General features: G+C 43.5%; 1 protein-coding gene, 1 long non-coding RNA gene and 1 pseudogene across 4 annotated transcripts; 1 reads left to right on the top strand and 2 right to left on the bottom strand.

Annotated features, from left to right (window-relative positions):
- Positions 1 to 9,561: 9,561 nt before the first annotated feature.
- Positions 9,562 to 10,878, bottom strand: LOC112660792 (glyceraldehyde-3-phosphate dehydrogenase-like; annotated as a pseudogene).
- A 1,999-nt stretch (positions 10,879 to 12,877) lies between these two features.
- On the top strand, positions 12,878 to 64,276 carry COG2 (component of oligomeric golgi complex 2). Of its 3 annotated transcripts, none has more exons than XM_049108939.1 (18): positions 12,878 to 13,096; positions 30,636 to 30,797; positions 32,325 to 32,390; positions 34,929 to 35,009; positions 36,911 to 37,014; positions 39,767 to 39,875; positions 40,458 to 40,637; positions 42,341 to 42,465; positions 46,930 to 47,056; positions 48,981 to 49,120; positions 53,591 to 53,652; positions 55,607 to 55,758; positions 57,309 to 57,506; positions 58,386 to 58,458; positions 58,748 to 58,890; positions 60,447 to 60,586; positions 61,862 to 62,045; positions 63,297 to 63,526. In XM_049108939.1, exons 1-18 carry the CDS (start codon positions 13,025 to 13,027, stop codon positions 63,351 to 63,353), a joined length of 2,175 nt encoding a protein of 724 aa, XP_048964896.1. In that variant the 5' UTR covers positions 12,878 to 13,024; the 3' UTR covers positions 63,354 to 63,526. The 3 variants fall into 3 exon arrangements, with proteins under 3 accessions (XP_048964896.1, XP_025304255.1, XP_025304254.1); XM_025448470.3 differs by lacking the exon at positions 63,297 to 63,526 and adding an exon at positions 63,583 to 64,276 and having other exon boundaries at positions 12,879 to 13,096; positions 58,751 to 58,890; XM_025448469.3 differs by lacking the exon at positions 63,297 to 63,526 and adding an exon at positions 63,583 to 64,276 and having other exon boundaries at positions 12,879 to 13,096.
- LOC118354581 (uncharacterized) lies at positions 64,277 to 65,496 on the bottom strand. Its single transcript, XR_004815374.2, has 2 exons — positions 64,977 to 65,496; positions 64,277 to 64,591 (listed from the first exon to the last, which is right to left on the bottom strand). It is a non-coding gene; the product is annotated as an uncharacterized LOC118354581 (long non-coding RNA).
- Positions 65,497 to 71,005: the final 5,509 nt, after the last annotated feature.

Here is a 71,005-nt window from a genome sequence, read left to right as displayed (position 1 = left end):
TCTGGTGGGGAACCACACATATGAACATTCAGTGATTGGTCCCCCTGACACAAATAGGACCAATTGCAGCCTCCCTGGGATTGATGTGTAAATGGCAGGAAGGAGACATTCTCTTTTTAGTGAAGTTGCTGGCCTTGCTAGATGGGATTCAGGAGCTGGCAGTGGCCATCTTCCCTGACATTTGAAGAGACTGTCCATAAAGAAAGTAGCCACGTGGAGACAAGTAATCATGAGACATGGACAAAGAGAAAAGTATTCTGCTTTCCAGTCCCTACCTCTTGACTCTGCTAGCTCTGCAGCTCTTTTGATTTTATGAACTACCACAGTATTCTTCCCTACATGAACCGGAAAATTCCCTTTTTTTGTTTTGCTTTATTTGTTTCCTTTTTCCCTTTTGTTCAATCCAGTTTTCTTTGGGTTGCTGTCACATTTAATCAAAGGGTCTTCAGAAATCCTACACCAAGGAAATTCGGACATCTTTAGGAGATACTAATTTTCAATAGGAGAAGGATATAATGAGATGTGCATTTTAGAGTGATGATTTTGAAATAAATTTTTTTACTTTTTTGAGGTATCATTTATTTATTCTTAAGGACATAGAGAGAGGCAGAGACACAGGCAGAGGGAGAAGCAGGCTCTCCATGGGGAACCCGATGTGGGACTCGATCCCTAGGACCCCAGGATCACTACCTGAGCCAAAGACAGACACTCAACCACTGAGCCACCCAGTTGCTCCTTGAAATAAATTTAGAAGATGAATTGATGTGGGGAGGGGAAGGAGAGAGGCATAGGGCTGGGGATGGGAAGACAAATTGGAAGGCCATTACAGTAATTCTGGCAGTGTATAGTTAGTGCCTGAAGCAGAAAAGGGGGCAGTGGAAAGATTAAACATACACAAGGTGAAAGATTAATGAGACTTTGTGAAATCCGAATTTGTGAAATCCAAAATCATTAATTAGGCTTTTAACACACTTATTTTGGGATCTAATATTTAAAAACTTTAAAATTATCTCTAGTGGTGATGATACCGTAATCTTCTCAGTGATTAAGAACTCTGAAATCTTTTTTTAAAAAAAGATTTTTATTTATTCATTTGAGAGAGAGAGAGCACGGGGGTTGGGGGTGGGGGGAGGCAGAGAGAAAGAGAGAAGCACACTCCCCACTGAGCCGGGAGCCCCTGGAACTCAATGCCAGGACCAGGAGATCACAACCTGAGCCAAAGGCAGATGCTTAACCATCTGAGCTACCCAGGTGCTTCAAGAACTCTGAAATCTTCATCTGGCCTGGTCTGAAGACTGTCAACTGAGGCTTGAGCACAATGAAAAGCCATTGAAGGGTCTTGTTGTGGTGGGTTGTGGGTGGTGGTGGTATTCCTTTTGTATTTCTAAAAGATCATTTTGGCTGCTGTGTAGAGAGTGAGCAGAATGAAGGCAAAAATAGAAACAAACCATTCTGCAATATTTATGGAACACCTACTATGTGTCAGGTACTGTTCTAAATTTTAGAATAGTTAACAACAGACAAAATAAATTTACTGCCCCCATGGAACTTCCATTTTAGTGGTTGAGTGAAAAAATAAGCACATAAATATACATATATGTCACATGTAAACATGGGTAGAAAGAAAAGTAAAGCTACATAAGGGGATGTGGAGGGTGGGGGTTTAAGGGAGTAGGTTGGTACTTTATAGAAGATTGTGTCAGGAAAGTCTCCCTCATTTGAGCAAATGGAGGAAATTAAGGAATAAGCAATCGTGCTATTTGGAGAAGAGTATTCCAAACAAAGCAAACAGCAAGCTCAAGGTGGGAGCACATCTGGTGTGTTTCAAGAATTACACTGTGACCAATAGTGCTGGATAAAAAATGAGCAAGAGGGCAAGTGGTAGGTGATAGGTAAGGAAGGTGGTAGGCTCAGATCACGTAAGGCCTCAAAGACCATTGTAAAGATTTGTCTTTTTTTTTTTTTTAAAGATTGATTTATTTATTCATGAGAGACACAGAGAGAGGGGCAGAGACATAGGCAGAGGGAGAAGCAGGTTCTTTGCAGGAGCCCAATGCGGGACTCGATCCCGGGACCACAGGATCATGCCCTGAGCCAAAGGCAGACACTCAACCGCTGAGCCACCCAGGTATCCTGTAAAGATTTGCCTTTAACTTTGTGCTAGACAAGAAGCCGTTGGATGGTTTTGAAGAGGCTTGACTTGACTTAGATTAGAAAAGAATCACTCAAGCTACTGTGTGAAGAATAGACTTATGGTGGGGGGCAAGATTGGAGGCAGGAGACCTGTTAGGAGGCCACTCGCATTAATATAGATTGAGATTTCATGACATTTTGGGCCACATAAATTCTTGTTGTGGGGGCTGTCTACAGGATATTTACCAGGACTCCTGGCCTCTGACCACTAGGTGCCAGTAGCACCCTTTCCCCTAGTTGTGACAACCAAAAGTGTCTCCAGACACTGTCAAAGTCCCCTGGGGGGCAGGTGCACAAAACTCTCCTGCGTGAGGACCACCGATGTAGGTGAGAGGTGGTGTTAGCCAGGACCAGAGTGGTAAATGTGGGGGTGGGGAGAAGTGGTGAGATTCTGGGTGTATTTGAAGGTGAAACACACAGGATTTGTAGATACATTAAGTGTGGAGTATGTGGAAAAGATGAGTTGGGATGATTTTATGATTTTTTGGCCTGAGGCACTGGAACGATGAAGTTGCCATTTGCTAAAATGGGAAAGACTATGAGAGAATCAAGTTTGATGGGAAACAGGTGTTTGGTTTTGGAGACGTTACATTTGAGATGGTGGTTGAATCCACATTGAAATGTCAGGCAGGCAACTGAATACATGAGTTCAGAGTTGAGGGATGAGGTCCAGGCTGGAGACATAAATATGAACATCATTAGGATTTAGGTGATATTTCAGGCCCTGAGAAAGAGTGGACTTAGCTATGCAGTGAGTGTGGTTAGAGGTGTGTTCAACAGCATCTAAGGCAGCTTCGTGATACCTGTCCCCTTGTGTTTATCCTTTGAGTGTGGACGAGAGTTTGGATGGGACCTGGGACTTGCTTGTAGAATTTGGCAAGGTAAGGGGATGTCATTATTATGATCACAAGTTATTAAATAAGACTGTTTTTACTGATTGGACTGAGAGGCTTTCCTGCTGGCCCTGAAGAAGCAAAGAGCCATGTTTTGAACCACCTGTGGAGGCAGTCATACAACAGAGGACTGCAGGTAGCCTTTGGGAGCTGAGGATAGTCTCTAGTTAACAGCTAGAAGACTCTCCTCCTGACCTCCCATCAAACTATACAGGTGTAAGGAAATGAGTTCTGCCAACAACCTGAGTGGGTTTGGAAGCAGATTCTTCCCTGGTGGAGCCTGCAGGTGAGAATACAGATGACACCTTCTCTTGTCCTTTGAGTGAGACCCCAAGTGGAGGATCCCATTAAGCTGTGCCTGGCCTCCTGACAGACAGAAATGGTAAGATAATAAACTAAGTTGTTTAAAGCTACTAAAATTGCTATTATTTGTTATAAAGTAACTGTTAAAAACAAGACAACAGGCACAAAATGGAGTTGCTTATGCTAAGCCCCATGTCACTGAACCGAGACTTACTTATGATTTCAGCTCTCCCAGAAATGGAATCTGAAACCAGTCAATCAGTCATCACCTGATCAGCACTCCTTAGGTCTTCTACCTGATGGACCCCCACCACCCCCTGAAGGAAAGTCACCTTGCAATAACCAACCTGCTTTTTTTATTATTATTATTATTAATGTGACTTGTTTGCTCCTTCCTCCTTCTGCCTATAAAAGTCTTTTATTTTGTACAACTCCTCAGAGGTCCTTTCAGTCTGTTAGATCAGGTGCTGCCCATTTCATCAATCACTGAATAAAGCCAAGAGGTTTTTAAAAATTTGCTCAGTTGAATTTTGTTTTTAACACAACAGAAAATTCAGCCTGAAGTTCTGAGTCCGGGAGCACACTGATGTTTAAAGGTCAGGAAGTTCAAGAGAACCCAGCAGAGAAAGGAGCAATCAGTGACAAATGTGGAAAAGGAAGAGAGAGCCAAAATCTCGATGAGTAAAATAGAACACTTTAAGAGAAGTGAAGGGACTTCTGTGTCATTTGGAACTGATGGATTGAGTCGTTTGAGATCTGAGAATTAGTCATTAGATTTGGCAATGTGGTAGTGATTAGTGATCTTCAGCGATTTTGTAAAATATCTACATAGGTGTAGTCGTGAGACCAAAGTCTATTTGCAGTATCTGAAATGCAAAAAAATTTCAAGGTCTGAGTTCAAATGGGAGCAGTGGATATGAAGAGCAGTGATCAAGTCTGACTTCTGTTTTAGAGGTAAAATCAATTGGCTTTGCTGATGGATTAAATATGAGATAAGGAAAGAGAGAACCCATCCCAGGGACTGAGGATTTAGGTGGTAGGTGGGGATGCCATTTATTAAGACGGGGAGACTGGGACAGGAGCAGGTTGAGGAGGGAGCAGGTTAGAAATCATGGTGAAAATAAGACTGCTGTTACATATTCCTGGAGAAATGCTGCAGGCAGTCGGGCACAGGAGTCTCAGCTCCAATGTCAGGTGAGGATTAAAGATGCTAACTTCAGAGCCTTCAGCTTATACAAAGTACTTAAATCAATGATGCCAGATGGAATCATCTAGAGCAGTGGTTCTCAGACTGGGGCTGGGAGGCAAGGAGCTTTGCTCCCAGGGCAGATTGAACAATACCCAGACACGTTTTTGGTGGTCACAACTGGGTCAGGGGTGGCTACTGGCCACCCTGGTGGCATCTGGTGGCTAGAGACCAGAGATGCTTATAAACATCCTGCAGTGCACAGGACAGGCCCCATAGCTGAGAATAATCCAGACAAAGTGTCAATAGTGCCAAGTTGTGAAACCCTGATGGATAGAGAACAAAAAACCCACAATCAAGCTCCTTAAGGTGCAGAGATGAGTCAGAGAAGCAAGCTGAGGGTATAGGTCCAGAATGGTAGGAAGAGAAACCACGTGACTAAGAGTGCAGTAGAGAAGAAATGCCAAGTGTATGTCCATGTTTTCTAATACCATATGATGCACAAACCCCCTACAAGAATTCATGCACCTTGCACATTTGTAAGTTGACATCTGAAATTTTTAATCATAAATGTTTCATTGCAGTTTATGTATATTTTATTAACTAGACATTGAAAATATTAAACATTAAAAAAATGAAACAGGAAAGGATTGACTTCATTGGAATACAATTTTCCTGCTACAATTTGATTTTTTAAAGGAAGAACAACCTAGTTTTCTATTATTTTACTTACCAAACTACACTGGAATGAAACGACATCATTAAAATGCTTACTTGTTTTTTTCCTTATTATGTTTCTAAAAAAATATAATTTAACTTAAATATAGAGGAATCAGTGTCACTAACCCAAACTGGTTGTTTTCCTGATTTTAGAGCTTCAACATCAACCCAAATACCCTCTTTCCAATGCTAACCTTCAACCTTAATAAGGAGAAGAAGCCCTAGTGGTGGAGCCCCAAGATTACCCACTGAAGGATGTTACTTGAAACAAAACCAATAATTTCAAGTTTGGTATCTGCCCAAGTCATATGCTAATAAGATTTGGGAGGAAGTGAGAAGAGTATCATGAAATCAGACCCATTCTTGGGCATATCATTTATACTACAGAGTATAGATGGTGTTTGGATCTGAAAATGGATTTCCTTAAAATGATCTGCACATGTGGATTCTTTGAAGATTTTTCAGGTATCCTTGGGGACATGGTACCCTAATAGTGTACCCACAGGTATAGACAAATATTTTATAAGTAATGCTAGGAATGAGATGGGGAAAGAAATATAGAGGTGGCTATAGGAAGATGTAAAGTCAAAGGAAGTCTGTTTTATCTTGAGACAAAGGTCATTTATATGCTGATTGGAAGGATCCATTGGAAAGGAGACCTTGATGTTAACCCTGGGAGTGGAATCCTGGCAAAGGCTGGAGGGAATAAATCCCAAACATGGGAGGGAGGCCCCACTGGGTGAATTATAGCCAGTGGGCACATGCTCCCCTGGAATAGTCTCTCTCTGCTCTTCTCAATAAACCTGCTCTGTCTTCAGCTCACATTTTTCTTTTCTCTGTTTCTTGTACATTTCTCCAATTACCATATAAAGTCCAGGATGCCAGGGACTTTTCCGTGTTGTTCACCACAAGTTTACAAACACTCAGGGCAATGTGTAGCACATAGTAGGTACTTACTAAATATTTGTTGAGTGAATGTTTAAAAACAAATAAAAATGGATACAAATGCAGGTATAAATGTGATTTAAAGGTGGTAAGAAAAGGGAATTCCTGCATAAAGTGGCTTTTATTCCCCACTCCCCACCCCCTCTCCGAAGTGTGACACTAGGGCATGAGCTGAGAGTGAAAGGACATTGTTCAGAAAAGGAGAGGCTGGGGGTTGCTGAGGCAAGTCTTGAAGGTGTGAAATTAGTCATCATTAGAGGCAAAGCAAACCCACTGGAGAGACAAGGGAGTTTGAAGTCAGTGTTGAGTATCCATGGAGGTTTGTGGGCAAGGGTTTTAAAGTACAACAGGTAGGCTCAGTCATATGATTGATTCCTGGGTTTCTGGTATATGCAGCTGGCATTGGTAGAGCCATTTTTAAAGAAGCAAAATGAAGGAGGATAAGCAAGCCTTCCAGAAAAGATAATAAATCAAGTTTTGAGCATTCTGAGTTTTGAGGCTCAGGTGAAATGAGGGTATAGGTGTCTAGGACATCAGAGTGAAATAGCACAAGTAAGTGGTCGGTTACATGAGTCTGGTGGGGAGGAAAGAAACAGATGGTGGTGATACAATGGGAGAAGTGTTCTATCGTAAATGGGAACTGAAGCCAAGGGCACAGTTGATATCACTACAGGAGAGGGTAGCATGGAAGAGAAAGGTTGGTTAACTGAACCCTGAGAAACACTGACGGGAAGTGTAACGTACACTTGTCAGGTATGACAATGTCTACACAGATTATTGGGGCTCCTCAGGGCCAGATCCTGGAGTTTGAGCTTCATTCATTCTCCCCACTGGCATAGTGCTGGCCACGCAAAAGGTAATTCTAAAATTCACTGATTTGATTTCTCTGCCCTTTTCATTTACCAGAATCCTTTCATAGGATGCAAACCACCCTGAGATGTAACCACCACTTCAAGCGAGAATCTCAAATGCAGACATGTATACAATCAATAATACTTAAATGAATTTGCTTTGACAGAAGCAAATAGATATGCAAATAGAATGCAAATGGATTCTGAAATGGCTTCTACCAAAGGAAAGAGGGGGTCAACTGTCCTTTCAGTGGACAAAATTCATTTGCATGTCCATAAGCAAGATTATTTGCATCCATATCAATCATGTACGATCTATAGAATTTCAAAGTAGCTCAAAGACTAGAAAGGCACAGAATATCCCATAGGATCGGTTAGCCCAGAAGGGTATGTGAGACACCTGTCTTCCCTTTGTTTTGTTTTGTTTTGTTTTTTATTTATTTTTTATTTATTTTTTTATTGGTGTTCAATTTACCAACATACAAAATAAACCCCAGTGCCCGTCACCCAATCACTCCCACCCCCCGCCCTCCTCCCCTTCTACCACCCCTAGTTCGTTTCCCAGAGTTAGCAGTCTTTACGTTCTGTCTCCCTTTCTGATATTTCCCACACATTTCTTCTCCCTTCCCTTATATTCCCTTTCACTATTATTTATATTCCCCACATGAATGAGAACATATAATGTTTGTCCTTCTCCGACTGACTTACTTCACTCAGCCTGTTTTCCCTTTGAAGACACTATGATCTTTTAGGTTCATTTCAAAGTCTTTCATGATTTGCCCTGTAATACTTAAGAAAAGGTTATCCCATTCCTATTAGTTTGAAAAAAACCTGGTAAAATGTCAGTCTGTTGTAAAATACACATGGAAGAATGTTCTGGCACTATCATACCTGATTTGGGGTACTAATTGATTAGAGAGATGAAGCAGAATTTGGGAGGCCCTCGGATTAATCTGTTTTCTAGTTGGAATGAAAAATTTTTTAAAGATTTTATTTATTTATTTATTCATGAGAGACACAGGCAGAGAGAGAAGCAGGCTCCCTGTGGGGAGCCGGATGCTGGACTCCATCCTGGGACTCCAGGACCACGCCCTGGGCAGAAGGCAGATGCTCCACCACTGAGCGAGCCAGGCATCCCAAAGGTTTTATTTATTTATTTATTTATTTATTTATTTATTTATTTATTCATGAGACACACACAGAGAGGCAGAGACATAGGCAGACGGAGAAGCAGGCTCCCTGTGGGGGAGCCTGATGCGGGACTCGATCCCAGGACCCTGGGATCATGCCCTGAGCCAAAGGCAGATGCTCAACCACTGAGCCACCCAGGTGCCCCAGAATGGGAAACATTTAAGAATCAAACCAAATGACCTCAAATCCACTCTGGAATGAAACAAGGTATAGCTAAAATACAGAAGATGTTGAAATGGCCCTGTTGGCTCATTGTGAGCTTTCCCAGTCACATGGAGGCCTCCCCACTGGTGCTTGTCTCCATGCTCCGCCCACCCTGCACCTGCTTTCCTGGCAATGAAGACCACCAGACTATATGCTCAGCCTTTAGTTCAAAATGGAAACCCTCTGTTCCCACAGTAGTGAACAAGGACGACTCTGGTTGCTGGTGGAAGAGTTGGCTGCTTTAGTCCAACAGTTCAGGAGAGGCTCAGAAGAACATAAGGATGATATTGGAGAAAATGCCCGTACAAATTTCCCGAGCACAATATTTCTCTTTGCAATTTTTGAGTCTTCTGTAGCAAACCTGCCAAAAATGTGAAAACTATAAATAGAGAAGAGTGGGAAGGAGAAATGAGGACCTGTCACAGTGCCAGTGAAAAGAGGGAACTGAGAATTTTCCAGAGAAAGTCAAAGGGGGTTAATATTTACTTAGACAGGAAGTAGTGGGCATAAGCTTTAGGGTGAAATGAAGGCAAGAAAGACAAATTAGGGAATATAGAAAGAGACTTGAAGATAAAACATGTCAACTTAAAGTTTCATCCCTCTTAAGGAAAGTACAGATAGATCAGAGAAGAGAGGAGAAATTAGGGTATACTGACCACCAGTTGTCTGGCATTGATAAGAAGCTTCATATCTACCTTCAAATGGAATCTTCCAGCTCCTGTTTCCTGGATTCCAGATCCTATTTCCTATGAAATAGGTGTTATCACCAAAGACGATAGTCAAACATTTAACACTAGACAAATATTTAACAGCGAGACAAGTAACCAATCTAAAGGTGGCCAGAGGACCCCTGCTCAGCCATGTGTTACCTTTCTAATGTCTGGATCCTGAAGCCCTGCTAGGGATCTTGGAAGGGGTCAGGGCAGCAGGCGGGACACATAGCAGGCTCTGGCCAGAGTATAGCCCCTAACTTTGTGTGGCTGAAATGGTGTGTACCAACTGAATATCAGAGTGGAAATTGGGGACAGTGTCTTCTAGGCAGGTTTCACTTTACTGTCTTTCCTTTGTCCTCTCCAGGGTGTTCTTTTTTTTGGGGGGGGGGGTACAGTATACTTTATTGATGGTACATGACAAGGTAGGGCTCCCCAAGCCCCTCCCCTTCCTCGGGGTCTGGGATGTAAATTGGAGGTCAGGAAATTCTCAGTGTGTTGGGGGATTAAGTTGGGGCAGGGACTCCCCAGCAGCTGAGGGCCTCTCTCCCTCTTGTTCTTGCTGGGGCTGGTGGTCCAGGAGGCTCTTACTCCTTGGAGGCCATGTGGACCATGAGATCCACCACCCGGTTGCTGTAGCCAAATTCATTGTCATACCAGGAAATGAGCTTGACGAAGTGGTCATTGAGGACAATGCCAGCCCTGGCATCGAAGGTGGAAGAGTGGGTGTCACTATTGAAGTCACAGGAGACAACCTGGTCCTCAGTGTTGCCCAGGATGCCCTTGAGGGCGCCCTCCGATGCCTGCTTCACTACCTTCTTGATGTCGTCATATTTGGCAGCTTTCTCCAGACGGCAGGTCAGATCCACAACTGACACGTTGGGGGTGGGGACATGGAAGGCCATGCCAGTGAGCTTCCCGTTCAGCACAGGGATGACCTTGCCCACAGCCTTGGCGGCTCCAGTGGAAGCAGGGATGATGTTCTGGGCAGCCCTTCAGCCGTCACGCCACAGCTTCCCAGAGGGGCCGTCCATGGTCTTCTGGGTGGCAGTGATGGCATAGCTCATGAGGCCCTCCACGAAGCCGAAGTGGTCAAGGATGACTTTGGCTAGAGGAGCCAAGCAGTTGGTGGTGCAGGAGGCATTGCTGACAATCTTGAGGGAGTTGTCATACTTCTCGTGGTTCACGCCCATCACAAACATGAGGGCATCAGCAGAAGGAGCAGAGATGATGACCCTCTTGGCCCCGCCCTTCAAGTGAGCCCCAGCCTTCTCCATGGTGGTGAAGACCCCAGTGGACTCCACAACATACTCAGCACCAGCATCACCCCATTTGATGTTGGTGGGATCTCGCTCCTGGAAGATGGAGATGGGCTTCCTGTTGATGACAAGTTTCCCGTTCTCAGCCTTGACCATGACTGTGGAATTTGCCGTGGGTAGAGTCATACTGGAACATGTACACCATGTAGTTGAGATCAATGAAGGGGTCATTGATGGCGACAATATCCACTTTGCCAGAGTTAAAAGCAGCCCTGGTGACCAGGCACCCAATACGGCCAAATCCGTTGACTCCGACCTTCGCCATCGTGTCTCGGGGACGCGGCTGGCCCTGCACCAGAAGATGTGGCTGTCTGTCGGACGGGGAGGAGCAGAGTGCCTCTCCAGGATGTTCTATTAGCATATGGGATCTTTCCTGTTGCTCCTGGCTTTGGTTAAGGGCACCATTGCCGGAGCCTGGGGCTCGAGGCAGCAGCCCACGGTAGGGGGTCTTGGTTGTTCCCTACGGACTCTTAGAAGAGCAGGCAGCAGGAATCTTCATTCTTCATTGGCCCCTAATCCCTCAACATCCCCAAGATTAGCACACCAGGCTGCACAAGTTTAGGCTCATGTCTTTACGAAAGGCCTAGCAATAATTTCAGAAGGGAATTACGATGAAGGTAAGAAACAGTTCAACTCCAGACTTCGAGGGCAGGCAGGGCTTCCCAGACAGCTTTGCTTGGTCTGCCCAGCATCCTCGCCTCCTCTCCTGGTGCTTTGGATGAGTGTGGGCTTTGCAGTTTGCGCTGCCTGGGTTTGCACTTGTCACTTATTAACTGCGTGGCCTTGGGCTAAAAGTCATGCCTCTCAGAGCCAGTCTGAGGGTTTATTGATTTTGTTAGGTGGCTTTGTGGGTTTGAAAGGAAACCTCTTTTCTTCATCTTTCCTCCTTCTCTTCCTTATACTCCTTCTTCTTCCCCTCCTCCTCTTCCTCTTCTCCTTCTTCTTTGATGTGTAAACCAAGGTATTTGGGGAGCAGAGAATGATGTGGTGTTTGGGATTTTTTACTTTGAAATGTATTCCAGATGTTCCCCCCCTAAACCATATAGGGTGGCGCTGCAGGGGGCATGGTAGGAGGAGGGCACATGAAACAGAGGATTGGTGAAGCAGAGTGATGAGTACACACATGGAAGAGCAGGGATCCTTACATACTCTCGTGTATGTTTGAAAAAATTCCATAATAAGAGCAAACAAAGACCAAATAATGAGGCTTTCAATCCTATACCCAAACCGACATGACAGGGACATAGAGTGCACTTTTCCTAATTGCTCCCCTGGCAATTTATTCTGATTTTCCAGCTAAGATTCCAGCTCTCCTCTCATCTATCATATTCTCTGGGTATCGGCTGGTAATATTTTCTTCAACAAGCCTTGCCAGGCCCACTGCTAGGGAATATATTGTTTCGGATTCTATATGGACATTTTTTCAAAAAGTGACCACTTTCCGGTTTGGAGTGACTCGAATACAAGACTCTAATTATAAGGTATTGTCTTCCTCTGCTCCATCCCTCTGTAAGGACTACTAAGGGCTAATGTCACCTCCCGGGGAACACAGCACCGGGAGCAGCAGCCCGGGGCTGCAGGAAGTGAAGCGTGCAGGGGCCTTCGTGGGTTGAGATGTCAGAGTCAAAGGAGAAAAAAGAGAATCGAATCATCATTCGACCACGGCGTTCACACGAAAGGCGAGGGCAGCGGGACCGAGAGCAATGGAAGAAGAAAGAAAATCTCAAAAATAAATTTGGGGCGGATGGGGGAGGAGGGAGGGCCGGCGGGGGGGGCTCGCCCCAGGGAGGGCCACACACACGCACGTGCGCGCGTCCCCGCCTTCGAATAGGAACAGCCCCCGAGGCCGCCCGGCGGGCCGCCGCCGTCCCGCAGCCCCTGGAGCTGAGCCGGGGAGCAGAGGCTGCGCCCGCCGGGGTGCCGGGGCTCAGGGCGGGCCAGCTCCCAGGGGCCCGGGGACCCGAGGGGCGACGCGGCGCCGTGCCGACCCCGGACACCGGCCTCCGAGCCGCAGGGCCAGCGTCCCGCCACGGCTCTGCTTCCCCGGGACAGTGTCGGGGAGGAGACAGGGGAGCAGCCCCGCGGGACGATTTTCCAGTGGAATCGGTGGGGCCGGGGGTGGGGGCGCGCCTGAGCATCCCCTGAGCGTCCCCTGCCGTCCCCTGCCGTCCCCTCCCCGGCTCCGATCGGGCCCCGCCGGCTCCTGGGCGGCCCGGCCGGACGGCGCGCGAGGCCGTAGTGCCGCCCTCCGCCTCGCGGTGGCAGCACCACGCGCCCGCTCAGCGGCGGCGGCCGGCGCGCCCCTCTTGGCGGCGGCGGCGGCGGCGGCGGAGGCGGGCCCGCGGCGTCCCCGCTCATTGGCCGCGGCGCGGGCGCCGCCATGTTGGCGGAAGCGGCGCCTGCCGGGCCGTGGAAGCTGGCGGTGGCCGCGGCCGCCGCGGCAGCGAGCGCAGTACCCGGCGTCTTCTCCTCGCTCGACGGTCTGCGCTGAGCGGCGGCGGCCGGCGGGATGGACAGAAGTAGGATGAACCTGCCCAAGGGGCCGGACACGCTCTGCTTCGACAAGGACGAGTTCATGAAGGTGCGCGCCGGGGCGCGGCTCCCCGGGCCGGGCCGTGCGTGGCCTGCCCTCGCTGCCCCCCCCCCCCCCCGGGCCTCCCTCGGGCTTCTCCCGAGCGCTCCCCGGGCGCCCCCGCCCGGACCGGCCCTCGGCGGGGACCTCGCTGCGCTTCGCAGTGAGCCTCTTGGCCTCAGGTTTGTGGGCGCAGCCCGGAGCAGGCGCTTGTGTGAGATCGTGCACATGCAGCGAAAAGGCCTGAAAGTTCAGGGCGAGTGGTTTTGAGCTGAACGTAAAAGTCCCCGCTGGGGCCCGACTGCGGTAGGGCGCAGGGCGCGGCCGGCCCGCCGGCCCCTGGCCTGACCGCCTGACAGTGCCTGGCGCAGAAGCCCAGCCAGCGTACCTACCCGGGCGTCGGGTCGGGTGAGAAGGGCACGTAGTCCAAAGTTCTTGCCTGACTTTTCGTCTCGAGGCCCTGAAATGAGAGGCTTAAACGGCCGCGGCCCTTACTGATTGATTCTGTTGCAGTGCTCCGAAGCAAACCAAGCTCCTTTTCTGACGTTGCCCTGCTTCCCTTCGTTAAGGGGACCTCGAAGCTGGTCTGCCGATAATCGTAGCACATAGATTTACAGAATGGAAATACGAACTGAGGACATTTTACTGACAATAAAGGTTCATCGGGCACAGTCTTGAAAATGTCCAAGATTTGAATCAGAGCTAGGAGGAACTCTGGTTTACTTATTATGTGTATTCTTCTGGGTCTTGTACTTAAACTATCAAAAAAAAAATCTATGTTTAACGATTGGGATTTTTTTTTTAAGATTTTATTTATTTATTCATTCATGAGACACACACACAGAGAGAGAGGCAGAGACACAGGCAGAGGGAGAAGCAGGCTCCATGCGGGGAGCCCGACATGGGACTCGATCCAGGATCCCGCCCTGGGTGGAAGGGAGGCTCCAAACCGCTGAGCTACCCAGGGATCCCAACCATTGGGATTTTTAACATCACTTAGTAGCTAGTCTCGTATGAGAAAGTTAAAAGCTCGGCTCTATAGGCACCTAAAAGTTTTGAAAGGAGTTTAAATTTCTTATTTTTTGACGGCTTCAAGTCATAATACGTTTTTTTTTTTATTTTTTTGAGCTAACCAACTAGTCCCTTTTTGGTATTTGCATTCAGATCACATCTCCCAGACCCCGGCTTTAAGAAGTGTTTATATCTGGATCCTCTGCAGTGTGGCCGTGTCATTTTTAACATGTAGGACTGTCTGGACCGAGGAGTGCTGGACCCTTGTTCTTACACAGGGGTGTTTCCAGTAAGCCACTGTAATGACAGGTGTAACTTGAATGGGATGTTTGCAAGAGGGCAGAGCGTGACTTCACTGATCCAGAAACCCTTTGTTAACTAAAGGTACGTGACAGGGAGAGGTCACTGGAAGAAGAAGAGGCACACACACAGACCTGAATCTCAGAGCACAGAAATCTCTGGCTTGTCCGTCTTTCAATTTCTTCAGCTTCCTTTGAGCCTGACACCGGCATTCCCTCAGCCTGACTAGCCCCGCCATCTCTCTCACTCTGAGCTGACGGAATGCCTTTGGCCAAAGCAGCTTCAGAAAATAGAAATCTCAAAATAGAAGTTCTAAAGCAGGACTTAGAGGTAGGGAGAGAGCAGACCCGGAACCTGGCTCAAATGCCAGCAACTGTTTGTTCTTTCATGGCTCTTAAGCTTTTGAATGTGCCAGATAATTTGTGGTGCTAATGAACGTGACCTCTTCATGTGATGAAGGAAAGTACATAGAACAGCTGTGCTGTGTAAAATGTTGTTGATTGTCTAGGTGAGGCCCAGAGATAAAGGTCATTTGCAATTTGTGTTTCCTTCAGAGAGACATTTTATAACTTGCAGTTCCATGGCAGAAGCGATGAGTGGAGAGCTTGCGGTTGGGGTTATACGTCTACATATATGTCTCATTTAACGCGTGTTGTAACTGGAGAGGTTTTGTACCTGAAGGAAAGTTAGAGAATATGTTTTCACTGGGAGAGTTGAGATTACTTAAATCCAGTCGTTGCTGAGAAATGTGTCGTTAGTCTGCCCAATGTGATGTGGACCTGGTAGGGCAATGGTAGTTGCTCATTCAGTAAGCAGGTGTTCATTGATCACCTACTGGGTGCCAGCCAGCGATCCAGACATGATGGCACAGAGATAGATGAGATACAGTTTTGGTTCTTGAGCTGGTGCTAGGAAGAAAGAACGTTTGTGCCCAGAATCTCCCCTTAGTCCACAGTGGCTGGAGCCTGGAAGAGTGCCCAGGAATGAGAGACCGGGGAGGTAGAAAAGTAGATGGGCTGGGGCTGCCAATTGTACCTTGGAGACTGCAGTGACGGATTTGTGTTGATGTTGATTCATTGTGGATGTACAGTCAGGTTTAAAGCAGGAAGTTGCATGATCGTATCTGTTGCACTGGAGCTGACTGTTGGCAGGAGACTACTTAAAAAGTTATTTCGGTGGTTTTTATGAGATCTAATGAGAAATACAGAGGAGAGGAAAGGTATGTGAAAGACGTAGGTGATCACAATGCAGGGGTGGCAGGTGGGGAGAGTCACCTGGTGCAGAGGTGGTGGCAACATCATACTTTGTCAGCTTAAAAATACAAAGATCCTTAGGATTGACAGCCAACTATAGGTGAATAGCACATAAGGTATTGGTAGTGACTTGGTAGGGGAGAGAAAGTGGCATAACAGAGATAAATTAGACCCATTTACATGGGTGTGCTATTGACATCATAGCCTTTCCCTTAAATCTCAACATGTGACTCATCTCCAGTTTTACAGAAAAAATAGCAGACATCAAATGGGAGCTCCTGGGCAGCCCCGGTGGCGCAGCGGTTTGGTGCCATCTGCAGCCCGGGGTGTGATCCTGGGGACCCGGGATCGAGTCCCACGTCGGGCTCCCTGCATGGAGCCTGCTTCTCCTTCTGCCTGTGTCTCTGCCTCTCTCTCTCTCTCTCTGTGTGTCTCTATGAATAAATAAATAAAATCTTTAAAAGAAAAAAAGGGAGCTCCTTCATCTTGCCAATCACAGTCCCATTCTTGTATTTGTACCCTTCTCCTTCTGCTCCTTGCCTGTTATGTGAAGGGGCTCTCCTCCCTCCTCAGGCTAAGTTTTCACCCTTGCTTGGCAGCCATGCCGTCTTGCCTTCCCTGGACCCTGTTAGGATCCTCTCTCCTGCGCTTCTTCTATCAGCTTGCACACATGCTCCTATTTTAGGCTCTTCCACTGGACCCTCCCACCTCTAGGTATTGCCCTGTCACTCTTGCTCATCACAGCCAGGGCTCAGGGTTGTCTTTACTTTCTCACCTTTCACTTTTTTTTTTCACCTTTCACTTTTAAGGCTTCATTGTTCCTCTGAAGTTCTTACCAAGTTAGCCAGGTGTAAATCAATTCAGCAGACCTTTTTTTTGTCTCCTTACTGGACCTGGCACCAAACCAAATGTCCTGCACTGCTTTCTTTATTTTTTTTATTTTTTAAGATTTTATTTATTTATTCATGAGAGACACGGAGAGAGAGGCAGAGACACAGGCAGTGAGAGAAGCAGGCTCCATGCAGGGAGCCTGATGTTGGGCTCGATCCCAGGTCTTCAGGATCACACCTCGGTTGAAGGCAGGTGCTAAAACGCTGAGCCACCCAGGGATCCCCCTGCACTGCTTTCTGATTTTTGTCATACCTCTCTGGTCTGTCTTTTGTGCATAATCATACTTCTCCTAGTAGCCATTAAATGGCTGGTTATGGGCTCAGTCACACGTCCTCTCCTTTCCCTGGATGACTCTTCATGCAGCTTCACCTATAGGCAGCTGAGGCAGATTCCTGTCTCTGGCCCAAATGCCTCCTGAGTACCAATCTTATATACTGAACTTGCTGATTTGGGTATGTTTGTGGTCCCTCAAACTCATCATGTTGAAAACTGAATTTGTGAGCTCCTCCTCCCCTGGAAACCAGCTTTCTTATCCTATTGCCTATCTCAGTAAATGCTCCACCAACCATCTAGTTGGGAGTTGGAAAACTCAGGAGTCAACTCCTTTCTCACCTTTCCAAAATCTAGTCTGTTACCAAGTCCTGTGGATTTCACTTCCTACATACCTCTCATATCCATCTACTTCTCTCCATCTCTTTTTGTACCTTCACAGTGCTCTCTCACCATCGTGTCATAGAGGCTTCTGACCCAGTCTCCTTGCACCTGTCCTTGTCTTTTTCTGGTCCGTGGTCTGCACTGTAGGAAGTGTGTCTAGGGTGTCTCTGTTCTCAAGGAATATGCATTCTAACTGACAACATGGAAAAGGGAAAAATGACCAGCTGCTCAGATCTCTGTGCTGGTTGAGTAGCTGTGACCCAGAGATGGGGGTCCACTTTCAGCTCTGCTGTCTGCTTGTGTGTGGCTTGGGGCAAATCACTCGCCTCTGGGCTTCAGTTTCCTCATTAGTATAATGAGGCAGTGCTTATCTACATGATCTTTGCAGTCTCTTCCAGCTCTTGACATTTTATGCTCCTGTGAAAAAAAGACAGTGGTCGGTTTTTCTGGTTTGCAGGTAAGGAGACTGGGGTGTCATGACTTCCCCTAAAGTCACACAGCCAGTTGGGGCAAATCACAGGCCTGATGTCCTGACCGCCATGCATCAGTCCTGGGAAATCATGCTGTAACATGTTCCTTTCTAGAGGCTACAGGTGGGAACTTTGGGAAGTGGGATAATAAGAATATTAAGAATAGCCCAAAAGCTGGTACAAAGTCTGTATGCCAAAGCGCCTGCATTTTATCAGTAGGGTCACTTCTTTCTTTCTTTACTTATTTATTTTTAAAGATTTTGTTTATTTATTTGAGATAGAGAGCAAGAGAGAGAGATTGAGCACGAGGGGGGGGGAAGGGGCAGAGGCAGAGGGAGAGCAGACTCCTCCATTGAGCAGGAAGCCCAATGTGGGCTCGATTCCAGGACCCTGAGATCATGACCTGAACTGAAAGCAGACGCTTAACCACTGAGCCAGCCAGGTGCCCAGGCTGCCTTTTACTTTAGGAGAAATTCCAATAGGGCTGGTGATTTGGACTCTTGGCCGGTAGCTTAGGTATAATAAACAGGATCAGAGAGAAAAGCTGACCTGTTTGAGGTGGACTTTGTTGATGGCATCAAGAGATAGCAGCTGACAGAGAAGGAAGAGGGAAGAATTACAAATCACAGACAGCAGCGTGCAAGCAGGTCAGCCACTGTTTCCCAGTGGCCCCTCCCGCCCCCCGCCCCCCCGCTTGTAGGAGCACCCTTTGTGTCACTGGAGCTGAGTGCTTACCTTGTAGGTTCTGAGCTTGATGACAAGATTCCATTCTCTTCATCAGTTTGAGATGGACATCATCATCATAAAATTTGAATAAGTCAAATATGGAATATAGGCTATATCTCATTTTATAGAGAAATTTTCTTATGTGAAATACTTTCCTGGGTGGTAGAGATGTAATATCAAACAAAGTTTATTCAATTGGCACTTGGTAAGAAGAGGTTCTGGCAAAAAGACGTGTTTTTTATTGTCCTTTTGATTTTTTGATTTTTTTTTTAAATGTAAGGAATCATCTGATTTATAAAAAGATGCAACAAGATTTAAAGTGATACAGAATAGTAGTTTCAAAGCAGCATCAAAAAGTGAGTGTATTTAACCATACTCCACTCATAACAGAGCAAATCGATAAAGGATAGATAATTCATGTGACAGAGTATTGCTATATGAACTGGCAACAGAAAAAGTTTTTAAAGTAAGGTTGAGGAGCTTTATCTTTTAAGAATTAGAACTGAGGGGCTCTGTAATCATCGGCATCTGCTCAGTATTGTACCTATGGTTAGAAGTGTACATGCTGGGAACTCCAGGGATCTTCTGGATCCTGTGTTTAAGGTCAGCTGATGCCTAATGGCTCTCTGTACTAAGCAGTCATCTGCATAGGACCCCTTGTGTGTGCATGGTAATCAGTCAAATCTTGGATCCTTGGCAATCCTTAGGGCCTCTCAATACTTTTACCCCAGTTTCTCAGTTTCAGCCATTACACAGTTATACAACTCCTGTGTATAACTTGGCATACAGACAGCCCATCATTGACTGTTACCAGGTCAAGTCTGGCTTTAATGGGAAAGTTGATAAAGTCAGTGTAACCAGGATATGGCAAGGTGGCCCAGAGTGTGTTTATATTGGAAGAAGGAGGAAGGGTGTTGGGGGACTTTCTTTCCTTCAGTACACTGGGATCTTTTCTTTCTTTGTAGATTTTAATCTGTCCTATTTAAGCCTCTGATCTTGGAGCTAAACATTTGCTTCATGGTTACAGTCTTTCTACTTTTTTTTGCTTCCCCAAGTTCATGCCACACTCTTGTTTCTCTTTTCTTTTCTAATTCACTTGTTGTAATGTTATAAAACTTATCCGTTGAATAAAATGTTGCACTTCTGGCCTACCGAGTTACTGATTATTAGTAATTTTTCTTTGTTCAAAATTTAAGAGAAAAGCATTATGTAAATACATCTTTTGGTTATTTAACTAGTCTTATAGCATTTAGCATCAAATTTCTTTAAATATTTAAACAAATTAATCACAAACTGGGATTTGGGCTTTTTCTTTTCCTTTTTTTTTTTTTTTTTTTTAAGATTTCATTTTTAAGTAATCTCTACACCCAGTGTGGGACTTGAACTCATAACCCCGAGATCAAGAGCTGCACACTCCACCCATTGAACCAGCCAGGTGCCCCTTAGGTTTTTTTTTTTAAAGTTCCTCAGGTGATTCTAATATGCAACCAGTCCTTAGAACTTTAACCAGATAATTGTACTAAACAGTTCAAGAAAATAAGTTGGAAAAGTAAACTAAAACCCTGTATGGATTATGATTGGTGTTAAATTGAGGGGAAAGGAGAGAAAAAGAGAAGAAATCAACTGGAACAGAGGTACTCAAATATTTGTTGGATGAATAAATTTACAGAATACAGGTTTTCTTTGCCTTTTTGTAAATATGTCAAACAGGTGTGTGTGTGTATATATATATATAAAACAAAGAAGTTAGATATAAAATTGATTAAAATGTTAGAAGTTCCTTAGAATTTAAGTGTTACTATTTCGTGATACTTTAAAGATAATCTGTAGATGGGTGGAAAGAACTCGTTAGTGTATATTTTTAGTTTCTGAAGCTTGAGTAATTTAAACACTGAATAAAGATTTAAATCTTTTTTTTTTTTTTTAAGATTCTATTTATTTATGAGAGAGAGAGAGAGAATGAGGCAGAGACACAGGCAGAGGGAGAAATGGGCTCCATGCAGGGAGCCCGACGTGGGACTCGACCCCGGGTCCCCAGGATCACATCCTGGGCTGAAGGCAGCACTAAACTGCTGAGCCACACGGGCTGCCCTGAATAAAGATTTAGAAGGAGTTTGAGAGACACAATTTGAGTTTTGAGAGACTATGTCACCTGCCTGTCCCCTACCTGGGTGAGAGATTTGAGGGCAGGGACGGGAGGGAAGAGCTCCAGGGACATTTTTATGCATCTGCTGTTCCTTAAGCAGGGGCACTCTTCCCATGGCTAGCTCCTTTGTGTCATTTGGATCTCAACTCAGATGTCATTGTTCTATAAGTGTCTTTCTTGGTCATCCACATTAAAGTACAAACCCTTTGTCACTCATCTTTACAGTGTCCTGTTTTCTTTTTAGCTTTGCTCACTCTTCATTAATATGTTTGTTTTCATGTTTATTTTTTCATTTCTGCATTAGCATATATGCTCCTTAAGAGCAGAGGCCTTGTATTTCTTTATCATGGCTGTGTCCCCAGGTCTTAGAGCAGAGCCTAAGTTACATGGTACATATTTAATATTTGTGGGATATTACAGGGGCATTTCTTCATCTCTGTTGTCCATTGGTTTTCAAGAATGGTTGGAAATACATACACACAAGCCCACACTGACTTCTTATGTCTTTCAACCTCTATTTAGTGTGTAGGCTTAACTATTTTGGTTTTTTGTTTCAATGAAATGGAATGTGTTTTAGGGTAGAGATCAAAAATTTCATGTGCTCTCTTAGTACCTCTCAAATACAGAATGATGGTGTCGGGGGATTCTGATTCTGTGTGGAGATGGCAGGTGGTGATTTTATAATTCCTTGTATTTGGGTGGGGGGAGTGTTTTACTTCTTGGCAGCTTAGAGAATTTTGGTCTTTCCAAAGTTCTGTGTAATTTTTATAGTGGTAAGAATACTAGTATTTGAGTCTTTGGCAGGTTTTAAATGATTAATTCCCAAATTATTTTGTGTTATTCTTTGCCATCCCTGAATGTAGCTGGTTATTAAAGTAGGTAAACTTTAACTGAAGTCCATTAGTTACATTAGGGTTCTCTCTTCTGTCTATAGTTCTGTGGATTTTGACAAATGTATAATGTTATTTATCTATCACAGTATCTTACAGCAGTTTCACTGCCTTGAAAATCCCTGTACGTCACCTGTTCATTTCTTCTCTGTCTGCACCTTCCACCCTCACTCCTGCAACCCCAGATCTTTTTACAGTGTAAGTTTTACCTTTTTGGAGGCATCTGACTCTTGAGCTCAGGGTCATGACTTCCAGGCCCCCATTGGGTATAGAGATGACATTAAAAATAAGTAAAAATAAAAATGCTGGTAGATTTTTGCCTTTTCCAGAATCCCATATAGTTGGAATCATATAGTATTTAGCTTTCCAGACTGGTCTTTCACTTAGCAATATTCTTTTAAGTTTCTTCCAGGTCTTGTGGCTTAGTAATTCATTTTTAAAAATTCCTGAATAATATATTATTGTGTAGATGTGGCACAATGTATCTAGTCACCTACAGAAGAAAACTTGGATTGCTTCCAAGTCTTGGTACTTAGGAATAAAGCTGCTATAAACATCTGTGTGGGGGATTCCCTGGGTGGCTCAGCGGTTTGGCGCCTGCCTTTGGCCCAGGGCACGATCCTGGAGCCCCGGTTCAGGTCCTGCGTTGGGCTCCCTGCATGGAGCCTGCTTCTCCCTCCTCCTGTGTCTCTGCCTCTCTCTCTCTCTCTCTCTCTCTCTCTCTCTCTCTCTCTCATGAATAAATAAATAAATCTTTAAAAAAAATCTGCAAGATTTTTATATGGACATAAATTTTCAACTCTTTTTGGTAAATAACAGGGAGTACAGTTACAGGATCTTATGATGAGAGTGTATTTAGCTCTGTGAGAAACTGCCAAACTGTCTTACAAAATGTCTACAGTTTTGCATTCTGACCAACAATGAATGAAGAGTTCCTGTTGCTCCACATCCTTGCTAGCATTTGAGGTAGTCGGTGTTTTGGATTTTTGACATTCTAATAATATGTAATAGTACCTTGTTTACATTTGCATTTCCCTAATGACATACAATGTTAAGCATCTTTTTAGATCTTTTCTCATTTTTATTTTTATTTTTATTTATTTTTAAAAGATTTTATTTATTCATGAGAGACATACAGAGAGAGGCAGAGACACAGGCAGAGGGCAAAGCAGGCTCAATGCAGGGAGCCCGATGTGGGACTCGATTCTGGGACTCGGGGATCACGCCCGAGCCAAAGGCAGATGCTCAACTGCTGAGCCACCCAGGCGTCCCCAAAAGCTGCACCTTTTCTCATTTTTAAATAAGGTTGTTTGACGTCTTATTGTTATTAAGACATCTTTATATCTTTTGGTTTTATTTTTTTTTTAAGATTTTATTTATTTATTCATGAGAGACAGAGAGAGAGAGGCAGAGACACAGACAGAGGGAGAAGTAGGCTCCATGCAGGGAGCTTGACGTGGGACTCGATTCCAGGTCTCCAGGATCAGGCCTTGGGCTGAAGGCGGTACTAAACCGGTGAGCCAACTGGGCTGGGCTGCCCATATCTTTTGGTTTTAAATCCTTTACCATGGATGTGTTTTGCACATAGCTCCTCAATTCTGTGACTTGTTTTTTCATTCTCTTAACAATGTCTTTTGCAGAAAAGAAGTTAATTTTAAGAAAGTCTATCTCATCAGTTTTTTTCTTTTATAGATCATGCTTTTAGTTTTGTATCTGGAAAGTCATTGCCAAATCCAAGAGCCCCTACATTTTCTCCTGTGTTATCTTTTAGAAATTTTGCATTTTACATTTAGGTCTTTGAGCCATTTTAACTTAATTTTTTGTGGAAGATGTAAGAAACTTATGTCTTTATTCCTTTTTTTTTTTTTGCATGTCGATGTCCCATTATTCAGTACCATTTGTTGAAGACTCTCCTTTATCCATTGAATTGCCTTTGTGTATTTGTGTGGATCTATTTCTGGGCTCTCTCTCTGTTCCATTGACTTATTTGTCTCTTTTGCCAGCACTATTCTGTCTTAATCACTATAGCTTTAATAGTAAGTCTATTACTCATGAATGGGTAAATAAAATCTTTAAAAAAAAACAAAAAACTTTAGAATCAATTTGGCATTCATTCATTCATTCATTCGAGACACAGAGAGAGAGCGAGAAAGGCAGAGACACAGGCAGAGGGAGAGGCAGGCTCCATGCAGGGAGCCCAACATGGACTTGATCCTGGGTCTCCAGGATCAGGCCCTGGGCCAAAGGTGGCACTAAACCGCTGAGTCACCCGGGCTGCCCTCAATTTGTTGATATCCACAAGATAACTTCCTGACATTTTGATTGGGATTGTATTGAATCTGTAGATAAATTTGGGAAGAACCAACCTCTTAACAGTATTGAGTCTCCCTATCCAAGATTATGGACTGTCTCTCCATTTTGGATCTTACATTCCTTGCTATATTTCATCAGAATTTTGTATTTTACCTCATATAGGTCTTTTGTGTATTTTGTTAGATTTGTACCTAAGTATTTAATTTTCTTTTTGGTCTGTTAATGTAAATGGGGTTGTACTTATAATTTCAAGTTCCACTTATATGTTGCTGGTATATACAAAAGCAGTTAGCTTTAAAATTTTTTTAATTCAATTTAGTTAGTATATAGTGTATTAGTTTCAGGGGTAGAATTTAGTGATTCATCAGTTGGATATAACAGCCAGTGCTCATTCCAACAAGTGCCCTCCTCAATACCCATCACCCAGTTACCCATCCCCACCCACCATTTGTTGTTTTGTTGCCCAGAATTATTCCTTTTTTTTTTTTTTAAGATTTTATTTATTTCTCCACGAAAGGCAGAGACATAGGCAGAGGGAGAAGCAGGCTCCCTGCTGGGAGCCCAATGCAGGACTTGATCCCGGACTCTGGGATCAAGCCCTGAGTGGAAGACAGATGCTCAACTGCTAAGCCACTCAGGCGTCCCCAGAATTATTCTGTCTTGATGAATGTTCCATAAGAGCATGAGAGGAATGTATATTCCACTATTACTGAATGAAGTTTGTCTATCAATGTCCATTGTATGTAAATTGATGGTGATATTGAGTGAACTATATCTTGACTGATTATATGGATCATATTGTCCTATTCTTAGACATGTCCATTACTGATGGAGAAGTTTTGAAGTCACCAGCTATAATAATGGATTTATTTATTTCCCCCTACAGTTCTGTTAGGTTTTGCCTCACCTTTGTTGATTAGGCATATATACAGTAAGGATTATTGTATTTTCTTGGTGAATTGATTTCTTTATCATTAGGTAATGCTCCTCTTTATGCCTGATAATTTTCCTTGCTCTGAAATCTGCTTTGTTTGGAAGTCATATACCTACCTTAGTGTTCTTTTGATTAGTGTTACACTCAGTTTTTTATTTTTATTTTTTTATTTTTTATTTTTTTTAAAGATTTATTTATTTATTCATTCATGACAGACATAGAGAGAGAGAGAGAGAGAGAGAGAGGCAGAGACACAGGCAGAGGGAGAAGCAGGCTCCATGCCGGGAGCCCAATGTGGGACTCGATCCTGGGACTCCAGAATCGCGCCCTGGGCCAAAGGCAGGCGCTAAACTGCTGAGCCACCCAGGGATCCCCACATTCAGTTTTTTAACGTATCGGAACATTTACTTGTTGATATTCGTTTCATTTTTCATTGAGACATAATTCTCTAAGCATAACATCATTTTAAAGTGTATTCTTCAGTGGTTTTTAGTATATTTACTGTGTGGCGCATGTGTCACCATTGTCCAATTCTAGAACACTTCCATCACCTGAAAAAGAGACCTGTTAGTTCCAGTTTTCCTCCCTCTTATTCTCTGGCAATCACTACTCTACTTTCTGTTTTTATGAATTTGCCTACTCTGGAACATCTCATATAAATGAAATTATACAATATGTGACCTTTTGTGTCTGGCTTTCTTTAACCTTAGATTAGAATGTTTTCAGAGTTCACTCCTGTTGTGGCACGTAACAGTACTTTATTCCTTTTTATGACTGTATTAGAGGCTCTCCACATTTTAAGTCTTCATTCATCAATTGATGGACATTGGGTTCTGTATACTTTTTGACTGTTATGAGCAAATGCTGCTGTGAACATTCATGTACGGGTTGTGGTGTCAACATCTGTCATCAGTTCTATCAAGTATACACCTTGTTGTAGAATTGCTGGGTAATTATATGTGTAACTTTTTGAGGAATTGCCAGGCTGTTTTCCACATTAGCTGCACCATTTTACATTCTCACCAGCCATCTAGGAGGGTTCCAGCTTCTCTGACTGCTTGTCAACACTTACCTCCTTCTTTCTTTTTTTTTTTTCTTTTTTTTTTCTTATTTTCTTGTAGCCATCCTAGTGTATGTGAAGTGGTATCTCAGTGTGGTTTTGATTCCCATTTCCCCAATGACTAATGATATTGAACATCTTTACATGTACTATTGACTATCTGTGTATCTTCTTTGGAGAAATGTCTATTCAAAAGTCTTTTGCTAGTTTTTTTTTTTTTTATATATTTATTTATTCATGAGTGACAGAGAGAGAGAGAGAGAGAGAGGCGCACAGACACAGGCCGAGGGAGGAGCAGGCTCCATGCAGGGAGCCTGATGTGGGACTTGATCCCAGGTCTCCAGGATCATGCCCTGGGCCGAAGGTGGCGCTAAACCGCTGAGCCACCCAGGCTGCCCATTTTGCTAGTTTTTAAATTTAGGTTATCTTTTTATTGTTGAGTTGTAAGAGTTCTTTGCATATTCCGGTTATTAGACCTTGTCATATAGACGATTCTGTGGGTTGTCTTTTCACTTTCTCAGTAGTGTCTTTTGATAACAAAAGTTTTTATTTTGATCAAATTCAGTTTATTATTTCTTAATGCTTTCTGTATCATATCTAAGAAAGCATTACCTAGAGTCACACAGATTTTCACCTGTTTTCTCCAAGAGTATATTGTTTTTGCTCTTATATTTAAATCTTTATTCCGGGCAACCCGGGTGGCTCAGCAGTTTAGCGCCGCCTTCAGCCCAGGGCCTGATCCTGGAGACCCGGAATTGAGTTCCACGTCGGGCTCCCTGCGTGGAGCCTGTTTCTCCCTCTGTCTGTGTCTCTGTTGCGTTCTCTCTCTCTGTGTGTGTCTCTCATCAATAAATAAAAATAAATAAATAAATAAATAAATAAATAAATAAATAAATAAATAAATAAATCTTTATTCCATCTTGAGTTATATTTTTTGTGCATGTGTGAGGTTGGTGTTCCAAATTCATTCTTTTGCATGTAGATACTCACTTGTCCCAATAGTAGGCACTTGAAAAGGCTGGGTTTTCTCTCCATTAAATGGTTTTGGCATCCTTGTGAAAAATCAATTGACTATAAATGTATGGGTTGTAAATTCTTTCTTTTTAAATGCTTGCTAACTATACTATATTATGAAGTAGGACCATTCCTGGTGAGTGAAGTGTGTCTGTATTCTGCCTCTGTGAGTTTGGGCTTGCTTGTTGTCACAGCAAAAGATGCCTAATCCAGTATTCACAGATGCGATGCTGCAAGTTAGTCTTGTGTTATGCAACATTTGTTTACCTGAAAACAAATACGTAAGTGGTGTTGAGAACTAACCTTCTCTAATAGCATTTGTTCAGTAGGCCTGAGTTACACCATTTAGAATGCCATCATAAAGTTCAGATCTGAACTTCATCCATGTGAAGTGCAGAGCTTCAAAGAATATGTAACCGAGGCAGGCTAAGTGATCACCTAAAAGCATATGGCTGGTTAGTAGCATGGCCAGCATTAGGAGCTGAGTCTTCCTCCCATAGTTTTCAATGGTGTAAGCTGTTGTCTGAGGTGGTCTCAAGAGACAAAAGTCTAGGCTAATTCTGGCCGCAGTTTAAAAAGCAGGTGGTTTTCAGTAGATGGCTGTGAAATAATGGTATGAAGTCCTCTACTCTGACACTGCCAAGGTAGGTGTTTGATTAACTAAGAAAATCAGTTGAAACAAATACTCTTAAGGAATGGTGCATATAGTTCTTGTTTTATTTGAAAATATATGTGTGTACATTTATTCTCCATTGATGTAGTACCAGACTCTTCTCTGAAAGCTGGTCTGCTGATTAGATTTCTGTCTGGTTTTTTTTCTTTCTTTCTTTTTTTTTTTTTTTTTTTTTTGCATTTAGTTCAGTTTCAGTTTCTTTAACTGAATTGAATGAGAATCCTGTGATCACCCTCTTACTACCTGATTCATGGTCATCTCACCCATACTTAATTTAGCAAACATTTTTTTATTGATTTCTTTGTACCAAGTCTTTTCAAAGTTTCTGTCATAGTTTTCTTTTTTAAAAAATATTTTATTTATTTATTTATGAGAGACACAGGCAGAGGCAGAGGGAGAAGCAGGCTATATATGGGACTCAATCCCAGGACCCAGGATCATGCCCTGAGCTGAAGGCAGACGCTCAGCCACTCTGCCACCCAGGCATCCCATGCCGTAGTTTTCATAAGAACAGTGATCTTTTTGCACTCATATTTTGTTGGTTTACATAATGTTTTATAAAATTATATAGTTACGAAGTAAGTGTAAGTACCCTTAACTAGTTTGGGAATCATTACATCTGATTCTTTTTTTTTTTTTTAATTTTTTATTTTTTTATGATAGTCACAGAGAGAGAGAGAGAGACAGAGACACAGGCAGAGAGAGAAGCAGGCTCCATGCACCGGGAGCCCGATGTGGGATTCGATCCCGGGTCTCCAGGATCGCACCCTGGGCCAAAGGCAGGCGCCAAACCACTGCGCCACCCAGGGATCCCTACATCTGATTCTTGATGACTAAACAGCTCAATGAGTAGCAGAGTCATAGGTGAAGTAGATAGTGATTTGCTGCCTCTAAGCAGGTTAGCCTACCAGAGGCATCAGTGTGTTATAAAGGGGAAACAGGGGATCCCTGGGTAGCGCAGCGGTTTAGCGCCTGCCTTTGGCCCAGGGCGCGATCCTGGAGTCCCGGGATCGAATCCCATGTTGGGCTCCCGGTGCATGGAGCCTACTTCTCCCTCTGCCTATGTCTCTGCCTCTCTCTCTCTCTCTGTGTGACTATCATAAATAAATAAAAATTAAAAAAAAAATTAAAAAAAATAAAGGGGAAACAGAACATAGCTAATCTTGTGAGACTAGTACTTTGAAATTGATTAGGAAAGATTCTGAACATCTGTTCAATGGAACACTCCACGTCCATATAAAATACTAATGGAAATATGTATGTTGTATGAAAAGACATTGAAGTTATATTTTTAGACGGGAAATAGTTTAGAAAAGCATGAGTATTAAGCTGTGTGTGTGTGTGTGTGTGTGTATGTACATATGTATGTGTGTGTACACAGAGAGAAGGTCTGGGTTTCATTTCAATAAGGTGGTGTAGGAGGATCTTGAACTCATCTCCTCTCTTGGATACACTGAATCTGCAGCTGCATATGGAACAGTTTCCTCTGGAAGAAATTCAAAACTGAGTGATTCCTACACATTAAGTGAGTAAGAAAAAAAAAAAAACTATGTTGAAGTGAGATTCATTCTTGCCATAAACCCTACCCCTGCATAGTGACCCATGATTGGGAGGGTACTCACAACCCCAAGCTTCTCCCTGAGGAGCAAAGGGTTTGAACCCCACATCTGGCACCCCAGCTTTTAAGACCTGCACTTTGAAAGCCAATAGGTCTTGCATCCTTGAGACTCACAAGGCTATAGCAAACTGAGAAACAGTTCTTAAAGCATTTCACGTGAGTGGACTTCCCCACCCCAAGACTCAGCACAGAAGCAGCTGACTGAAGAGTGAGTGTTGAGACTTTCTGTAAGAGAGGCTCATCTGCTTATCTTAAAGCCCCGAGGGGTAGGCATTGAATTTAACACATATCTAGGGGCCTACTGAGTTTTTTTCCAAAGTTGGAGCTAGCAGGTTCCATCTTTGCACTGTCCCCCTGCCTCGCTCCTGTTCGCTGATTTCTCCTGGAAAGAAGCTTGTATGCTTGTATGATGCATCAAGTTTTGCAGTTGCTACTAAGGGATACCTCTAATCACCTGGCTCCAGTGGCTAGCAAGAGTTATACTCACAGTAGTGAGTATTACAGTATTTACAACAGCCAAGACTTGGAAATAACTTGTGTCCACTGATGGATGAATGGATAAAGAAAATGTGAAAAAAAAATGTGGTGTGTGTGTATACAGTGGAATATTACTCAGCCAAAGGAAGAAGGAAGTCTTGCCATTTGCAACAACATGGGTAGACCTTAATTAAGGATATTATGCTAAGTGAAATAAGTCAGAGAAAGACAAATCTGTATGATCTCTCTTAAATGTGGAATCTAAAAACAAAATAAAATGAAGTCAGTTTATAGATTGGTGGTTGCCATAGGCGGTGAGAGTGTGGAGGCAATGGATGAAGGGGTTGAATGGTATAAACTTCCAGTTAATAAGTTCTGGGGATGTAATGTACATCATGGTAACTATAGTAAATAATACTGTATATTGTATATTTGAAAGTTAACTCTTTAAAGTTAGCTCTTAAGAGTTCTTATTACAAGGAAAAAAATATGTATGTGTGGTGATGGATGTTAATTAGTCTCACAGTGATCGTGTCACAATAGATAGAAATATGGAATCATTATGTTGTACAACTAAAACTAACATGTGTCCATTATATCTCAATTAACAAAAAAAGTGTATATTTTAAAGAGAAAGACCAAAACAAAGTCTGGAAGGATCTGAATCACAATGTTAAATCGTGAAGAAAAACAAACATTAATAGTGCTTAACTGTAGAGCATCAGAGAGTGGGTGATTTTTTACTCTCTCTCATATAATTATTTCTTTGTTGGTTAAAAGTTTCACATTGATCATTTGTTACTTTTAAATTAAGTAAAAGCTGTTTCTATTTTGAGAAGAGCCTCTATGAAATGTATAACTAAAAAAAATTAAATGCCTTGTAGAATTTGGGCAACAGGAGAGAATGCTCTTGGTGAGGCCCCTTTCCTGAACCTTTATGCAGTGAGCAGACCCCCTGGTGCCTCTGTGTACTCAGAGGTACTTCCCCCCCCTGCCGCAATATAGCCTCTTAAATAAATAGAATGATGTTTCTCTCTTACTCTTTCTCTGATTTTATTTTTATATGTAAAATGTGATATCATTGCAATCATTTTTTTCTTTCTGGTTTGATTTTTCAGGAAGATTTCGATGTCGATCATTTTGTGTCTGACTGTAGGAAGCGTGTCCAGCTGGAGGAACTGAGAGGAGATCTGGAACTCTACTATAAACTTCTTAAAACAGCCATGGTCGAGCTCATCAATAAGGATTATGCAGATTTTGTCAACCTTTCAACAAACTTGGTAAACCTGAAATTCACAGGTCCTATATACACAGAGACGCAGTTTCTCTCTCACTGATATTTATTCTTAAAAGATTGGAGTATTTTTTTAGAAACCTTTCAGTTGATTTTATACCCCCATCCTGCCCCCAAGAGAAATTTGAGATTAATAATCTCCTTAATAAAAGAACTAAACTTTTTTTTTTTTTTGGGGGGGGGGTTAGTTGTTATTCATTTAAGGCTACTCTAGCTTGATTACTTTTTGAATTTGTTAGTAGTGAAAAATAAAGGATTATAATATCGGAATGGTTGTTTTGTTAGTTGCTAAGTGATTACCCTGAAGTCTTACTTGGTTTAGACTAATTTGCAAGAGCAAACATCAACTGTTTAATGTTTGATTTAAGGAAATGTTTTACTTCCAGGTATATGTGTTAGCTAGAGCTAGGTTGAGGGAACATTAGCCAATATTGATATTTAGAAGGCTTGGTTTTATAAAAACGTAAGAATGACTTATAATGAGCATATGAGTTGTTTGTAAAAGCCATTTAGAAATGTTGAGTTTTAGGGGTGCCTGGGTGGCTCAGTGATTGAGTGCCTTTGGCTCAGATTGTGATCCTGGAGTGCTGGAATTGAGTCCCACTCAGGCTCCTCGTGGAGAGCCTGCTTCTCCCTCTGCCTGTGTCTCTGCCTCTCTTTCAGTGTCTCTCATGAATAAATAAATCTTTAAAAAGAAAAAGAAGAAAAGGAATGTTGAGTTTTATTACCTGGCAGAGAAGTCTCTTTGCTGGTGTTTCATTTTTAATTTTTTAAAAATTATTTATTTATTAGAGAGTGGGAGCATGAGCAAGGGGAGGTGCAGAGGGAGAAGAGACTTTCCACTCAGCAGGGAGCCCAATATGAGGCTTGATCCCAGGACCCTGGGATCATGACCTGAGGCAAAGGCAGACATTTAACCAACTGAGCCACCAAGGTGCCCCTCATTTTGTTTTAAATATGTTTGCCCAGAGAAGTACAGAAAATAGCAGCTCCGTGGGAATTTCAAGAAGCATTAAAATTAATGAGGCGTATTGGCTTTTGGGAAATATACCACTAAGATAAATGTTCCAATGGAATTAGAAACTTAGAAAATTTTATTTCTGTTCTATTTAATTTGGATTTTTCTCAAGGGTTATAATAATGTTTAGGAGAGACGTAGCCCATCAGACTTTCACGTCATCTGGCTGAGTATCATAAATTACAGACACAGAGCTGTTCACTTTCCATGAAATTTTTTTACATTGATTTACAGTGTCCTCCAAAGGCAAATTGTTTGTAAGGAAGCTTTCATTTATTGTGACTATTTTTATAGTCTCATGTATCCAACAGATTTTTTTAATATTCTGTGAGCAACACTAATGGCAAAATAACATTTCTATTGTTTAGCTACTTAGCAAAATATGGTCGTACCAAAAAAAAATAATGTAAGCTAGTACTGCTTTGATCATTAAACAGATAGGTCACTATTACTCCTGATGTGTGATGTGTTTGTGTCAACCTGATTTGCCTTTAGGTTGGGATGGACAAAGCCCTTAATCAGCTTTCTGTGCCCTTGGGACAGTTACGAGAAGAAGTTCTGGTAAGTTCCCAAATAATATAAAACAATCTGCTGTGAAGCATGTTGTTCTTGTTTGCTTTCTCCAAGAATTCCTTTCATCTGTTAAGTTTGTGGTGGTGGTTTTTAATGGTTCGTGATTATAGTATTCACCTTCAGAAAAGTTGTAAATAATTTTCTATTTTTGCATGTGCTGTTACAACCTGAAAAACATGTTCAATTTGCAGAAGACAGATTCTTAGGGTAGACAGCCTTAAAATGTCAAGGGAGAGGAAGTGTATTTCCAAATTCAACTTATTCATGCCACTTAGCTCCTATGTAAGTGGTTTCCAACTTATGAATGACTTGTATTTTAACGATTTGTAATTTTTTTTAGTATCCTTCCCCCCCCTTTTACATGTGGTTAGGATCCTAGACTGGTCTATAAAAGCTCTGTAATGCCCAGTGTAACTGAAGGATAATAGAAATGTATACCTAATAAACATTACATTTTAATGTTTTGCTCAGAAAGTCTCTACTGTGGGAATGGGACTCCCCACCTCTAAGCCATTGGGAATAGGAACTCCACCCGGGTGAGCAGCGGAGGGGGAGTTTTGGTATCACTTCCAACAGGAACTGTGCTGCCCTGTCCTCCCCAGCCCCCATCCCCATCTGTGCTGGGTGCCCCGACTTCCACCCTCCATCTGTTTTGATGCACTGTTGTAAACTTGGTGCACGACACAATCATTCCTGTGTGTGTGTCCTCTAGCTTGGATGGCCTCGTGCACCTAGCCCCTAAGACGGTGCCTGGAACCTAAGGAGAGAATATAAGTAGAAGATAATTTAAGGGAAGACAGAGTGCATGGTTAGAGCCAAGAAAAACGCGAAGTAACAAATACCAGTGTTGAGAAGCCCAGGGGAGGGGTAGGCAGGAGAGAATTCGTGAAAGAGGTAAGTCTGGAGCTGTGCCTTGAGCTAGTCAATACTTTTCATTGTTTATGTCTTGCTTGAATTTTACAAAGTCTTGTTAAGGTACTTTTCCTTGGAATGGAAGAGTGATTTTTGTAGTCCTCTGTTGGATTCCACACCAGCCACTGTATGGTTCTCCTGACTCCTTTTTTGTGTGCCTCTTCCTGCCCCAGCCTTGTAGCTGCGGTATTTCCCAAGCACAGCCTTCCCTTGGCCTCCCACTCTCCTCTCAAACCCCCTCCCTCAAGGCAGATTTGCTCTGCTGACTGCTGCTCTGCTCACCCAAGCTCTTGTCCTGCCTCACCCCCCCAACCCCCACCAGCACCGTATCTGTATCCTCTCCCTTTTCCCCAACCATCTTTATAGCCACTTTTGTCCTACTCAGCCATGGGCCTGACCTACCTTTCTGATCCCAATTCATGGAGCTACTCTGTGAGATTCTAAGATCATTGAGGGATAAGACTGTTTCTTCTTCTTCATCATTGTATCCTCATGGGCTACCAGAGTAGCTGATGTCCAGTAGGTATTTCATAATGTTTTTAGTATATGTGCTGCCGAAGCGAGCACTGTGCTGCCAAAACGAGCATGGTATTTCATAATGTTGATGGAGTGAATTAATTCACTTTTCTGTAGAATTTTTGTGATTTGTCCACTTTATTCTATTTGCTTCTATTAACCTGTGTTTTGGCCCTGATTCCTCATTGTCTTGTACTTGCTTTCATTCATTAGCTTCTGGACATGTTTCTCCACCTATGCATTCTCCCTTTTTCTAGCCTTCTGTTCTTTATGTTTTGATTGCTTATATTTCCAAAACAGCATTTCATCCTGGTGCATCAGTGTTTAACCATTGTCTAGTTCTCCAAAATATGCAGAATCTAAAGACCTTATCTGAGTGAAGTCCTCCTAAATTGACCCTCGCTTCTTATTTCTACTTCTCTGTTTTTTTTTTTCTTTTTAAAAGATTTTATTTATTTATTCATGAGAGACACACACACACACACAGAGAGAGAGAGAGAGAGAGAGAGGGGCAGAGACACAGACAGAGAGAGAAGCAGGCTCCCATGCACGGAGTCCGACATGGGACTTGATCTCGGGTCTCCAGGATCAGGCCCTGGGCTGAAGTTGGCACTAAACCACTGAGCCACCAGGGCTGCCCCAATTTCTACTTCTCTCTGAAATGAAGCCTGCAGGGCACATGGCTGTGTGCCTGTCTGACCCCAAGCATGTACACACTTACATCTTACCTTTGTCTTCTAAACGTCCCCTCTCCACTTTAGCCAACAAAGGGTTTCAGAGTTGGATTCAAGCCTCACCCATTTTCTAGACTCTCCTGTACTTTGCTTCAGATTATCCATTTTTTGCCCTGACCCCCCATGACTTTCACTGTATAAGTACTGTTATTCTTCTGGCCGTGAGACCCTGGCTTTCTGTCATTTTGCCCCCAAATCATGAGTACCCTCAACAGCAATTGTGTCTGGTATGTCGTATTTTTGTTAATATCTACATAATACTGGCGTGCAGGTATTAAGTTCTGTGGAATTGAATTAAATGCATAAACTTGATAATCTTGTGAAATAATTTCTACAATACATTTTCTTTATTATTCTTCTAAAGAGTCTCAGGTCATCTGTCAGTGAAGGAATCCAGGCAGTAGATGAACGAATGTGTAAACAAGAGGACATAAGGAAGAAAAAGGTATCCTCCAGTGGCTTTCTTATGTAGCATGCCAGTTAAAGCCCTCCCCTCTTATTTCTTTTTACTTGTTAGTACTATTCAACTTTTTTCAAAACTCTTGTGCATGTGCATATTACACATTGTCATGTTATCTACTTGAAATAATAAGAATTTTGGAGGCACCCACATGGTCTCAAGATCTCTCACTTTTTCCAGAACAAGAAACAGTAATAACTAATGTCAGTGAAGCACTTAACAGTTTAACTGCCACATAAGTTTTCAGTGAACCGTAAAGAAAATATGTCTTTTTAGAGATTAGGGTAGAAGTGGCCTTGAAACAAATTCAGCATTCAGCATTCTGTTGCAGGTTTGTTTTTTTAGAAAAAGTAGTATGTTGCTCTCTCATCCTGCCATGTTAATTTCTTCTTTTGTTTCCCTTCTTCAAGTATACCTCTGCATGTTCTTCCCTTACTTTTCAGTGGTGGTAGGTTTTAATTTTATTTTCTAATTTTTTTCTTTCTGTTCCAGTGTTAGCTTTTATTTTACTTTTAAAATTTCAGTTAGTTAGCATGCACTGTTCTGTTAGTGTGTAGGACAGTGAGCTGGCACTTCTGTATACCCTCTGGTGCTCATCACTACAAACGTACTCCTTAGTGACCATCACCCAATTAACCCATCCCTGATTTTTTTTTTTTTCCCATCCATGATTTTGTTAATGATCATAATGATGTAAGGGCACAGTGGGAATTGGGATTCCAGACTTCTAACTCTAGCCTGCTGCTCTATCCAGTGTTTTCTATGTGTATTTATTAGCATATTTTTTAAAATATCAAGGGGAAGAAGCCTATTTTAGAGACCTTCTGTTTAATTTTCCTTTAGATTTCCTCGCAGCTTTTGTCCAAATAATTCATATAGTGCATTCCCAGACAAGATTTTTTTTTTAAAGATTTTATTTATTTATTCATGAGAGATACAGAGAGAGGCAGAGACATAGGCAGAGGGAGAAGCAGGCTCTATGCAGGGAGCCCAATATGGGTCTCGATCCCGGGACTCCTGGATCACACCCTGGGCTGAAGGCAGGCACTTAACCGCTGAGCCATCCAGGTGCCCCCCAGACCAAGATTATAAGCTTTATGCGAGCAGGGTATTTTTCTTGTTTTATTTACTCATGTCCCCACTGTCTGGAAGAATGCCTAGCTCCTGGAGGTGTTCAGTAACTATTTGTTGAATAGATCACTTTGTATTTTTTTGTTCTTTTAAGGATGAGAGTTTTTAAAATATCCTTCAACCTCTTTGATAATATTTGTGGTGTAAAATGTCTTTAATGAATTGATACTTGGATATAGGTTTATCATGCATAATAGGATAAATATGATCAGAAACTAAAATTAAAACATGAAAAAAGGGCCATAAGAAAATAAACAGAGCGGTACCTGAGTAGCTCAGTTGGTTAAGCATCTGACTCTTGGCTTTGGCTCAGGTCATGATCTCATGGTTGTGAAATTAAGCCCTGTGTCAGGTTCTATGCCCATTAGGGATCTGCTTGAGATCCCTCCCCCCCCCCCCCCAAGCATGCAAATCTTCTAAAAAAAAAAAAAAGGGAAATAAAGTGCCCATAGAGAGGTTCAGGATGGGAAAAAGAAGAAATAAGAATACAGGATATGAAAAAGCAAAAAGTCTAAGTTTTTGTTTTCTATAAACTTGCAACAGAATATTGAAATATGGTTCTTCTAGAAAGTCAAAATTAAGATTTGCATTCTTGGTAATTCCGTGTTTTGTAGAAATACTCAAAATGTAGGTTGCTCTGTATATTTGAAGGTGACTTTTTGGTTTTATATTTTCCTGCATTTAGCATGGAAAATAAAGATGATTAAGACAAAAGGTCTTAACTTTCTTCGTTTGCTTAATTTTTATTTTTCTAGATGTGTGTGTTGAGGCTTATACAAGTTATTCGATCAGTTGAAAAAATTGAAAAAATCTTAAATTCTCAAAATTCTAAAGAAACATCTACACTAGAAGCAAGCAGGTAAGTATTTCTTTACTAAATAGCACATAAGTTAGTACTTCACATCCAGTCTAAATTTTTTTGGTTTTTGTTTTTTTTTTTTTTTTTTTTTTTAGTTAGAATTCATTTCTGAACAAGAAGAAAATCCAAGTCTGTGGTGTAATGTTTTTGAATATAGCTCCAGGAGAGTGGAGCACATGAACTGGTAAAGTTTATAATATGTCACTATAAACTCTTGGCAGTTACAGGCCACAATTCCAACGTGTCACCTTTCAGGAAGTCAAAGACCATGTGCTTCCAGGGAAAATTTTTTGTATTTGGAATCACCTTCCCTGAGGATTAGGAAAAGCCTTACTGATCTTCAAAGTGTACCATTTGTAGTTCTTAGATTTTTTTTCTGGACCTTCCCAGAGTGTAACCATTGATGTATTTTGCACCAGCATTATATCGTGTCTATCGAGGAAAAAATAGACACATTTAGTTGAAAGTTATAAACAGGAAAGAAAAAGCTTATGAAACAGAAAAAGATGAACTGTGACTGTCTTATTTCCTTCCTGGTGTGAATTTTCAATCAGCCAGGCAGATGAGTGACTCAGAAAATGAGTTGTTAGATCATATCAACACTAGTGGGGTGCATCATGGTATGCTGAGAAGAGCATGGGCTTGTGTTGCATGTACCACCTGGGCAGCCCGAGTCAAGATCCTCTGGTGCTCTGTATCCTCTCTAATGTAAGGCTAACAATTCACTCCACTTGCAGGGTTATCTCAACCCGTGAGATACTCTCAGCCATACCTGGCATACACAGGTGCTCCTAGGTGTCAACATGGGTCTAACATAAGTTTTTCTTAAAATCACATGGATAGCTGTAACATTTTTCCGTGAGTAATATTGGATAATCTGCAAAACCAGCCAATCAAATCCAAATTGAATATACCCATAGTTCAAAGGCTTGGTCATACTATAAAGGCATGTTAGATTTCTTTTTTTCTTTTTTTCTTAAAGATTTTATTTGTTTATTTGAGAGAGAGAGGGAGGGAGAAGCAGACTCCTCACTGAGTGGAGAGTCCAATGGCTCGATCCTGGGACTCGGGGATTGTGACCTGAGCTGAAGGCAGATGCTTAACCAACTGAGCCACCCAGGTGCCCCAACATATGGATTTCTTAATTTTAGCAATTAAGGTTTTAGATTTGGAAAGGACTTGAGAGACCCATAAGCTCCAAATCTCTGATTATGTACATTGTCAACAGAGACTTCCCAAAGGAAGAAATTCTTGAGTCCTAGGTCTCTGCCTCTTTTAATATCAAGATGTGTAAATAAGTGGTCTATACCTGGCACATTTGTTTGTTCAGCCCATTGCTTGTGCTTCTGCCCCTGTTCATCTGCACTTAGCAGAGACTCGGTGAGCGTCCATTCTGGCCAGTCCAGTGGAGCCTGTCTCCAGCTGCTCTGCTTTGCTGTGGCCCTCGGCAGCTCTCACAGCCCCACCAGCCAAGTCCTTCCAGCTTTCTTCCCATCTTTGCCCAGTCCCGCTGTGCTCTTTTGATCGAAAGACCTCAGTGATTTCTATTTCTGTAATACTATCCCCTCGCAATTTTGTCTTTGATAAATAGACATTATGCTCTTTCTTGCTCAGAATCACCTTTGAGGATTTTTTCTTTACTCTAGAACCGTAACTCTGAGCTGTAAGAGTAAGGAAAGCCAGAGCAGTGTTGGTGAATAGTGAATATATCATGCTTGCTTAGCCAAGAAACATTGATATAATGGATAGATATTTATTTATTTATAAGATTAGTCAGTCACACAAGATTAGTCAGTAGAGTTAGGAATTAAGCTTCAGAGTTGGTCGTGCCGGGCATTTACTTTCCTTCACGCTAGTTCAGATTCTACAGGACTAGGCACACTGCTGCTGGTGTTCACACATTTTGTGTTTCCTTATGATGCGGGCTTTCCCTGCACTACCTGACTGCTCCTCAGATGCAGGATGCCTCAGAAAAGCCCAGCAGGTGCTTTGGGTTTGGGGCCTTTATAGTTTTCTTCTTTTCTTCTTCTTTATAGTTTTCTTCTTTTACAATGCAGCTTCTTTTTAAGTGGTGTTGGTGCTTTATAATGTGTTTGGGGTATGGGGAATGGGGAGTGCATTTATTACACTTGGCAGATTCACAGTGAGTGTTTTCTCACTAGAACCCAGAGCATATAGATTGCTCTTTCTGCTATTTGGTAAATGTAAATTTAAAGTAAGCTATTTTGAGTATTTCATTTATTGTTACGAAAGGGCCAGTTTTATTTGATTGAAGAAACAGTATTGGGTACTTTGAAGTAGTAGAGGTCTTACAGAGGGATGGAGAATGAGGCGGGTGGAGAAGAGGAGGATTCAGGTATGACTGATAGGATAGGGCTAGAGAGGGAAGGAGTGTAATCATGAATGGGAGAGCCTGAGGAACGTGGCAGAAACACACAGTTGTACCCACGCTGACCTAGTCCAGCTCCTGCTGCTTGTCTGGCCCTGTGGCCAGGGCCACGCAGTGTCAGTGGCTTCTGGGTAACAACCTCCCCTGCCCTCACCGTTGCCTGGAACCTGCCCCACAGATGGCTTGCTGGGAAAAATTGATGGCACGAAGATGCAGGTGCAATAGCTGTCACCTTGTAATGGGGACCCTGGGAACACACTGTGAAGAAAATTACAGCACAGGGGGCGCTAAAGCCTCACTGGGTGATGTGGTCTTTGGGAAATTAAGCTTCGGGAATTACATTTCTATAATTGTCTCTACTAGTCCACTTTGGACTGGACAGATTTTGGAGAGAATTGCCACAGAATTTAACCAGTTACAGTTTCATGCTGTTCAAAGCAAAGGCATGCCTCTTCTGGACAAAGTAAGACCGGTAAGTGTTGGTTTAGATTTTCAGTTTGCTGTTTGCGAATTTACTGGATGATTTGGTTTAACCTAGCATTGCCCCTGATAATTCTTGTTCTATGGGATTTTGAAACTAGCTTTGAATTTTTTCTTACAGTTTTTGTTGTTTGGGACCCTGCTTCTAGCATGGCGTGCTATGTAAATTTTGTGTAAAGATGCAAGCATAGCCTCCATACTAAACTAGTAAAATTAATTCTGAATTTCATGTAACTGGACATATTACATGATATAGTCAGAGTTCATTTATCCAAAGCCCTTGACTGGGTTTTAATGCACTTTTGTCAGATTTACTCTGTAGCTTACGAGGAAAATAACTTTTTGTCATTCTATAACATTCTGTCTAAACTTTCCTTTCATAAAACAAAGATTTACTTACAAAGAAATAGTGGGGAGGAGAGGAGATTTGTTGTTACTCTCCAGGAAATGCTAATATTTGAATCTTATATATATCCTAGTAGAATAAGAGGTTTGGGATATGTGCGTGTGTGTGTGTGTATTTGAATTTTTAGAAATTGTTCTACCTGGAGCTTTCTTTACTTTTTCCTCACAGCGTATAGCTGGCATCACGGCCATGTTACAGCAGTCTCTGGAAGGCCTGCTGTTAGAAGGTCTTCGGACTTCCAATGTTGATATAATTCGGCACTGCTTACGGACCTATGCCACAATTGACAAGACACGGGATGCAGAGGCATTAGTTGGCCAAGTACTAGTGAAACCGTACATGGATGAGGTTTGTGCACCTCATGTTCTTCAACAAACACTCATAGAACAGCTACTCTGATTTTGATTCTTCTCTGGCTATGAAGGATAGATCGGGGATCTTTCTGTGAAGATTCTCATGGTTACTACGCTACCGGTTGTAAGAAAGGGTTGTCACCATGGATTACTGTCAGGTATACCAGGCGTCAGGTATACTCTGTGGTATCTTCTAGTGATGCTGTAGTTCAGTTATGCCATAGCTCGCTCATAGCTTAATTAAGATGAGCAAGGGATCATCATAATTTAGTAGGGGTGAGGGTGTTGCCTAGGAAGAAAGTATGGACCAGAACATTTTCAGGTCAGTTTTAAGTTCTGTAGATTACACGTAAGTGAACTTGTTGAAGAGCATGTTAGCACTGCCGGGGGAGAAATAGAACAGTTAGGTGGATGACCACACTGCACGTGCCTTGTGGAGGAATTGGAAGACAACCCTGTGAGTGTGGAAAGCCCTTGAGGGAAGATGTCTTCACAGAATAGATTTGGCCTATATCTTGAACACCATGGAGTTTACCAGGCCAGGAAGATGGGATGGAGGGAATATTCAAAGATGAAAGGCTTTTATCGGCAAGTTAGCAGGGTAGAACCTTAAATCCAGACTTGGCTGCTTAGTATCTTTCACCTAAGACGATATAGTTAATGCAGGAGGTAAGTATATCCTGTCTTTGAGCAGCCGGAGTATAGGCTTTGGGGTATGAGGTTGCCGACGCTCAACCATTTCCAACTTAGGAAGTGTCAGTTTCATCTGGTTGGAGCTGATAGAAGTCATAAAGCTGGTCCTCAGTGTTTGAGGACTTTCTTCCAGTCACCTGTCAGCATGAGTGTGCTTTCTGTCCAGTAAGTACAAAGTTTCTACCCACCGTGACTTCAGGATGAAAGCCTTCCAGTTTTAAAACGGATGTGAATCCCATTGATAAAAGTGAAATTGAAGGATTAATTTTAGTAATCCTCTGAGTTTTATTAGGATTACTAAAAATAGATGATCTGTCAATTCTCTGTGTGTATCCTATTATATACTTCATAGCTATCTCTGGGGGGGTGAAAAAAGATCATGTTATTCTTTATCAGTAAGTGAAAATACTTTAGTTACTAATTTATGCCTTTTTTTGCTGAACTGAACCTATGTGCTATATTAAGGAAGGACTTTAAGTTTCAGTGGCATATTAAATGAACTCTGGCCACATTTGTATTTAGAGTTTCTATGCTTGTCATTTACCTCCTGACACTCAACCTTACCACAACAAATGAAATAATAAAGCAAAATAAAATGTATTTTCTTCCATCACTCTCTGTTTCAACGCTTCCCCTAATCTGGAGATGATAGACAACAAGGCCTGGGTGAAGACAGTACAGAGCTGTTGTCCGGGGATGTGGTACTTGGCTTTTAAGCTCAGAAGGGAAGCAGATGAAGTGTGTGTGGTGTTTCAGCTTTAGGCCCATGTCTGTAACCCAGCCTTTGGATTAGAACCCTGGGTCCCTCAGGGTTAGAACCATGTCCCCTAATCCTAGGAACTAGTTTTTAGTGTAACTACTACTTAACTCCTGTTTAGAAAGTATGTCCAGCGGGGAGGACGAATGAGGAAATGTGTTCTTCAGGTTTTCTTTGTTTTTTCTCTTTTGTGTGTAGTTCATACTTCTTTTTTAGGTGCTTAAAAAAAATGCTATTCCTTTTGATAGGTGATCGTAGAGCAGATTGTTGAATCTCATCCAAATGGCCTTCAGATCATGTATAATAAGCTCCTGGAGTTTGTTCCTCACCACTGCCGCCTTCTTCGAGAAGTCACAGGAGGAGCCATCTCAAGGTGATGTAAGCTGCTGTGCTCACACCTTAACTCAGTTTAGTTAAGACCACTTGTTGTGTGCCACTGATCATTGGCTGTCTTCTCTGAACTGAAAACGTGTGTGCTTTCCTATTTGTTACCAGTGCTCTGAGGCACTAGCCTGGGTTTACAGGGAGGGAAATGAATAGTGGGCACTAACCTAGAAGGTTACATTTCTCTGAATCCAGAGGCTCTACTTTTCTCTACACTTTCTCCTTAATCAGGTTTGAAATCAAAATTAGTTTCCTTCCATTATTCTGATGTCATCATTCTGTGTAGAAATAGCAATTTGATTTTAATTCAACAAGTTTTATACTGATTGTGATTAAAGTGTTCAGTTTTCCCTCCCTCTTTCATTTCATTTCCATAGCTTTCCAGTTCTGTGTTATGAATATCCCATTACCTTTCGCCATCATCGTCCCAGTCCAGGCCTCTGTCATCTCTTTTCCAGAAGAGCAGGCTCTCCCCACTCAGTCTGCCTGGCTCCACCTGTCCCTCTTCATTGCAGCCCTTGGCTGTCCCACCTGCCCGGAACTCTGCTGCCTTTTTAAGTCTTCCATGGCCTTTCGTTGCTTATGGAGGAACATCCAATCTTCCTGGCACAGCATGTGAGGCCCTTGATGCTTTGGTTCCAGTGGTTCTCCACTGTAGAACTTGCCACATACCATTTTGGTCCCTGCACCAAACAGTAGTACTTGCCCTTCCCTAAAACACCTTGTATGGAAGATCCCTGACTTTTTTTTTTTTTTTTTTTTAATTTTTATTTATTTATGACAGTCACAGAGAGAGAGAGAGAAGCAGAGACACAGGCAGAGGGAGAAGCAGGCTCCATGCACCTGGAGCCCGACGTGGGATTCGATCCCGGGTCTCCAGGATCGCGCCCTGGGCCAAAGGCAGGCGCCAAACCGCTGCGCCACCCAGGGATCCCAAGATCCCTGACTTGACATTGATTCAACTTACGGGTTTTTGACTTTACATTTGTGCAAAAGTGATATGCATTCACTAGAAACCATACTTCAAACTTTGACTTTGGATCTTTTCCCGGGCTGGTAATCTGCAGTTGGATCCTCTCCTGTGATGCTGGACAGGGGCAGTGAGTGCAGCTCCCAGGCAGCCACCCAATCACAAGAGTCAGCAACAACACACTGAAACCATACTGTTTCTCATTTTTCAGTGCAATGTTCAGTAAAAATTACATGAGATATTCAACTATTTATTGTGAAATAGGCTTTGCGTTAGATGATTTTGTCCAGCTGTACCATACTGTAAGTGTTCTGAGGACATTTAAGGTAGGCTGGGCTGGGCTCTGATATTCAATAGGTTAGGAGTATTAAATGCATTTTCAGCTTATGAGATTTCCAACTTACGATGGGTTTATTAGGAACTAACTCCCATCATAAGTTGAGGAACATCTTACTCTGTGCTTCTGTTTTCCCTCATTGTCTCCTGCCCTTCCTATCCCCTTTGTCTTTCTGTTGACCTGTCACTCCATACAAAGCTTCACTTAGATACCACCTCTTTCAAGAGACCATCCTTCATCTTGATGTTCAGCATTATCTACATGCTCTGGATTATAGTACATGTTGACCTTTACCTGTGTTGAGACTGATGTTCATAAACTTAGCGTGTACTCCCCTTCTGCACTGCCCACACCTTTCTCACTTGGCACAGCATCTTGAAGATAGCAACCCCCCCAGTGTTTGTATAATGAAAGAATGAATCTGTTTCCAGCATTAGAAAGGCAAATGAGGTCCCTAATCTTTATGAAGTAAGCAATCAATATATTTGGTCTTGGATTTTTGTTCTTTGGAAAGAAAAGTCTGGGGTAATAAATGTGCCACGTGACCATTGAAGTGTCCTATTTCCACTACATAATTTTAGAGAAAGCCTAATTTTGCCACTTGTGTTTAGTAATCTTGAAGATTTAGTTGGATTTGGATTTTAGGTAAGAATTTAGTTTAGCGCCTGCCTTTGGCCCAGGGCGCGATCCTGGAGACCCAGGATCGAATCCCACATCAGGCTCCCTGCATGGAGCCTGCTTCTCCCTCTGCCTATGTCTCTGCCTCTCTCTCTCTGTCTCTCTCTGTGACTATCATAAATAAATAAAATTAAAAAAAAATATTAAAAAAAAAGACTATTAGAATTTAGAAGTCATGATGTGATATTAGGATACCTGGGTGGCTCAGTCGGTTGAGTGTTTGCCTTTGGCTCAGGTCGTGATCTCAGGGTTCCTAGATTGAGCCCCACAGCAGGCTTCGTGCTCAGTGGGGAATGTGCTTCTCCCTCTTACTCTGCCTTTCCCCATCCTGCTTGTGCTTTTTTGCTCTCAAATAAATAAATAGAATCTTTGAAAAAAAAAAGTCATGATGTAAAATTAAAGAAGCCACAGTTAGTAAACAATCAGTCGTCACTTAGATTTGACAAGGCTAGTCTTAGTTATGAAATGTCAGATTTCAGCGCTTTGGAAGTTCTTTCCCACAGATTTCAGTGTGACAGAATTCATGTAGAAGCTTCAGAAATTTCAGGAATCAAAGTTGTACCTTAATAGATCTTCATTTACCCGAAGCACCCTCATTAGGCCACCCCTGACTGTCCCCCTTGCTCAGCTCTTGCCTTCAGGTTTCCACAATCTCTGCTTCCCTCTCCATTCTCTTCTTTTTCCCTCTGTTGTTTTCTGTATGTGCCCTTTAGAATCTGGCAGCTCCAGCAGCATGTAGTATTTATCTTCCAAAGAATAAGGATTCACTTTTCTCATTAGCCATCTGTTTCAACTGTTAATCTTGCAGATGTAAATTTTCTCTTTGGGGCTTTCAGTAGGTATTTACCTGGGGGATGAGGAAATCTTGTCATTTAATATTGCTTATACTATGTGCCTCTGTAGTTCTAAAATCCTTAATTTCATTCTTTCCTTCTCTAGATATCTTAATAGAGCTAGTTCTTAGTATGAGTAAAAGTATGGGTGTGTGGGAAGCAGGCATCTTCTTTGCCTTCCCTAGCCCTCTTCCCAGCCAGTGATTTCTTACCAATAATGAACTATAGTAAGATTATTTGGTATCCCTTTCTGGACAGTAAAGCATAGCTTCCTTGATAACCTATCTTTCCTGATAATTTTCACTAAGTAGGAAAATTACAAAAGCATTTTTCTGTTTAATACCAGCATAGTTGGGCAGCCTGGGTGGCTCAGCGGTTTAGTGCCTGCTTTTGGCCCAGGGCGTGATCCTGGAGACCCGGGATCGAGTCCCACATCGGGGTCCCTGCATGGAGCCTGCTTCTCTCTCTCTGTCCCTCATGAGTAAATAAATAAAATCTTTAAAAAAAAAAAAAAAACCAGCATAGTAAATCCCAATTCCCTATCACAACTTGGCTACAAAACTCCCAGTTTTGCTGAAATAACGTATATTGAATTGCTGACCATCGTTAAAGAAAATTATCTTAAAATAGAGCATATTATGCAACATACAACAATCAGAATGGGTTGTAATTGAGGGGACATTTGCCTCAAAGATACTTATGTGTCTTTAAATTCAGGAGAAACTTAAGGAATCTGTCTTACTTATTTACTTAATGTATATAAACATCACTAACATAGCACTTACTGTATGCCAGGCCCTAGCCTAAATGCTTTACAAATGTTAACCCGTATGATGATCCTATGATCTGTATCCTATCATCTCTATCTAAAGATGAGCTCCTGAGTGGATGCTTTATCTCAGTGTTGCCTCTCATCTGAGTTGTGAATTAGAAATCCAAAGCCCAGTCTTTTGCTAAAAAATGCAAAATAAAGCATGGACACACAACAAACCATTAATGTAACAAGTTTTTTGTATCAAGATTTATGATCAAAATTTTACACAGAGCAGTACTAGAATTTTAGAACTGAAGGTGATCTTGGAGATAGCATCATCTTCACAAAGCTCCTAGTAATTGATAAATTAACATAATTTACAATGTTTTATGGCTTACTAATATTAAGATTGGGTGCAAAGGTTGCTTTTCTTGTGTTATTGAACTACTACTTTTCCAAGATAGAGTGTTAAGTATGGTGGCCTAATTAGGAGGGGAATCGTGCCAAGGCAATTTGATGTGGTAGTTTTGCCTTAACCTTGATACCAGCTTGCTCTCCTGTGTGATAAATAGAGGAGTCAGGATACAGAGGACATATCAGCTTCAAGGAGAGACTGGGATCAAGGAGTCAAATAGAAGTGTGAGGCTATGAACAAGTTAATTGACAAAGAGAGTTTTTTTTTAAAGGTCAAAATAAGTTTTAGACTGAGGAACTTTTAGTAAAAACACCACAGATAGAATTTTACCCTTTTTATTTTTATTTATTTATTTATTTATTTATTTATTTATTTATTTATTTATTTATTTATTTATTTTTAATTTTACCCTTTTTAAATAGAAGAGCACAGTGTATCTGATTGAAATTTTGCTCTTGTCTTACAGTGAAAAAGGCAATACTGTTCCTGGGTATGATTTTTTGGTGAACTCTGTCTGGCCAGAAATAGTACGAGGATTAGAAGAAAAGTTGCCTTCTCTTTTTAATCCTGGGAATCCTGATGCATTTCATGAGGTACCTTTTCCTCCATCATCTTGATTCTTGAAGATAATAACCAGAGGCTTGAGCCTAATCATGTTTTCTGCACAGTCTTGGTTTAGTGGTTTATTAAAAATAAAAATTTAGGTTCGTGAGTGAGCATTTACTTAAAAATTGTTTCATTCAAGTAATAGTCTCTGGCACTTTTGGGAATAAATATTTTAATTTGAGAATGTATAGTAAAATTCAGTCTAAACAATTATGAGATATGTGCATTATTTTTCTCACTTTTAAAAAAATTATTTTCTCACTTTTTAAAAAAGATCCTAAAGACCATTAAAAGCCAGTCTTGTCACAGTTTTCCATGAAAAATTAGATTTGCAGATCTGTATGTACTGTATTAATTTTAAGGAAAACTAAGCATATTGATTGGATTGTAAAATTCTATTTAGTTTTTAAAGTGTAGAGAGGCAGACAGTAAGTGTGATGAGCCTGGGGCCTGATGGACTTCAAAAACAGGTAAGACAACAAATTTGGAGCTTTATTTTTCCAGAAATCCCACTAACCTCTTTTCTTAACTAATTGTGTGATGCTGCAGTATGTTGAACAATATGATCACTTGGTATTGTTTTCAGTAATTTGTGTTATAGCAATTTTTGTGATTTTTAAAATAGGGCTTTTAAAAATAGATACTATAAGCAGAATGAAATAGTGGTCTTAAGCACAAGCGTTTTAAGACCCTTTGTGTTTTGCTGTGCTTTAGGGAATAGTACTGATCACGTTAGGCTTAGGTGATGTTTCAGCTCAGAAATGACACTTTCTCATAGAATTTTGACTTTAGAATTCTAAACCAGGACTGAATGTTGGTAGGTATATTTCCAGCAAACATGGCATTTGTCAGTTTCTTTCAAAAAAGGCTTTCAGCATTACTGTAACAGGCTTCTTGTGAAGAGAGAAATAGTTTTGTATTCCTTTAGCATCCCATCATCTGCAGAGGTATATATAGTTTGATCCCAGACAGATGAATAATACCTTTGCCTCAACTCCGTACATTTAGACCACACTCAGGGGATTCTATTTAAGTGTTGCTCGGACCAATTGAAAGAAATTAAAAATGTGTAGTGCTGAGTACACTACAATTCTGGCCTAAGCACAGACTTCAGCATATTTAGGTGAATGGTTTGGTAAGCCAGAATTGAGTCCTCTTAATTAAGAAGTATATGGAAAGTCCACAAATGTTCTCCTTAGAGCCTGGGCGCTTGGGGTCTAGAGTACCTGCAGAGGAAGGTGCATTTACAATATCTGTGGTTTTGCTCTGCTGACCACTCATGGTTCTGTGCCCTTTATTTCTTTGGGCAAATTTTCTCTGAGCTTAAACAGAAGAGGAAACTTCATTTTTAAGATAATAACAGTTATTACCCAGTAGGGTAGTTTTGTGGGCTAAATTAAATAAGACCGTTGTAAGCACACGCACAGGTGCTGAATGCTAAGTAGGGTTCAGCTGCTGCTCTCCATGGCATCGTGAGCACCCCCTGTCAACTTCCATGCTGTCTCGTCTACAGAAATGATGTGATTGCTCACCTGGATGATTCTTTCCTTTTAAAAATTTTCTACTCCTGTTGGAGCAATACTTAATTTATGGTCTCTACCAATTCCAATGGACTAGGTTAGGGTTGCCCTAGAATATGAGAGCCGTCATTCACAGAGCACTGGGTTTCCAGGTGGGCTTGCCCATGTAAGACCTTGAGCATGTCACCTTGAGCGTGTCATTGAGCCACTTTGGGCATTACCTGGTCTTCAGGTCAGGACCTGCAAAGAAAGCTCTCTTCAGGTCCCTGTCAGCTCTGAAACTGAGTCACAGTGTTCACCTCCTTTATCTTGATGATAGTTTTTCCAGTAGGTTCTCATCTCTGGTTAGTTGGCTTACAATAAAAATTCCACCTGTTTGTTCTTATTTTAGAAATACACCATAAGTATGGATTTTGTAAGAGCATTTGAACGGCAGTGTGGATCACAGGCCAGTGTTAGAAGATTAAGAGCACATCCTGCCTATCACAGCTTCAATAATAAGTGGAACTTACCTGTTTATTTTCAAATAAGGTCAGTAATTTATTCCTCCCCCTACCTGCTGAAAAGGAATTTGAATACTGGCAGGCTGTTGCCCCACTTAACAGCCCTTCCTTTGAGATCATTATACTGTTCTTGGAAGCAAAATGTAAAGGGGAAACATGTAAGAAGTGTTTCGATTGCCAAAGTTCTGGCTTGCACGACAAGAAAGAATTTGGTAATTAGGGGGCCGAGAACACCAGCCTTGGATTTAAGGTGGATTCTGGGCCCAGCTCCATCTGCCCCCAACTCCATCCCCTGTCCCCCAACTCCACATACATGCCTTGAATGCCCTTATCCATCACGCAGAGGTAGACAGGAGGGGCTCTGGAGTAGCATACTCTCCCCTTGCCCCTTCTCAGCACACCCCTCTGTCAAACAGTGGACCCAGCCCAATCTGTTGTTGGCTTCCCTGGACAGTTCTTTCCCTTAGAGAGAGTGGGGAGAAGCACAGCCTTAAGTGTACTTTGTATTTTGTTCCATCAATCAGTTTATGAGAATCCTAGTTATTTTTGGCTTTCCTTTATAATCTGACATTTGTTATCTCTGTTCTGGAAAATGATGATGCTTCTAACAGATGTCACGATGATATCATGTATGTAAATAAGTGCTCCTAAAAACTATCAGGGAAATTTAGGATAAAATCCTAGCAGTGTATGTTCCACTAGAAAAATAGATGAGAATAGGCATTTTTATACAGTCTTTGAATGAGGTAAGTTCCTTCACAGAATGACATTAGCTAGAGTGTTTTAGATAGAATGATCCATAAAGAGTCACAGGCTTTTTCTTTAAATCACTGAGTGATTCGTTATGATGCAGTCCTTTTCCCTAGAGTTCTGAGGGAGAATTAGAGAGAGGGAAATATATTAAGGATTAGGTACCTTGATTATAATTGCTTGCCATGATTGAGAATGTATGTAATCATCCTCTGATAATGAAATCACAGTTATCAGAACGTTAGTGAGATGCCCTTTCTCATACCATACTGTGTTTTATGCTTAATTTCCCGAGGTCATATCACCACGTAGCTTGTCTCTGAGTAGGAAATTAAGGATCTGTTCATCTAAGGTATTCGCAGGCTGCACTGGAAGTAGTTTTTAGAAGATAATCAAGATCAAGCCAGGGCAAGAAGCCTTTTGATTCAGGAGCAGAACTAAAAATAGTGAAGCATTATGTCACAGTATAAGACGCAGTGGAGAAGACATGTCTGCATTTTAGTCCACGTTTAGAGTTAGCATGCTTTAGGTGCCCAGTACCATCATGCTATATAGGCCTCTCTGCTGCCTCCAGACTCCTCTTGTTACCCGCCCCCCCAATCCCATGACCCCACGCTTGGCAATCTTGTCCTGTCACCCTGCCTCCTGGGCCTGCCCTCATGGAGCTCCAGGGGCCTGTTTTGGCCAGCCAGGCCCCACAGTGACAGCACAGCCTCGCCTTGGCTGGTTCTCATGGGGCTGGCAACTGGGCCTTAAAGTATGTTGAAAGTCAGCCAGTTCCCTGAGAGATTTTTTACCTTCATCAGAAACATTAAGCATTCCAAGGGATTGGTTAACTTTTGTCTGTAAAGTGTTTTAAAATTTGTGAAATTTTCAAAAATGACGTTTGAGTTACGAAGTGTGGAACTTGTATTCAATGTTTGTTTTTCCATTTAAAAAATAAATTCAGGTAATACTTTGTAGGACAGTTCTGTTGATTTTTACCAGGTATTGAATTGTTTACTCTGAGGGATGACAAAAAGTTCTACAAACATGACTAGGGTCAGAGTTGTATTGTTACCGAAATCACTTCAGGGTCATGTAAAGGAAGCTAAAAGCCAGTGGGGTGGTATGCTTTGACATATTTATAGGGAGAAATATTCATATTGCACCCTTGAGAACAGGTTTATGCTTCTGGTCTGACTGTAGGCCTACATCCCCACTGTCTTAGGAAAAAGGGCAGCACTCCCATCCAGCACCTTCTGGAGCATACTTGTACCCCCACACTGTTCCTGAGACCCTGCTGGGTCTTCATTTCACTCCTCTTTATAGGCATATTGGAAAGTAGCTTCAGGACTCAGTTTCTCATAAGATGAAAACGAATGCAAATGTGTACAAAATGGTGTCAAATTGTGTGTCAGTGGCTACCTAGAAACAGGTGTTAGTCTCTTAAATCCCAAAGGTTAAGGTTTACGTCCTTTAATTAAAATCTTATTAGAATATTATATACTCCCAGAATGTTCACAGTATGTACTGTGTTTGGTACATGCCAAACATAGCATATTTTCTCCTTAATTATGTGGAGTCAACAGCATTGATGTGCTTATTACCCTTTGCCTTCAAGTATGTGTGTGTACAAAGTAGAGATGTGCCCTGCAACATTTCTGATATACCACTGAGCAGAAGGAAATTCTCATTGCCGTATTGATTTTTATAGGAGCACTTTTGGAGGCTTGCAGACCTGTAGCATGCATGGAGGAAGAGGTTTAGAGACCTTCCCCAAACCCAAATTTAAGCATTTAGAGTTGTTTTATTTGGGATTTGTCCTTGTTACAAATACCCTGGTGAGAGCAGAATGGCATCACATGTGCATGGGCAAACCATGGCATGGCTTCTCAGGTTCCACCAAACTAACCTCTCACTTTTTGCTGTTTTGCAAGATGACCTGTAACCTATCACTTCAATCCTGGCAGCTAACTGCTCTGCAAAGCTGCATGAGGTGCTGGTGCTGGGCTTCTGGCTGGGGAGGCACAGCTCTGTCAAGTGACCTGGGCAGTTACACTGTCAAGAGTCTTCCCACTTGGTCACACAGGCAAAGGGCTGTGTGAAGGCAGTGAGATACCAGGGATCCTGTCACCTTTGGTTCTGGTACCTTCTCACGTGTGTGTTCTCATTGTCAGCATAAACATACACATAATTTTGTGTCCTGTGTCTTTACTCACCACTAAATTATTTATATTTGTTCTTATTGCTGGGCAGCTTCAAGCCAACTTCTTCTCATACCACATTCTAGGATGAATGTGCCACACGTTTTGTAACCATTTCCTTACTTGGGGCCATGTAGCTTGCTTCCAGGTTTTCCCAGCCATCAACAGTGCCAGGTTAGCTCTCAGGCCTTTTCCCTGTTGGAGCTTACTGTCTGTAGTTTGTATAGGTTTTGGAAAAAGTGGTGGTGTGAGGGGCCCGAGGCTGAGACCTGGGGCTGGTGTGTTCTCCCATCTTCAGAGCACCTCTTCCCCCTTCTCTTCACTGGGCACAGGGTCACCACCCCTCTTGTTGCCATTCTCGGTTAGCCTCCCAGGGTCCCTTCTCACCCCACCTTTCTGCCTCTCCCTTGTTCCCCCTGTGCCTGTCGCCAGCAGCTTGGGGAGGCGAGCCTTCTGTGGGCTTCCTTAGGCAGTTTCTGTCTGTGTAGGCTACAGGAAGCTCTAGGAACCGGGCTAGCTCTAACAGTGTAGGGCGGCCTTGGGCTCCTGGGCTTTGTGCTGTGTTGCACATTTGTGGAAGGCATGGCTGCCGCTCTTTAACGTACTGTTCTTTTCCCCCTTCAGAAAGTTTCCTTAAGCTCCATCTCTGAACCACTTCTAAAAAGCACACATATACTATAAAAATCCAGAATGCTCAATTAGGTAAATTAATCTTGAGTGCATGTCAGAATGTGTTGCTAGCAAAGGAACTAGCTGGTGATAGGAGTGTGCTGGGAAAGATGCGACGGGGGAAGGTATGTAGTTGGGAAATAGATTGCCACATGAGCAGCTCATTTAAGAAATACACACACTTTTCATGTCACAAAGTCCTAAACATGTGCCCACATCAGTTATTAAAACAAGTCTGTGATGGGATGTTGTGATGCCTGGCAGTCCAACACAAGAAACTGACCCACAGAGCAGTGATGCAGATGCTGGGTGGCAGTGCCAGCAGGGTAGGTGCTGGACAGCATGAGGGGCTCAGTAGAAATAGGAAGCATGTGAGCAGCAAGCTGTTATAGTGTTAATGGGCTATTTGCAGTGGCTTTTCTCTAGTTTGCAAAGACACGGAATACAGCCTTCCTGTTCCTTAGTTTGGGGACGTGTCCTTTCCTGGGATTGTGCAAATCGAAATGGATTGGAGATAAATACCATCTTGTGGCTGTGAGGTGATGGCATGAGTCCAGCCAGCTAGGACTTGCCAGGCACAGCTTCTTGATGGAGGCTTACATGGGCAGCTTGTTTAGTTTGAAACATGTGGGGTTAGTTGTGATTCCACTCAGCTGGAAATAATAGAGAAGCCCTATGTAATAGTGGCTGAATCAAGAAAAATGTATTCCTAGTTTAGTTAAAAAAGATGTTTGGGAGAATAGGCATTCTGGGGCTGGTTGGGCATCGTTAAGAGCGTCAGGCTGAGGGACAAGTGGGTGGAGGTGATCCTGGTCCTCAGGAAGGTGGGAGAATGGGCAGGGAAAGGCATTTAGCAGCTGCATAAACCATAATCTGTGCTGTTTCTATTTCAGGTTTAGAGAAATCGCAGGATCCTTAGAAGCAGCACTTACAGATGTACTGGAGGATGCTCCAGGTAACTTCCTGAAAGTGATTCCTCAGAGAGTGAGTGAAGCTCAGCCAGTCACCTAGACCTTCACATTCTGAGGGTACATGCCCCTTGTCCTGTCAGGCAGTAGGCTAGACCTTCAAGGCGTAACTCAACCTCTTTTTTTTTTTTAAAGAGGCTAAAAGAAATCAAATTTTTTTTTTTGTTTATAGAACTTCTTTATAAACATGATAAAATAGGGATCCCTGGGTGGTGCAGTGGTTTGGCACCTGCCTTTGGCCCAGGGCACGATCCTGGAGACCCTGGATCGAATCCCACGTCGGGCTCCCGGTGCATGGAGCCTGCTTCTCCCTCTGCCTATGTCTCCGCCTCTCTCTCTCTCTGTGTGTGTGTGTGACTATCATAAATAAATAAAAATTTTATAAATAAATAAATAAACATGGTAAAATAATGAGATATTATTTCAGCTGTAAAAAAAGAATGAAATCTTGCCATTTCAAGGACATGAATAGAGCTAGAGAGTATTATGCTAAATAAGTCAGAGAAAAACAGATACCATATGATCTCACTCACATATGTAATTTAAGAAATAAAACGAGCAAAGAGAAGAAAAAGACAAACCAAGAAACACTCTTAACTATATAGAGCAAACTGATGGTCACCAGAGGGGAGGTCGGTGGGGGGAGGGGGAAATAGGTGGTGAGGATTAAGAGGACATGTATCATGATGAGCACTGAGTAATGTTCAGAATTGTTGAATTCATTATATTGTACACCTGAAACTAACACAATAGTGTGTTAACTGTGTTAACTACACTGGAATTAAAATTTTTAAAAATGCTTTAAAAACATAGGAAGCAGACCTCATTTTTGTTTCTGAATATAATAACATGTGAAGGGGACCCCCCCCCCCCCCAGGTGATCAGCTCTCTGTATAGCAAACTGGCTTCTATCTGCTTTCCTCGCAGGCTGAGGTAAAGGATCAGTATGGCCCTTCCCAATATAAATAATAGTGAAAGGGAATAGAAGGGAAGGGAGAAGAAATGGGTAGGAAATATCAGAAAGAGAGACAGAACATAAAGACTCCTAACTCTGGGAAACCAACTAGGGGTGGTGGAAGGGGAGGAGGGCGGGGGGTGGGGGTGAATGGGTGACGGGCACTGAGGGGGGCACTTGACGGGATGAGCACTGGGTGTTATTCTGTATGTTGGCAAATTGAACACCAATAAAAAATAAATTTATTATTAAAAAAATTAAAAAAAAAAAAAAGGATGGCCCTTCCCTCCTGGGGGATGATTCACAACTGGGGTTCCTGCCCCAGGCCTCCAGGGTCCTCAGCCCCCATCCTGGGATATTGGGCAGGTGACAGTGGTTTGGGTGGGTTCCAGACATGCTTGCTTTCCTTAATAGCCTCATTAATCTAATGTCCGGTGGCCTCTTACATGCTCTATGTCTATTTCTGTAGCTACATAGGTCTCTAGGCTGCTCTGTTGAAACTTCGGTTCGTTTCTGTGTGGCTAAGTCAGCCTGGACTGCACTGTCTTAGCCTCAAAGTTTGTTCCCATGTGTCTTTGCGAAACATGGTCATATATAATTGACTTCCTGTACATAAATAGTGTGTTCAGGTAGAGGAACACAAGAATAGACAAACAAAATAGGACACATTCAAAACTAAAGTCGAAACCTTTGCAGGTGACTGTCACTCCTTTTTTTTTTTTTTTTTTTTAGTGACTGTCACTCCTGATTGTGTTTATTGATTTGGTATAAAATACCCATTAACAAATTATTTTGAATGCTGTGTATGTTTAATATTTCTCAAACACCTGGGAAGGGGAATTGTATAAAATTAGAAAACGCATTGTCATGAAAGATATGATAGCATGGATTATGGCCACTTCTTCAGTCCGGAATTACACATTGAAAATATTAGAATTAAGCCTTGAATTGCCTGTGATTCTTTACATGCCTCTTTTCCTCTCTAGCCGGCAGTTCGTTTTGCCTTTTGGCTTCTCACCGGACATGGAGCAGCCTGCAGAAGTGTTGGTCAGATGAGATGTTCTTGCCAGCGCTGGCGCATCGTCTCTGGAGGCTCACGCTGCAGATTTTGGCTCGGTACTCCATGTTTGTCAGTGAGGTGAGGGCTGGCCCAGCAGCTCTTATGCATTCAACGCTGTTGGGAATTCCAGACACCTTAACACTAGGTGTGCTAAGATTTTACAAGGCCGTGTTGTCACGAGAGGTTGATCTGGAGGACAAGAGTGGGCTCCTTTCTCAAGTTTGCAGCCATGTTTGTTTCCTTTTTTGTCTCAGCACCATTGCCTTTTATGGGTGTTAATTATCACATAGTCAGTGCTTCCTTTTATGGGAAGGTGCTGCACTGACAAGCTCTTGTTCCCTTCTCAAGGCCAGAATTTTTGAGGTGCCTCCATATTAAAACAAAGATGCTCATTTTAATGAAAGTGAGTAGGAATAAAAAATACATTTTAATTGTATTTGGAAGTTTTAAAAAATCATGTGATCATGGAGATTAAAAGATAGGAAAATTAATTAACCTTCTCTTCATTTCAAAACAGCCTACTTTTCTCTTTGTCAAGTAGTTGATTGTATTAGATTTGCACACACCTGTAAAGATAAGGTATTGTCCATAAAGTGTTCCTACAGGCCAGCACTGAGCACGCAAGCAGGCCCTGCACCTGTGTCTTGGCCTCAGAGAGGCCCTGCCTCCTGGACTGTCTCCAGTGAGACAGATAAGCAGCCTGTTAAGTGTATGTGAGGAGTATGAAGATAGGCGTGTGTTAGCTCTCAGGAAGGACAACATGAAGAAGCCTCATCTTTGGGAGGGAATGCCATCTCAGCTGGAGTAGGCGACAAGCACGTCGTCATCCTGCTGCATGTTCTAATGGAAGGAGCACAGGCTTCAGTCAGAATCAAACCCAGGTTCTGCCACTTTTATATTTTGTGATGTTGGGACAATTAGCTCTAGGAGTCCCAAATTCTTCATCTGTAAAATGGGAAAGCAGCTTCTCTGTGTGGTTGTGAGGAGTAAAGAGATACTTGTTGACCAACAAATTGTTGACAGAAGTGCCTGGCAGATCCTGGAAGCTCTGTGGAAGCTAGTTTTCTTTTTCTCTTTTGCCTTCCTCTGCTCAAAAGGGTCTTAGCAGACAACCCATCCTTCAAGCTGTTTCTGAAGAGCACTGTGTAGTCAGTTCCAGGGACACAACGGGCCTTGGTGCAGTTCTTCAGTTAGGCCCAAGTTGGCCGCTTCATGTGTTCTTAATAAGTTACTTTGCTTCGAATATTTGTTATTTCATTTTTTTCTTGATGCCAGAGTATCTCTCTCTGGTTTTTCCCTTGTAACAATACATGATGTGAGTCACTTTTGTTTGTAGTATTTGAAGCATAATGAGGTTTGATATTCCAGAAATTAATTTTCGTTCCATTTAGGGACCTATTTTATTTTTACCTGTTATGTTTTTTATCAGAAATTAGACACAGGTTTAAGGATAAGCATACTTGAGGTTGTATGTAGTTTGACCTTGTTTCTCCTTGTTGTGCTTTCACTGGTGAACTTGTACTGAGTACTTTGTAGATAGCTGTCACTTTAGGTGAGTTGTTGACCCACAAAAATAAAAGCTCAGAGATGTTGCTAGTGGAAAAATAATCATTGAAATGGTTTTTCAGCTTTTACTCAGGCCCATCTCTAATGAAAGTACCAAGGATATTAAAAAGCCTTTGGTAACTGGTAGCAAAGACCCTTCCGTTACCCAAGGAAATGGTGAAGACCAAGGAAGTGGCCCTTCGGAAACAAAGCCTGTGGTCTCCATTTCCAGTACGCAACTTGTGTATGTGGTAGCAGACCTGGACAAGCTTCAGGAGCAGGTAGGCCCATGTCCTGGCAGAATTCCAGCTGCTAGCTTCAGTGCTCCCACAGGAGGCCGTATGTGCAAAGACCTGACACCATTTGGCTTCACGGGGCTTAGCATCATGGGACCCAGGGGTACCTGGGGAGACATGTTCATCTGTCCTTCAAAGTGTCTCTCCCACAGGTGGGCTCTCTGCCTCCTTGCTTATCAGTCTAGTCTCGTCCTGTGTGACCCTGGGGCCTCTGCTTCCTTTTCAGTGGCGCTGTCATTAGCTCTGGGGGAGCCACGCACCATCTGTCCATTAGCTCCACTTTCTCTGTGCAGGCATGATTGCTAATGGGCTGGAGTTTAATTGCTTCTCCCGCACTTGACCACTTATTTCCTGGTAACATTTCATCTTCAGCTGTACTTTGAAAGTGCTGAACTGTTAAAATTTCCCCCTCTGTTTTCCCTAGATAGGGGTCCATATTGAGGGCCTTTATCATTAATGAAGAGGGCTTTGTGGATTAAATTTGTGTTTGAGTGCCCTGATACATAACTCTCCTTTCCTCCGGTTTAAATATATTGTGGCACTTGAACAAATAATATATTTTGAGCAAAATCTGATCTTCCTTGTAAGCTGTTTTTGGTACTGGGGTGACCCACAGAATAGAAAATGCTTCTGCTAATTCCCTGGGTCTGCTTATAGCTGTGGACTGCTTTTCCTGTGTTGTTGGATTCTGTGATCATGAAAGTGTAAAGAGTTTTATTTTCTTCTGATGAAAATGACAGAAAGTCCTGAGTCTAGTTTCAGCATTCATTAACAATATTTTAGAGTTTATAGATGCAAATAGAATTGCCTCTTCCTTTGATTTATAAGAAGTAACTGAATATATAAAGTGCATATTTATTTCAGCTTCCAGAACTCTTGGAAACAATCAAGCCAAAACTTGAAATGATTGGCTTTAAGAATTTTTCTTCTATCTCAGGTAAAAATGAATGTTTAGACTCAGCAAATCTTTGATTAAGAAATAATTTAAAATAAAACTTCAGAGACTGTAGGATGTATATGCCATTTTCTTCTCTAGTTGTAAATTCTTGGTTGTATCTGTATTCTGTTCTGTGATTTTAACTTCTCTAAATGAGATATTTTGTTTAATTCTCATGATTTGATTTGACTTACTGTCGTACACTCTCTAACTACTATGACGCTGTCTAAAATAAGATTCACATCTAGGCCTGAGTAAGTGGTTAAATTGAATCTATATGTCTCAACAGCAGCCCTGGAGGACTCTCAGACGTCTCTGTCTGCCTGTGTTCCTGCCTTAAGTAACAGGATCATCCAAGACTTAAGTGAGTCTTGTTTCAGTTACCTGAAAAGTGCCCTGGAGGTTCCCAGGCTTTACCGAAGGACCAATAAGGTCAGCACCACTCCCTGAAAATAATTTTGAAGTGGGGAAATACATAGTAGGAGAGCCACCAAGGGGGTAGTGGCAGATCAAGATACAGAGATGGGTGCCCAGGGGCAGCACTGCCCAGAGGCAGACCTGCTCAGCCTCATCCAGAGAATATTTGAGAAGGGGACCCCCCCCCCCCCGGGTAGATGGTCAGCTGCTTTCGGAATTGGACTCAGACAGTACTGACTTGTTTGGATTCCTTTGGCCTTAGGGAAAGAGAGTAATTTCAGAAGAAAGCATTTTAATAAAATATTTTTAATTCCTTTATACCCTCTTGGTTTTTGTAGCTTATATTTGAAAAAAAATGGAATTTACCTTGTTCCCTTCATAGTGCCCTAGCACGTACCTACCTTCTCCTGTTCTTTAACTTGATAAGATTTGAAAAGCTACATTAAGAGTATGAAAAGCATTTATAAGACTTCAAAAAAGTGTGCATGCACACTGATGTTCAAGGTCGAATTCTCCTGTTGTCACATCTTATAGAATGGTGATTTGGGGACTTCATTTTGACCAGTGGTTTAGTTTCCTCTCCTGAGCTCTCAGTTTCAGGCATCTCTATGCTCATTTCCTTCTTGCCACATGTCATTTAATTTTCCATCGAATTTTCTTTTTTTCCTCAATTGTAGTGTTGGATGTTAGGCACTTTACTACTAAAATTATTTCCAAGAACTGTGAAAATTCCCAGGACATTGTGCTTTTCTGGAGTCTCTCTGGAGTTCCTGTGTACGTCCCTGTTTTAGGGCAGCCTCAACGTTGGCATCTTCCCTGTTTATGTTACTCTGCCTGTCTGACTCGGTGTCCTGGAGGCACTTGAGGGCTGAACTGAGCTTCAGCAAGTCTCCTTTGTGGCTACTCCTTTTTTCCTTTTAAAATCTGCGTGTGCAATAGGCTTACCACTTCCAGCAAGAGTACTTTGTCACCCGATTTTTCCTTTCTGATCTGACCTGAAACTCCCATGTCAAAGTGGGAGAGAGAGACCTACTTTATATTCCCAAATTCGTTAATATTCTTTTACTAAGCCACCAGCTTTTCCTGTCTGTTGTATATGATGTTAATATATTTACCAGGTGCTTGGGGGTCAGATACTCTCATTTGTTCTATAAAGTGAATGCCAGTGTCCTTGTTTGCAGACAAAGAAACTTAAACTAAGAAAAGTCCAATTACTTGCCCTAGATCCTTGCTGGTCGGTCAGTCCACCTGGTGGGAGCTCGTTGGAAATGCACCAAGTCAAGCACAACCCTCCTCCTCTGTGTACACACTTAGGTGCTTGTTCCCTCTTTCTCTCTCTTCCTCTTTCTGGCTCTGCTCTAAATATGATTTCCCCTCGCTTTACTCTTCTTGGCCCCCTCCTGTTCTCCAGGTATTTTTCTATAGACATTAGTGTTATTCTGGGGAGGGAATGACGTTTGTACATGTCTCAAAACTGATACATCACTAGCATCTCTTTGAAGTTTTGAGTAACTTATTCTCCTTTTTTTTTTTTCTTTATGTTTTTTTAACCTCTACCATCATTATTCCAGGAGGTGCCAACAACAGCCTCCTCTTATGTGGACAGTGCTCTGAAGCCATTTTACCAACTTCAGAGTGGGCACAAGGATAAGCTCAAACAGGCAATAATTCAGCAGTGGCTAGAAGGCGCACTTTCTGAGAGCACTCATAAGTGAGTACCTTAGAAGTAGGCTATTCCAGACTTTCTTAGAAGATCCCTGAGTCAGAGACCACTGAGGCCACCAGGGGATTGCATGTTGACGGGGTGGTGAGCACATCAAGTCAGTGTGTCACTGGGTGAGTCAGGTACAGGTGCTTAATACTTCTGTCTGTGTTGATGGCTGAGCTGTGCTCGCTTCACTCCTCCTGCACCCAGAGCGCTTTGGGCCACCTGCCTCCACCTAAACCGCCTCCCAGCTTCCCTGGGTCTCACACAGGTCCTGCACTACCCTGGGCAGGCCTGGGTTTTGCTGTCCATTATACACTTCATGCAGGCCTCTTACTTCAAGTCCAGGCATCGTTTTTCCTTGAGGATTCTTTCTCTCCTCAGCTGTGTCAGTCGAAAATGGGTCTGATCACTCCAGATAATGAAAGACTCCTACTGGTGAGGCCACTGCAGTCTAGGAAAAGAAAACATATTTTCTGAAGTATCATTACAATGGATAAATGTTCAGTGCCTAAAACCCTGCAACCCTTGAAAACATAAGGAGGTCTTCAGCATCTCCGTGTTTGAATGTCTCCTTATTTCTCATTTAATCAACTCTTCTCCAAATGCCAGCATTGAGTTATGTCCGAGTATATTATTCAGTTTTATTATTGAATTTTGTATAATTATTTTGCAATAATATTTGATTTATTTCAATTGTTTCTGAATTAAGTGACATTTGTGGGTTAATTTAGAACAGAACCATGAGTTACAGTGTTGTTTTTGTAGGCAAATATATTCCAAGTGCCAAGTAACCAGCTTGTAAACTAAGTTTTGAAATGCAACTCATTTATAATTTGCAAATTTTATTAAGATTATTGTGAAGGAAATTAGTTTTATTTAAAATTTTGAAATGCTTCCATTCCTTAAAAGATGAGCCATTCCTAGGACTGATTCTAAATGAATCTGTTGCTTGCACTTGGGGAATGAGCTCCAGCTGCTCACCCTTCAAGTAGGAAAGACAGTTTGGCCCACGATTTCCTCTTAGTGTTTGGGAGTAAAATTGTACAGAGAGTCCATATACATATTTCTTCAGTTCTGAGGGAATGCAGTGGTAGAGAGTCAAGACTCTGGGTTTTTTTCAGTCCTAAGAAACATTGATAAATGTACCATGGCTGATTTTTTAAGTGGAAATGAATTTTGTCTTAAAAATCTCTTGCTTTGGTCCACAAAGCCAGTTCATCTGTTTGGGGATGCACACAGACTCCTCCGTCTTACCAGTGGGTGTGTCTTATGCTCCAGGTACTACGAAACTGTGTCAGACGTTCTGAGCTCAGTGAGGAAGATGGAGGAGAGCCTGAAAAGGCTGAAACAAGCCAGAAAAAGCACTCCCACCAATCCCGTCGGTCCTAGTGGTGGTGGCATGAGTGATGATGACAAAATCAGGCTGCAGTTGGCCTTAGATGTGGAGTACTTGGGAGAGCAGGTAAGCCCCGAGCCATCATCAGCCCCGTGTATCTGACGCAAGTTCTACGGGCCCAGCCATCTCCTGGTGGCTGTTCTGAGCCCACACGTGCTGCCGAGCAGGGTGGGGGGCGTCCACTCCCAGAGCTGGAAGAAGGGTCAGGGCCCCAGACTTGAAAGAGATATGGGTGTGTACCCAACACTGTAAATTGACAGTTGAGGTCTGATGAACTGGTCTTTGGTGCAGCTGACATCTGCTTGGCTCACGGGCCCTCATGTTCACAAAGCCCGCTGTAGTATGGGCTCACAGAAGATGGTGTCCTTTTTGTCCACTGACCGGAAAGTGTCTGAGACCTAATCAGGCGGTTAGAATAACTAGAAATGCATTAGCTCGTGGGTTTCTCACTGCAGCCCTTAAGGAATTGTCTGAGCCTGACTTCTTTGTTTCCCTGGCTGGGTTTTCTCAGGTTTTAGAGTCATGGCAGGTAGATGAACGTTCCTGAATATAGTGCTACTTAGGAGGCAAGTATAGGTTCTGGACAGGGCCTCTGCTCATACAGAGGTGACTTGCTTAAGGACTGTGAAACTTGTTGCTCTTGATAAGCTGGCTTTCTAAGCTGTTCACATTCGCTGTATGGCATGGGTCCTCCAGGAAATTTCCTTTGCTAGAGGAAAAGAAGTGAGATCCTAAAAGCTCCCTCAGGAGATGCTTGGTTTTCTAGCTCACTGAGGACTTGCATATCAGGGTCGTCACTGGAGATCCACATTTGCTGCTTTGAGGTGAATTTACAGATACATCCCGGCAGGAATCCATTGCTCCATTTCTTTATTTCACAAGGGAAACTTACAGTCTTTTTTACAAACAAGACAGCTTGCTACAGCAAAATGAGAAACAAAGAAACCAGACACAGGCGGGGTGGGTGGAAGCAGGGGGATGAAAAGAAATGGTACCCTGTGGTCCTGGTCCCCAGATGAGCGTCAACATGCCCACAGATGTGAAGTACTTGGTGTAGATTTTCCCAGATTTTCCTGTGAGTGTGTGGGGTTTGTTGCCGTTGTTAACAACAGTGGGAACATGGGATGCCACAACTCGGTTGCCTCAGTAATTCACTCTGGTTCTCTGCCACAACGTCCGCAATTCATCAGATTCTGAGAAAAGGTTGTTGATGGCATGTGAAGAAAGTAAAAGCGCAGGCCATTGCTTTTTGGAAAAACTCTCTGCTTAACAAATAGTTTACTTTATTATTCTTTTTGTGTGAATTTTCTTTTCCAGTTCACAAAAGAGGCTCTTACCCTGGGTAAGCCTGATTTGATGGACTTAGATAAATGAACATGCTGGCTTCATAGAATGCTAACTTTAACCCAAAAAAGTGAAGCTTTATAATGAGTAAATCCTTTGCTGTGAAGGGAAAAAATACTCTGCCATTCTTTGGGGAGCTGCCTTTTTCTGATTTCTTGGAGGGTGGGGGTGGTAGTTATTCTTGTGTTCTTCATAAGGGCCTTTTGTTCGTATTCAGCTGAGACCACAGTGCTTTTATTCACTTTCGTGGCCTTTGCAGATACAAAAGATGGGCCTGGCAACAAAGGACATAAAGAGCTTCCCGGCCCTGGCAGAGCTGGTTGCCGCCGCCAAGGACCAGGCAACTGCAGAATAGCCGTGAGCATCTTGGAAGAGCCCACAGGGAGAGGAAAGCTGGACGGCAAGCCTGAAGGGAAGAAGGTGGCTCCGTCCTCTTTCCAAGCCTCTGAGGCCAAGAAGTGCTTCCACATGTCTCCAGCAACATGCCAATGCGGCTTCTCTCCGCACACCTGGGTCTCCTTTCACCCAGAACAGAACACAGAAGCCTTTTTCCGTTGTATGGAAGATAGTTTTTAAGACACTTAACTTTCTACTATAGTTTACAGAGCAAATTATTTTATTTTTATTGTAAATCTTAGCGTGGAAGAGCCGATTTCTTAAAATACGATTAGAGGAAATAAGATGTCTGACTATGGAAAGTTGGCCCACTGACCCTGCCATGGGAAGCACCTGCCTGCAGGGGTGACCGCAACAGGTGGCTCGCTCCCCTCAGCCCCTCCTCTGCTGGGCCCTGCTGTGTGAGGTGACACTCTAAAAGGCAGGAAGCAATGCTGCTCCTCCGTTCTCCCACTGGGTGTTCAGTGAGAGTGCTTCCCATCACATCATCATTCCTGGCAGCGGCTGGAACCAGTAGGGAAGATGTATTTCCTGAATAAAAAAAGTGTCTGCCAAAAGTGTGTGCAATTTTTATTTGTGGATCCAGTGCAAGTTAAATGGTGCTCCTCCCAGGTGCCCTGTGAGGTGTGTCTCCTTGAGGGCACCTGCCTCCCACACCGCTTGTGGTGGGGCCTGCCTGGGAAAACCTCCTGCAGGTGTGGGAGGTGACAAGGCCACAGACCCATGCGTGTCAGGAGGTAACAGCTGCAGGAATTTTGGGAAGAGGTAGGAGCACGAGGTGGGCTGCTGCTGACCGACCCCACAGAGGCAGGCGCGCTTCCTCTGCTTGTGTTTCGTTACAGCTCAGCGTCTCCTCTGTTCAAAGATCAGTTCTGGAGAGAGAAAGGAATGGGATAAGCAATAGGCAATTAAGAAAGAAGATCTGGGAGCTAGCAGCAATTTTTTTTTTTTTTTTTTTTTAGTGCAGTGATGAAGCAGAGCTGCAGAAATAGGGAGCACAGGAGGAACCCCAGTAGAAGCGACAAGAGCAGCAGCAGGAGCTCCCGGCCACATGTCTTCCAGCCCATGGGCAGTGTGGCTTCCCCTCTGTTCAGGGCCTGTGCCTGCACCCTGTGGAGAGCGCGCGTGCCTGGCCTCAGCAGGGAGCGCCCTGCCCCGACTGGATTGGCCTCTAAGCAGACCATGTTGGCAGCCTGGTCAGACCCAGCCCTGTGGGTGAGAGAGCAGAAAGGACTCAACATCAGGGTCGGAACTCACCTGGCTGCGGGAGCCGGCTCAGCCGTCTTGTCTTTGTGGGCGTTGCCTCTGCATGGTGCTGGGCCTTGAGGCAGCAAGGAGCGGTCGGGAAGGAAAGCCAGGCGTGAAGTGAGAGAGCAAGGCCAACCTGGAACCAGTGGAGATAAACTGGCACCCACCTTTGTTTCTTGCTTCCTCTAGACGCCAAGTTCAGGACAGGGGGGGCCTGTGGAAGTTGTGCTTCCTTGAAGCTGCTCGCACCCAAGGGAGCCAAAGAGGTACAGCAGGTGAGCCTGCAGCTCAGCGGAATCTGTGAGCTGCCACGGTGGCCTCCCCTACACTAGCCTCCGAGTGTCAACAGGCCCTTGTGGGCAGCGCTGACCTCCCACCGTGCCCAGTGGGGTGTTGCGGGAGCAGAGACCCAGCCCTACCAGGCTGACGGTCTGCTGGATAGCCACGTGGCTGAGCACCTCCCTCCAGCCTGGTCCCGGACTGCTTTGCCTTTCTCCTTTGTCCCCACATGTGGTTGGCAGGGATACAGTGTATTAGTCCTTCCAACTCCACATTATCCCCATTATGCAGATGAGGAAATAGAAATTAAAAAGTTAGATAACTAACAAGCCAAATTTAAACCCAGGCAAGATTGTTCCAAGTCCAGTTTGCTTGCCAACAGGTAGTTCTTCCTCCGTAGTAAGAACATCGGTACAGGGAGGCTGATAGTCCAGGGTCGGGGCCCCAGGCTTGGCCTGGGCTCAGTAACACTGTGTTCTGGGCTTGTTTCCGCAAAGCTACACACGTGGGGCCCTGATCCCTATTTCTAGACTGAAGAAACAATCTTTAATAAAAAACAAAAGGTTCTACAACACTTCTGGCTTCCCCAGACCATCTCCTTCATTTAGTGTGTGTTTTGTTAGCTTTGCCTTGAAGAATCATAATTGAACAAAGTTAGAGATGAAGCAATACATTTTTATAGTAAAACTATAATGATTTTTTTACTTTAGAATATAAGAATCAAAAGGCATCTCAGCCCAAGAGTAATGTGGCGCCAGGAGGCAGTGTGCGAGTGGGTGCTCCACGCAGTCACTTGGGGACCCAGGCTGCCTGCAAGCTGCCACCTCCATCCTACGACTTCCGCGTTCAGAGGGTGCCTTCCTATGTGGGTTCCCTATGGCTGTTGTAACACGTTACCACAAATGTGGTGGCTCAAAACGACAGAATTCTGTTTGCTCAGAATTCTGAGGTAGATGTCCAAATGAGCGTGTCGATGGGGCCATGCGTCCTCTGAGGGCTCTTTGCCACCTCACATGTTTCCAGATGTCCCTTGGCTCACAGCACCAGTCCATCTCTGCCTCCACCTTCATGTGGCCCTCTGTCTTCTGTGTCTGCTCTCTAGTCTTTTACAAGAACACTGTCATTGGATTTAGGACCTGCTCAATCCCGGAGGGTCTCATCATGAGATCCCTAACTTTGTTGTGTTTGCAAAGGTCTTTTAGCCAAGTAAGGTCTCCATGCACAGGTTCTGGGGGGTTCGGATGTGGGCATATCATTTTGGAGGCCACCATTCAGTCCTTGCCCTCTGCTGCAGCCAAAGGAAAAGCACATGAAGGGCCACGCCGGGGAGTGGTTGTGGCCCTGCCGGGGAGAGGACACCACACTTCACACACTCCAGTATCTGGAGCTCAGCCACACAGGGACTGGAAATTGGTCTAGCTTTGTGTCCAGGAAGAAGAGAGGAAGGTAGATTTTGCAGCTGCTTTAGATATACACCTCGATCTGCTGGGAGTCTTCACTAGTAATTCTTTGCAGCTCCCTGGACCTACTACGTGGAGTTGCCGTATGAGAACTGCTCAGCCACAAAGGTGCCTGTGGAAAATGCTGCCCCCATGTCCTCAGGCCTCTCCTGGTGGGCTACAGCAGGCAGGACTGCAGGACCTCAGGACCTCGGGTGCCTTCAGGCCAGCAGCAGCCCTGGTGGCACAATTGTGGGCAGATTGTGACCCTGCCACTGAGATTGCGGAGACCTTCCCGCTCAGGTTCATGTTCCTGGACTCAAGATATGGTTCATGGCAGATGTTGAGTGAATGGTAGCTTCTTAAGCAAGGTCTGTGGGTGGTTTCTTCTCTGAAGGCCCCATTTATTTTCTAGGTACCTGGGATTCTAATACCCAAGAGAGACCTCTCCTTCCCGCCCCACACCCCCCTTCCCCCCCCCCCCCCCTGCTGCTAGCCATCCTAGACCAGGGCTCCTCGCTGTGGGAGAGAGCAGGCCTCTCCCTGTCTGCCCACTCCTCCCCCTTCCCTCCCCCTGGGTCAGCAGCTCCAAAGGAGACACCAGCACTGACCTGTGCCAACGTTCCAGGCGCTGGGCGCCTCCCTGAACTGGTGGCCGGGCGTCGTGTTGGTCACAGGCTCCCTTCCCGCCGCTCCGGGCACGGCCGGGTTCCGCTGAGCCTTAGCACTCACCCTCCCGCCGAGTCTCAGAACATTCGGGATTCTCCTCTTGTCCCAGCTCTCATTACCATGGAACTAGAGGGTGTCAGTCACCGCTGAGGTGGTGTTTCGATGGGTGAACGACCCAGCTGGAGGCCGTAACAAGGACCTGAGTCACTCTCCCACCTTGAACAGCTGAACAAGGCCGCGGTGTGGACACAGGACCACAGCAGTGGAGGATCCCGGAGAGAAGGGAAACAGCCCCGTGTGGATGGCCTCCAGGCCGGCATAGGAACACCCGGAGCCTGGTGACTCTGGCTGGAGAGAGATTGGCGTTGAGGGTGCTGAGGAGGCCAGACCTTGGGGGGCAGCGAGTGGAGGGGAGCAGGGCTCACTCCGTGAGCTGGGTGCTGAGGAGCCGCTGGTGTGGGTCCCCAGAGAGGAGTAAGTAGGACGATCCTCAGAGCTCGAGGGGCTGGGAATGGTGTGTGCCCACCGGCCAGAACGGAAGGGCCCTGATGGGCCACAGGGGAGGTCCTCAGAAGGCTGTGGCCTCGGGAGGGGGGAGGGGCACCAGGTTAGCCTAAACCACAGACTGGTCCCACCCACTTAGCAAAGCTTAAAAACAAGCCTCAGAGGGTAGCTTGTAAGGTAACTGGACAGAAGTGTGGAGTAACCTGCATGCTCGGGGTAGGCCGCGGGCCCCGCCCCCCGAAGTGATGGGCCACTGACGTTCAGCTCATTGTGTTCGAGAGTCTCTCAGGGGTGCCCTGAACATCTGCTCATTCTGCAGCTTTAAAAATCACGTGGGGGCGCCTGGGTGGCTCAGTGGTTGAGCATCTGCCTGACTCAGGTTGTGATCCCCGGGTCCTGAGAATGAGTTCCACGTCGGGCTCCCTGCTCAGCATGGAATTGTCTTCTCCCTTTCCCTCTGCCTCTGCCTCTGCCCCTCCCGCTGCTGGTGCTCTCTCTGTGTCTCTTTCAAATAAATAAAGTCTTTAACAAAATCACATGCCAAACCAGTGTCCACACAAAAGCCTGCACATAGATGTTTACAGAAGCTTTTATTTCATAATTACAAAAAAAAAAAAAAAAAAGAAAGAAATTGGAAGCAACCAAGTTGTCCTTCAGTATGTGAATGGATATATGAAATGGTGGCCCATCCAGACCATGGAATGTCATTGGGTGCTGAAGAGAAATGAGCTATCGAGTGATGAAAAGATACGGAGCCTTAAATGCATATTGCTAAGAGAAAGAAGCCAATCTGAAAAGACAGCATACTGAAGGGTCCTAAATGTGCAACATTCTGGAAAAGGCAAAACTATGGAGATAGTAAAAGGATCAGTGGTGCCAAGAGTTGTGGGGGATGAATAGGTGGGACACAGGACTTTTAGGGCATCAAAACTCTCATCTATTAGTATTATGGAAACTCTGTACTTTCTGCTCAATTTTGCTGTAAGCCTAAAACTGCTGTAAAAAAATAAATTCTGCTAGAAAAAAAAATCACATGGGGTAATATTCAAATCCAAAATCTGTCCAAAACCTTCAGGACATGTTTCAGAGATCAGAATTTTTCAGACTTTAGAAAGGTAACGTGGTTTCTGTCCTGGGTACCATGTGGTCACCCGGGGGTTCTGGAACAGCACCTCGTAATCAAACATCTTTCTGCAGCAAATGGAGGACTCTTCACACTTCCACAAACTTGTGTAACATAAGGATCATGTAACGCGGCCTCATGTCTGTTCAGGTTGGGGCTGGCTGCCAAGTGAATAGCAAACAAAAATCATTGAGTTTTCTAAACTCAGTAAAGACTTGGGATCTGCGGTGTTTCCTCAGTGGGCCACGGGAAGCACCCCCAGCACCTGAATCACTGTGGGTCCCGCACATGCCCAGGCTGGAGGTGATCTGAGCTGCTGAGTCATGCCCTTGTCTATGGGAGAAGCACTTGGCAACTCCAAGAAGACTTAGAAGTTAGTGAAGAATGGTTTAAGAGGAACAGACCCCCAGAATTAATATGTTTGTGTTGAGTAATCTGGGAAATGTTCGTATTTTGTATCCTGGTAACATCCTGACCCACTTGCCATTTATGAAAGAGCTGGAGGACACAGAGCAGCAGCGGGTCGGTTAGCAACATCGTACTCCTAGCAACTGCCTGCCGAGGCCCAGCAGCCTGCTCAGCGGGAGACGTGCACTAGTCCGCTGCCAGTTGCTTTCTGGACAACTGGCGAAGGACACCAAAGTTCTCATCCCCTGGTTGCAAGGCTGTCTCACATCACTGTGGGAGACCTCAAGACCACGGTCCACAAATCAGGATGAGTCAGTGGTGGTGCCTCAGGCTCCCTGCTGGCACTCGGTCAGCACCTCCCAAACATCCGTCCTATGTGGGGAAGGACGAGCCGGAGGGTCTCAGGAATAGCTCTGAACCCATAGTGCACATATATATGGACCACTTCTCGTCTGCAGTTGATTTAGGAATTACAGAAGCTGTCACAGAGTTCTGATCGAAGATGTGTCCTCCACCCAAGGAAGGGAATCCAAGAGGTGGCGCTACTGGTCGTGGCACCCCCCCCCACCCCCCCACCGCCCCCCCCCCCCCCCGGCTCTTCCAGAAGCCTGTGCTGGGAAGGGGGCTTCCCTGCTGGCCCTAACCCTAAAGTCCAATGTGCATTTTCGGGCTCCCTGGGAAAAGGCAGATGCTGACTGTGGGGCCTGGGTGGGGCCCAAGGCTCTGCATCTCTAACACGCTGCTTCCTAAACTTCCACTTCTCCCCAGAGACTTGGCATCTAGTAGCCGTTCCCAAAAGCCCAAACCAGACAGGGTTTGGGAGCCAGCTTCTGCCCCACACTGGGCCTCTGAAGGAAAAGGGATCCAGGGGTGCAGAGCGTGATAGAAGGCAAACTACCCAAGTGAAACCAGGGCCAGGCCAGCAGGGTCGGGGCTGCTGGGGGAACAGACTCCCTGCCATCCGCGAAGAGGGGGACCCTCATCAGCACCCATAGTTCATTACCACGTGGCGGGGAGGGCTCAGGACATCTGGATTGCTGCCTCTTCAAAGTGACCAAGTAAAGCACAGGTGCTGTGATGTATTTATCTTTCCGGGATTTGACACCACTCAGGCCGACATCCTGCGAGGTCTAGGGGTTTGTGGGGAATATGCACCCCTTGCTCCGGCTCATTCACTGGCTGGAGGGAGGCAGCCAGCTGAATACATTAGAACTTCCAAGCATCCATCCATATCTGTGTGACATGTATCTGGGGCCTCCCCTGTGGCCAGACCAAGCAGAGCCTGATCTGAGGAAAGAGGGTAGAGGTTGCCAGGAACTGAAATGATTCCCAGCAAAATGCTTCACCTGCAGCTTTAAAGACAGGGATGGGTGCTGCCTGGACCCCAAAGGGTTTGCAAACCTGAGGCCCTTCCCAGAGCTTTCCCTGGGACATTTCACCTCTGCTCCCCAGGTGCCAGCCAGGTCCCTGTATGGTCAGTGGGCCTCTTTAATGGATAGGGGGGAGCACTCCTCCTTGAAGACCATCCCAAAGGGGAGCCTGGAATGTGGAGGGAGCAGCCTTGAAGGTCCCCCAGCGGTGCCCTTAGGACACACGCTTGAGTGCACGCCAAGGCT

The sequence above is a fragment of the Canis lupus genome, chromosome 4 (genome assembly GCF_003254725.2).
Source record: "Canis lupus dingo isolate Sandy chromosome 4, ASM325472v2, whole genome shotgun sequence".
In the NCBI taxonomy this organism is placed as follows: domain Eukaryota; kingdom Metazoa; phylum Chordata; class Mammalia; order Carnivora; family Canidae; genus Canis; species Canis lupus.
This window is presented reverse-complemented; position numbering and strand designations above follow the sequence as displayed.

What these genes read in the sequence shown, in the direction of transcription:
- COG2 (XM_025448469.3), top strand. Translation starts at nt 13,025, where the DNA reads ATGGACAGAAGTAGGATGAACCTGCCCAAGGGGCCGGACACGCTCTGC. An exon ending in ATCCTGATGCATTTCATGAG is followed by an intron (nt 47,057 to 48,980) that starts GTACCTTTTCCT and finishes TTCTTATTTTAG; the next exon opens with AAATACACCATAAGTATGGA. An exon ending in CTTTCTGAGAGCACTCATAA is followed by an intron (nt 60,587 to 61,861) that starts GTGAGTACCTTA and finishes CTTATGCTCCAG; the next exon opens with GTACTACGAAACTGTGTCAG.